The 60,710-nt window shown below is 41.4% G+C and overlaps 4 protein-coding genes across 7 annotated transcripts; 3 read left to right on the top strand and 1 right to left on the bottom strand.

The window, feature by feature from the left end:
- The first annotated feature begins 641 nt into the window (after nucleotides 1–641).
- pars2 (prolyl-tRNA synthetase 2, mitochondrial) lies at nucleotides 642–4,920 on the top strand. Its single transcript, XM_078408383.1, has 3 exons — nucleotides 642–709; nucleotides 1,589–1,763; nucleotides 3,172–4,920. Exon 3 carries the CDS (start codon nucleotides 3,192–3,194, stop codon nucleotides 4,602–4,604), a length of 1,413 nt encoding a protein of 470 aa, XP_078264509.1. The 5' UTR covers nucleotides 642–709; nucleotides 1,589–1,763; nucleotides 3,172–3,191; the 3' UTR covers nucleotides 4,605–4,920.
- Nucleotides 4,921–8,488: 3,568 nt separating this feature from the next.
- ttc4 (tetratricopeptide repeat domain 4) lies at nucleotides 8,489–30,333 on the top strand. The gene is made up of 10 exons (XM_078408378.1): nucleotides 8,489–8,689; nucleotides 18,924–19,041; nucleotides 19,313–19,474; nucleotides 20,365–20,442; nucleotides 21,579–21,703; nucleotides 22,490–22,576; nucleotides 22,958–23,187; nucleotides 25,958–26,042; nucleotides 27,258–27,340; nucleotides 28,332–30,333. The coding sequence occupies exons 1-10, from the start codon at nucleotides 8,579–8,581 to the stop codon at nucleotides 28,429–28,431; spliced, it is 1,179 nt and encodes a 392-aa protein (XP_078264504.1). The 5' UTR covers nucleotides 8,489–8,578; the 3' UTR covers nucleotides 28,432–30,333.
- Nucleotides 30,203–38,011, bottom strand: LOC144598338 (transmembrane protein 205). Of its 4 annotated transcripts, none has more exons than XM_078408380.1 (4): nucleotides 37,924–38,011; nucleotides 33,960–34,103; nucleotides 31,520–31,683; nucleotides 30,203–30,683 (listed from the first exon to the last, which is right to left on the bottom strand). In XM_078408380.1, exons 2-4 carry the CDS (start codon nucleotides 34,078–34,080, stop codon nucleotides 30,381–30,383), a joined length of 588 nt encoding a protein of 195 aa, XP_078264506.1. In that variant the 5' UTR covers nucleotides 34,081–34,103; nucleotides 37,924–38,011; the 3' UTR covers nucleotides 30,203–30,380. The 4 variants fall into 4 exon arrangements, with proteins under 4 accessions (XP_078264506.1, XP_078264505.1, XP_078264508.1 ...); XM_078408379.1 differs by lacking the exon at nucleotides 37,924–38,011 and adding an exon at nucleotides 36,798–37,350; XM_078408382.1 differs by lacking the exon at nucleotides 37,924–38,011 and adding an exon at nucleotides 36,719–37,347.
- Nucleotides 38,012–39,875: 1,864 nt separating this feature from the next.
- LOC144598334 (GPI alpha-1,2-mannosyltransferase 3-like) lies at nucleotides 39,876–60,134 on the top strand. Its single transcript, XM_078408376.1, is given in 13 exon segments — nucleotides 39,876–40,063; nucleotides 40,065–40,197; nucleotides 43,955–44,090; nucleotides 44,566–44,683; nucleotides 47,270–47,374; nucleotides 49,729–49,859; nucleotides 50,169–50,309; nucleotides 55,825–55,876; nucleotides 56,532–56,743; nucleotides 57,646–57,710; nucleotides 58,091–58,307; nucleotides 58,756–58,936; nucleotides 59,970–60,134. Coding segments are annotated over 13 exon segments (1,719 nt in total). The 5' UTR covers nucleotides 39,876–39,958; the 3' UTR covers nucleotides 60,093–60,134.
- The last annotated feature ends 576 nt before the right edge of the window (nucleotides 60,135–60,710 follow it).

Genomic DNA, 60,710 nt, shown 5'->3' with positions numbered 1-60,710 from the left:
GGTTTCCTCCCACACTCCAAAGACGTGCAGGGTTATAGATTCACAGGCTTCTGTAAATTGTCCCTGGTGTGTAGGATAGTGCTAGTGTACTGGTTGGCGTGGACTTGGTGAGCCAGAGGGTCTGTTTCCGTGCTGTATCTTTAAACTAAACTCAACATCCCCTGAACGTCTGAGCTCCAACCTTCCCAGGTGTTCGTCGCTTACCCTAAACCACACTGCACCTCATTCCCCCTTCCATCTCCCACCTACCTCCCCCCTCTGTCTCCACCTTCCCACCTCAATTTTTTCCCCTGTCCATTTTCCAACATAATAAATAATGATATTGAAAAACAGAGATGTGATGTAGACATTTGATTGCTGCAATTGTTCCACAGTATTGGCCAAATCATCTGTGGAAGAAAACATGCTTGCTGTGCCCTGCAGATCAATCCACAGATCATTGAACCAGCACCTTAAATTAATTTGAGATCATAGTTAGTGTGCCTGGAAAGAATGCAAGCTTTGCAGAAGTTCAACAGTTCCTGGGTGATGGCTGAGAATTAATTATCCTCATTGTTTCTCAGCGTGTTGCATCATTGTATAGAGCCTGCAAAGAGCAACACTCTCTGGTGTGCACTCTTTCACTTTCCTGGCCACGATTGTCTGCATCTGAACACATCTGAATTGTTTTGTCACCAATGTCAAGGCTTCAAGGTTTCAAGGATTCAAGGTCAGTTTATTGTCACGTGTACCGATTTGGGTACAGTGAAATTCGAATTCGCCAGGGAATGTAAAAATAAGGAATTAAAGAATTCCACATTTCAATGCACATGTCGATAATGCTTATTGCAAAATAATCAAATTATTATCAAAGTATAAGTGGTTTACATATCACCTTCCAGGAAGCATATCTGCCATCATTACCCTATCGGACCTAAATGTGACACCAGACTCATAATGTAGTTGGGCCTTAACTGGCTCCTCTGGACTAGTAAATATGAACAATAAATGGTACATTTGCCTGCATTGCCTACATTTCATGAATTGGTAAAAAAATAATCTGTGAGTAGCGTGATTCTCCATCTTATGTAGGAAGAAACTGCAGATGCTGGTTTACAATAGAGCTTTATTGTCATTCGGTACCGAGATACCGAACGAAATTACATTTCCAGCAGTCACAGAACACAACAAAAAAGAAAAGAACACAAGACACACGACCCCAACACAAACATCCATCACAAACATCTATCTTCCCTTCATCTTGACAGTGTCATTTTAGTGTCATTTCACTGGAGAAGTGTTTAGCAGGTCCTTCCGCTGCTGGCCGTTGGGGGATTCACTCTGGTGGGGATACCCCTCAAATGAGGGCAGGGATTTCACACCGAGGCCACATGAGTGGCAAGGGGATTGTTGTTTAAAGGAATGTGCAAATACTACAGAGTATGACACTATTGAAAGTATAGAAAATGCATGAAGTGATTTTTGCACAATATTTGATTTATATACACATTTTTTTCTGAATAAAGATTATTTTTAAATTTAAAAAAAGGCATCTGCTTGCATAAACTGAAAGTCATCTCTTTACCGTTGCTTGCAATATCGTATTCAGAACTGCCACCCGTGAAGTTAATTGCAAATGGAAAAACTGCGGAGAGCTTCGCAGGGGTTGGCTCGGGCGCGGGCTGGGAGACGGTGTCGAGATCCGCGATCTGGTGCTTTCTGATCCGAGTGCCGACCCGTGGCAGGAGCTGAGCATGCGCGGGACAGCGAAGGCGGTGAGAGAGGTGAGCCTGTGTCTGGTCATACATGTAGGAGCGTAAAGATCATATATGTGGGGGTGTAAAGATCATACATGTGGGAGCTTAAGGATCATATATGTGGGAGCGTAAAGTCGAGTCAATTTTATTTGTACAGCACATTTAAAAACAACCCACGTTGACCAAAGTGCTGTACATCTGATTAGGTACTAAGGAAAAAATGAAACATACAGTAGCACACAAACATAACAGCACATACAAAACACTTCACAGCGCCTCCTCAATGGGCCTCAAACGCTAGGGAGTAGAAATAGGTTTTGAGCTTGGACTTAAAGGAGTCGATGGAGGGGGCAGTTCTGATGGGGAGAGGGATGCTGTTCCAAAGATCATACATGTGGGCGTAATCATGTATGTGGGAGCATAATCATATTATGTGGGAGCGTAAAATCGTATGTGGGAGTGTAAAGATATATATGTGGGAACGTAAAGATCATACATGTGGGAGCGTAAAGATCACACACGTGGGAGCGTAAAGATCACATGTGGGAGCGTAAAGATCATACATGTGGGAGCGTAAAGATCACATATGTGATCATGTATATTATGATCATTTTTATGGGGTCATAAAGATCATACGCGTGGTCATATGTTATGGTCATATATGTGGGGTTGTTACGGTCATATGTGTGTTCACGTATATTATGGTCATATATGTGGGATTGTAAAGTTCGTATATGTGGTCATATATGTGGGATCGTAAAGATCATATACGTGGTCACATATATTAGTCATATACGTGGGATCGTAAAGGTCGTATATGTGGTCATATATGTAATGGTCATTTATGTGGGATCGTAAAGTGCGGGTGCACCCAGGCCACATTGTGTTATGCTCTGGGGCACACAGGAACTGGACTCAAACGCACGACTCACACACAAGAGTCAATTTGGAGAAAATAAAGGCGTTCTTTAATTTTCACATTAAAGAACACTGCGATTCGAACCAAAAACTCTAAACTTACTCAGCTACAAAAACATTAGTTACAAAAATTACTTACTAGCTATACTACGACCGAGAGCACATGAATCACAATACGAACTGGCACAGGACAAAGGGAGGCGTGGACTATATATACATGAGGTAAGGGCACACAGGTGGAAACAATCAAGGCAGGGCTGACAATTACAATGGCAGGAAGTCAAGGGACCTGAAATGAGAATCTAAACACAGAACATGACACAAGACTAACAGATATGACGGGACGTTACACATTGACATTAAGACGAAACCTGAATATCAGCTGCCGGCAGAAGTTGGTAAGGGTCATCTTATAATGTGCTCAGGACACAAACCTTCCTTCCTTGGCAACCATTGTACAGATTTTGAAAGCATGTCGAATTTACACGGCTGCCATTAATTTTGCTTTTCTTTCTAGAATTATCCGTCATATTTCTAATGGAATTGGCAATCCATTCTTATTCAGGAGGATTATTCAAGAACCTCGCCTGTGGTTTCTTGTATTTGCACAGCAGCCATTTTCATCATGGACGGTCAAAACCCCTATTGCTATCTCGCCTCTTTCAGCCCTCGAACCTCCAGGAGGACAGAATGGTTGGAGCTGGTCGGTCAAGTGAGCTCACTTGCAAGAGCCAGAGGCTGATGCTTCAGGCAGGCCTCATTCAGCCGGCCCACACAGGCTGTTTTCACCATCTGCCATTTACAGTCCGTGCCATGGAGAAACTTATCCGCCTTATTGATAAGGAAATGCAATCCATTGGGGGCCAGAAGGTGAATATGCCCAGCCTCACCTCTGCGAACTTGTGGAAGGCCAGTGAACGATGGGACCTCCTGGGGAAGGAGCTATTCAGACTAAAGGACAGACACAGCATAGACTACTGTTTAAGTCCGACACATGAGGAAGCTGTGACTGAGCTTGTGGCCATGCAGGGAAATCTGTCATACAAACAGCTACCACTGATGCTATACCAAGTGACAAGGAAGTTCAGAGATGAGCCTAAGCCGCGCTACGGTTTGCTCCGTGGACGGGAGTTCTACATGAAAGACATGTACACCTTTGATGTCTCAGAAGAAGCTGCCAAGGTGACCTACAAACTTGTTTCTGATGCTTACACTTGTATATTTGACCAGTTGGGATTGCAGTTTGTAAAGGTGCAAGCCGACCCAGGCAGTATTGGTGGTAAGCTGTCGCACGAGTTTCAGCTGCCAGCAGAGATTGGGGAGGATCGTCTTTTAATGTGTTCAGACTGTCATTTTGCGGCCAATGTGGAAACGATGAATGCAGTTGAAACAAACTGTCCACAGTGTGATGGAAAACTGAGAGAAAGCAGAGGCATTGAGGTGGGACACACCTTTTACCTTGGGACCAAGTATTCACAGATTTTTGGTGCCTCGTATTCCAACACCGAGAACAAGCCCATCCTGTCGGAGATGGGTTGCTTTGGTCTTGGGGTCACACGCATACTGGCTGCAGCAATAGAGGTTTTGTCGACTGAAAATGACATTCGGTGGCCAAGTCTCCTGGCCCCTTATCAGGTGTGTGTCATTTCACCTAAGAAAGGTAGTAAAGAAGAACTGAATGTTAACCTGCTAGAGTCGCTCCATGACACTTTAATGGACACTGTCCCCCAACTTCATGGAGAGGTGCTGTTTGATGACCGCAGTCATCTGACCATTGGCAGAAGACTGAAAGATGCCAGCTGTCTGGGTTATCCATACGTCATCATTGCAGGGAAGAGGATTTTGGAAGATCCAGCTATTTTTGAAATTAAATGCCAAAATAATGGAAGGACAATGTTTCTCACTCAAGAAGGTATCTTAGATTTTCTGAAAAATATTCAGGTGGCTTAATGTATGAAATTTCCCTGAAGTCAAATATCCAGATGAAAGTGTCCTGATTTTCTACAACAAATCCTTGCAACCAGGTATTTTTTAATTATGCAGGAAATAAATCATGCAGACAATATACCAGGCAGAATTAGATTTAGATTGGCATGATGTGGTGAAAAGTGTAAAATCAAAGTGTTTGATTTGATTCCATTCCTTCTCACTGAGAATTAATGTATTGTGTTGGGCATTCCAGTATGCCTGTTGAAACTTGATACTGTAGAACTTTGGACAATGCACTGATAAAAATCAACCAAAACCTTGTATTTGTCAACACAATAAAACACACTCACACATTGTGTTGCGTACACTTCATATGACTCCACTAGCAAGGAAGGAAGTACAAATTCCACAATCCCCATCCAGTCAGACAACACATGGCTAATGCATCTGCTTTCTCAATGATGCTACTTTACAAAATGACACCAAATGTTGGAGTAACTCAGCGGGTCAGGCAACATCTCTGGAGAAAAGGAATAGGTGACGTTTCAGGTTGAGACCCTTCTTCAGACTCCTCTGGAGAGAAGGAATAATCTTCATTCCTTTTCTCCGGAGATGCTGCCTGACCCGCTGAGTTACTCCAGCATTTTGTGTCCATCTTTGGTGTAAACCAGTATCTTCAGTTCTTTCATACACCACTTTACAGACCGGAGTTTTCAACAACCAGTAGGTCTGCTCCAATTTTGGATGGGAATGTACGATGAAAGATTCTGGGGCATTACTTGCCCAAGTGTTTGTCTGTTATCTTGTCGCTCACTTGTCAATACAAATGTTTGATCCATTGCAGTGGCTGTGAGATCAACCACAATCCTGCATACATGATAAATGACCAGGGAGCAAATCCAGGGAGCTTGCAGGAATAGTTTGGTGATGGGAATTTGAGGTGTTGTCTTTCACAAATGAGGGGTGACCTTATTCAAACATATAACGTCCAAATAGGTCTTGACACAGTAGATCTTGAAATGTTTCCACTGGAGGAAGAGTGACAAACAAGAGGACAGAGCTGCTAAATATGGGGCATTGAAAACATAGATGCATTGAAATTTCTTCTCTCTAGATAGAGACGACCTCTAGTATTCTCTGTCACTGAGGGTGGTGGAGTTCAAATCATGAAATATATTTAAGATGTAGATATTTAAAGTGAGGTGGAAAAAAAATTTGGTGATTTATATTGTATGGTCACCTCATACTCTATATATGACCTGTGCAGTTTTATTAGATGCTGCTGGGTACCGTGGCATGCTGAAGGCTGTCTGCAATCTTTTTGAGGTGAGAAAAAGCTTTCAGATTTTTGTTCAAATTGTGGAGTAGAAACATAGAAAATAGGTGCAGGTGCAGAATAACTCATGGTTTGGGAAGTGCGACCTATTCCCGCTTGAGAAGCAGCTCCGGTACAAGTTACAATGCAAAAGAAAATCTTCACGATCTCGCTCACTCACCGAAGCATAAAGCAATAAAACCTACAAAATCATTGTATTTTTTTTACAAATGAACCATAAATACACCTAATTAATAGTTTTGAAAGCAGTATTTTCTTACCTCAAAGAAGCAAAACTGGAAAATATGGATGAAACGCAGTTCTGCATACACGCAGCAGCTCAGCCGGCGAGAATGTTTAGCACAGGTGACCTGTGACCTGTGCATGCGCGGTCGAGATACCAAACTCACGTATTGCTGCACCACTGTTTTGTCCTCCAGCAAAAGAAGGCCGTGTTTTCTTTGTGGTGAGTTGAGTGAATGAAAAAAAGTAAAAGACTAACTAAAAACTAAATGCTGGACCATTTTCCCATTGATTGTTCATTTCACGTCCATCTCGTATTCCATGTACTTTATCACAAGGGCAACTTCAAAAGTTCTCATTTTTGGTGACAGTTTGACACGGTTGACCTCCCCTGCAAGTTTGAGTTAATAAGCCATTTTGACAACTTTATTGAACAGAAGCCACGCCTCATTCCAAAGTCCATTCATATTCAGCTGACTTGACCTGTGCCCAGGATGCCACAATGTGCTTGATGACCTCATCGATATTGCACTCCCATCGTCTGAACAGCTTGATCAAACCTCTGCTGCAGTGTGCCTTGAAGGTTGCAATAATGTCTCAATTTATTGATGCAGCACCTTAATCTCTGGGTGATGCAGGGTGCCCTGTGATATTGGCGGAAATCAGCAGGATATATACACATCTTTCTCACACTCTCTCACTCACACTCATCTGCTTGACCAAAAGCCAACTGGCAGAAGGAGCAGGCTCAAGAATTTGATCTATCCTGACCTCCCAACTGACTTGCACAAAGCCAATGGGACAACTTGAAACTACAGTCCTTACTGCTCTCATGCCTGCAGGTTATCAATCAACCACTTGTACATTCATATTCTTGGAAGATGTCCAAATACTTTAATCTGCAATCAAGCCTATTTCAGAAATAACGATGCAATTGTCTTGTCACAGATTATCATTTGTGGAGTCATATCCTCTCAACAAGTAAACAAGCCAAGCCATTTAGATTCTTTCACAAGCAGAAAGCTATTTTCTAATCTTGTATTATATTATTTCAAGTTGTTAAGTGCTGCAAATAGTTTTAGATGGAATTAAAATTGTTCAGAAACCAACAGTAAAAACAAAACACCTTTGAGGAAAAGGCACTCATCCATGTCTCCACTTTGGATCTAATGCTAACTCTGAATTATTTTGTTAGCCCTGCCTGGATAAATAGCTTTTCCTTTGTCAACGTTCTTGGACTTGTCCTTTAAATATTCAACATTGCCCAACCACAGTCAAACTAAGATTAAGTTCCCCAATCTATCATATTCAACCTGTTCCTTAAACATCATACTTTCCTTCGTTTAGATGACAGGCGAGTTGTCAACTGAAAATATCATTTACCAGTCATGTCTCCAACTATGTGAGCAGGTGTGTATCATCTTATCAAATAAAAGGAGTGAGGAGATAACCCAGAGGTCACATCATCCAAAGGGCTGTCAGGAAAATTATCGCAGGGTGTTAAGGGGCACAACGAAGGAGATTGCAAGGGTTTTTACAAAGGTTTTTGCATCACCTTAGCCACAGGTGAGATACTGGAAGACCAGAGGGTAGCTAAGTAGTGTTACCATACTCAAAAAGGACTGTTGAGATAAGCTAGGAAACTGCAGGGCTGTGAGCCTCATGTCAGCAGTAAGAAATTATTGGAAAACATTCTAAGGGTTTTTTTTTCATTTAAGGTATGTTAGCTTTGCAGACTGGGGAGCACTCAGTTCCCCATTCCTAAATGCCCTGCCTTCTTGAACTGCATTTCTGGAGATATCTCAAAACTGTTGCAGTAGCACCCTCTAATGCATCAATGTGATATTTCACATGCTTGTGCGAAATGGAATTATCACACTGATGCATTAGAGGGTGCTACTGTATCAGTTTTGAGACATCTCCAGGATTGCAGTGGTTCAAGGAGGCATGGTGATACAAGAATTACATATAATTTATCCACACACACATACAATCATGTATACATATATATGTGTGTATATGTATTTGTGTGTATATATATACACATGCAGGTACATGATGTTAATATATTGAAAATATATACACACAATGTATATGTATTATAAATATATATTTACACACACATGTATACAAAATGTAAATGTTATATATATATAAATTCCTGTTTTAACATGCACACCTCTAAATTTAATGTTAACATTTTACTCATGTTCTTTGTGGGGCTACGTTGGAGTTTGTAATGCTACTGTACTTTGCATACTACATTACATAAAGCCACACTCCTCGGACCACAGTGTACTTGCCCAGCGTGTAGCTTGTGTGTGGAGTCGGGGCGGCGGCGCAGGCGGAAGCACGTGTTCCGGAGTGTAGCGAGTCGCCGAGTGTATCACTTTGGAGGTTGTGCAGGCCAGCGGCGAGCTCTGACCAGTGGATACCAATGGCTTCCATGCCTGGCCCCGAGGAGGAGGAGGACGGCATGGACGAGTTCCTCGAACAATTCAAGGGGAAGAAGTACAAAGATGGCTTCACCGAGGACAACTGGGAGAAGGTGGGATTGTGGAGGTGAACAGAAATTAGTGACGAAAAGCGTTTTGCATCTCCAACTTCAAGTAACCAGTACTCTCTCCGACTCCGTCCCTCCCCAGCCCTTGTTCCCCGACTAGTTTCACTGTCCTGATTAATTTTACTGATTGTTAGCTATGGGGAAGGTGACGAGGAAGCATACAATGAACTACATTTCCTTATCTGCTTTGATCTCGTTTCCTTCGCTCCAGTGACGCTGCCTGTCTCGCTGAGTTACTCCAGCACTTTGTGTCCACTGAATGGTTCTCTGGGTTCGCGGGGCCGAATGGATGGATCCTGCTCATATTGTCAACATTTCAGACGAGGGAGAATTTAATATATTTAGAAATACTGGTACAAAAGGCTTTGAAGTATAACTGTGATGGTTTGTAATTTTGTTAGAATTTTAGTAGATGGCCCAACTAAAACTAGGTACCTCAGAGTCATGAGCAGAACTCCCCTCTTAACAGTTTACTACTGCATGATTCGCAAATACAGGCAGCCTGTGACTTTTCAATTGTCAGATATGTTGTATCTGGCAGAATATTGCGCCGGAATGTTGCCGAAGTCTGGGCCTTCCTGACAAGTTGAGACGTAAAAATACCTGGACGCCTATGATAGCAGACAGCCTGGCCCGCTGAGTTACTCCAGCACTTTGTGTCTATCTTTGGTATAAACCAGCATCTGCAGTCCCTTTCTGCACCTATGACATCAGGCCAGATGGGACTCCATACGACTCGTATCCAGAACAAGGGGTCACAGTTTAAGGATAAGGGGGAAGTCTTTTAGGACCGAGATGAGAAAGTTTTTTTTCACACAGAGAGTGGTGAATCTGTGGAATTCTCTGCCACAGAAAGTAGTTGAGGTCAGTTCATTGGCTATATTTAAGAGGGAGTTAGATGTGGCCCTTGTGGCTAAAGGGATCAGGGGGTATGGAGAGAAGGCAGGTACGGGATACTGAGTTGGATGATCAGCCATGATCATATTGAATGGCGGTGCAGGCTCGAAGGGCCGAATGGCATACTCCTGCACCTATTTTCTATGTTTCTATTGTGCAGTCGGACCTCCGAGAAGCAACCGGATCTCAGGAGGCAGAGCATGAGACCCAGCACTGCACTGACAGCTTCAGTTTTAAATGTCACTGATATTCGTAGAGGTGGGGTGGTTGGTGAACTACAGATGGACACTTGACAGTTCGATTCTTTCAAGAGTCTTTTATAAATGTATTTTGATAACATAGTTGAGATTGTATTAAAAATAATAATGGAAAAAATAAAAATATTTAACACCACATTTAGCTAGTACAACATTATTAAATAATGTGAATTTAGAAATAAAACAGCCACTTACCTTTTAATATCCAGATTAGCGACCCCATTCATGTGAATGCCAGGAGCTGATAGTTGAGAAATCAGATACAAGGTACAGTGGTGAAGTGGAAGATCTGTCCACCGAGAAACAGATACAGAGTCCAGTGTTGGCACAGTGAAACAGCTGGCATAGCTGCTGCCTCACAGCGCCAGAGACCCGGGTTCGATCCTGACCTTGAGAGTAGTCTGTATGAAATTTGTACATTCTCTCTGTGGCTACGTATATATTTTTTCTGGGAGCCCAGGTTTCCTCCCACATCCCAAAGATGTGCGGGTTTATAGGTTAGTTGGCCTCTATAAATTGCCATTAATGTGTAGGGAGTGGATGCGAAAGTGGCAGAGCATTGATTGGTGATTGATTGCAGGCATGTCTCAGTGGACCGAGGGGGTGCGTTTCCATTCCTTATCTTTCAATCGATCAAAGACGTTTAATCTAGAGTGTGTCCACTTATACATTGTAATGTCCAAGTGTAGAAATCAGAAATACCCTCACTCATCAAGAAACAGCTGCCAGCAGCAACTCTGTACAATCCAAGCCAGTATTTTTAAAATGAATCCCACATCCTTGTTTGAGCCATAACTTTGTTTGTCTTGCAATATATTATGTGGCACAGCTGGAGAAACCACTGTGCCAGAGAACCGGGTTCAGTGCCAGAGAACCAGGTTCAACCCTGAACTCAGGTCCTCACCATATGGAGTTTGCATGTTCTCCCTGTGATCATGTGGGTTTCCCCTGGGTGCTCTGATTTCCTTCCGCATTTCAAAGGTGTGCGGGTTGGTAGGGAAATTGGCCTTAGTATGTCTGGCAGAAGTTGATGAGAATATGAGAGAATTTTAAAATGTAGAATAATGTGGGATTTGTATAACGGGTACAGATTTGGTGAATTTAAGAATATAATTTCCATGCTGCATGTCTCCATGACATTCTTCGTGCATCCAGATAAAACAGTTTTTATTTTTAATCTTTTATTTTTCCTTGATTCAGCTGATGATTTATTATTACAACATTGTTACCTCTAAGCTCGCTATATTTTTCACTCTCGGTCTGAAGAAGGGTCTCGACCCGAAACGTCACCCATTCCTGTTCACCAGAGATGCTGCCTGACCCGCTTAGTTACTCCAGCTTTTTGTGTCTATCTTCCATCCAAGTCATGTTTTGCTCTATTTAAGCTTCTGATTTTACCCTCGCCTGATTTCTCTGTTCCTTTTCTTCCTCCGTCATCTTTGTAATTCTTGCAAATGAATGCTCCATCTCTTCCCTATTTAGTCTTTGAACATATTATTGATTTAAAAATCCTTGGCTACTGTCCACCTTTCCCAACAATCCCAGGATCCAAACTTTTCCAACAACATTTCTAACACTAGCAACACAGAAACAACCTTTAATCAGAATTGCAAATTAGATCATCTGTAGCTTTCATCATTTGTAGTTTAACTAAGAAGTATTTTCACTTTTCTATGACCTTTAAGTTCACAAGTGATAGGAGCAGAATTAGGCCATTCTGCCCATCAAGTCTACTCCGCCATTCAATCATGGCTGATCTATCTCTCCCTCCTAACCCCATCTTCCTGCCTTCTCCCCATAACCCCTTAACGGTGCTGGGACCGCAACTATTTACAATATACATTAATGACTTGGATGAAAGGATTAAAAGTACCATTAGCAAATTTGCGGATGATACATAGCTGGGCGGTAGTGTGAACTATGAGGAAGACGCTATGAGGTTGCAGGGTGACTTGGACAGGTTGAGTGAGTGGGCGGATGCATGGCAGATGCAGTTTAATGTGGGACAAGTGTGAGGTTATCCACTTTGGTGGTAAGAATAGGAAGGCAGGACTTCCGGTGGCGCTATGGAGGGCTAGAGGGTAACGCCAGCCAGCTCCTCGTAAAAAACGGAGAAAAACCGGGGATAAATCGACCTACCTGCTGCCTGCTGGCCCTGCACCGATTGCTGTGAGTGACGTTATCAAGCGTGCGGCTTATAATGTATCCACAACACAGCCCACCCACGGATAGAACGAAAAGTCGGGCTACCAGGCAGAATCCGCGGGAAGGCCTGACTGAAGCCTCGGCCTCAGGTAGGACGTTATCCCAAGAAGATGTGACGAAAAAATTGACCAAAAAAGCGGAAGGTGAGGAACTCAAAAATTTTATTGCAAGTGAAATTTCTGGTTTGAGGGAAGAAATAAAGCAGATGAATGTTGCTGGAGAAATAAAAAAAATTAAGGAGGAAATGAATGACTTAAAGCTTGAGACTAAGAATATAGCAGATGATTTGAAGAATGATTTGAAGAAAGAAATCTCTGAAATATTATTTGGACTATCAAAGGAGATGAATGAGAAAATTAAAAATGGGAAAGTTGAATTTGATGAAAGGCTGAATCCTGTGGAAAAGGCATTGAATCAGCAGACGGGTGTTATAAAAGACCTTGAAGACCTAGCCGAAACAAGCGCTCACACTACAGCAAAGCTCGTTACAGAAAATCAACGTCTAACTGATATGCTGGTCAAAATAAACGAGAAATGTACTGAACTGGAAGGTCGCCAGAGAAGACAGAACTTAAGAATTGCAGGTATTCCAGAAGGGGAAGAGAAAGATCAAGATATCCGAGAATTCACTGCAAATTTACTGCAAAAAGTTTTATCTCTGGACCAAAAGCCTCAACTAGCCCGAGCACATAGAGTGATGAGACGCCAGACAAGAGTAGGCGCACCCCCAAGACAAATGATAATAAAAGTACAAAACGACTATGTTGTGGAGGAGATAATGCAAAAAGCATCAAGAAACAGAAAGCTTGATTTTAAGGGTCACAGGATCAGCATTTACCGAGATTATCCAGCAGAGGTTGCAAGGAAACGAAAAGCATTCAACGAGACCAAAAGTATTCTGAGGGAAGTGGAGGATTTGAAATATGGTGTGAGTTATCCAGCTACCCTAAGAGTTACTTATGACAAGAAGGAACACTTTTTCACCGACCCTGTGAAAGCACTGGACTTTGCCAAGAAGATTATGCCATGAGAAGACCCCTGATGCCTCATCATGAATAAATGACTTTGCAGGACTGCATGGAATTGAATTGATGACTAAAGAAGCTGAGAAAGAAGTGGATCGGAAACTCTGCCATGGATACTAATAACTGCGCTACTAATATAATTAACTAATGAATACTAAAATTATACCGCGGTATTTTTAATAATTAGAATCAATAATTATTACTAATGACTAATACTTACTTATAAAGTTACTTATAATGGAATGATCAGAGTTAAATACAGAGCTTGATCTTATTTGTTATGTTTGGAAATCTGCTCTCTTTTTTCTTTTTTATTTCCTGCTAGTAATTTTCATAGTTATTTTTACTTTTATTTTTCCTCTTACTCTGGGTTTTATTATTTGTATCTTAACACTTCCGACTATTGGAACTTGATATACCCCCGGTAAAATATTGCTATGGAATAAAAATTCCAAGAAATATAGGGGCTGGATAAGTTCGAAACATCAACTACGGAAGTCGGTAGATGGGTAGCCATGCTAGTATGGCTAGCACTAACTGCACTAACATTAGATGTAGTTTTTTCTTTCTTTGTGCACAATACTAATTTTTTAACCTATCCTCTTTTTTTTTCTATTACAAATTATCATTATTATTTTCAGTTTGAACGGAGTTACAAATTGGAGCAAAGGAGATATATAGGTGAGAGGCATTTAAGAGTCTTAAAACTCATCTATTCAGAGTTCGGGTGCGGGGTCGGGTCTGTCGAGCTGAACCATTGGCTCTATTATAGACCCCCAAAGACAAAAAAATGCAAGATTTATAAATGAATACGGGGAATGAAGGAATAACGTTTTGCAGTTGGAACGTTAAAGGTATTAATGAACCAATTAAGAGAGGTAAAGTATTAGCACATTTAAAAGCAATTAAAGCTGACGTGATTTTCATCCAAGAAACACATTTAAAAAAAGATGCCGAGCATAGGCTGAAAGCTAAATGGATAGATAAAACATATCATTCTTCTTTTACACATAAATCAAGAGGCGTAGCAATATTATTTCGGAAAGGTACTTTATTCAAACATACATCAACTATAACCGATAAGGATGGCAGATACATTATTGTAATAGGAGAATTAAATGCACAAAGAATGATTTTTGTCAATGTATATGGACCAAACTTTGATAGTCCACTGTTCTTTAAGAAAATATTTAACTGCATTCCGGAAATAGCACAACATAACTTAGTAATTGGAGGAGATTTAAATTGTACTTTAGATTCCTATTTAGACAGATCAACAAGACAAAGGAAAACCAAATCACATTCCAGTGACTTATTAAATGCATATATGGATACTAGTAATATTAAAGATGTTTGGAGAGTGGAAAACCCAACTGGACGAGAATACTCATTTTATTCACCTGTACATAAAACCTATTCAAGAATAGATTATTTTTTGGTCGACGCTAAACTTATCTCACTCACTTATAATTCAAAATACCATAATATTACAATCTCAGATCATGCACCTTTAACATTTATGATTAAAATAAATGGTAAAATGGAAAAACGGGGACAATGGAGATTTAACCCACAAATATTAAAAAATAAAACAACTCAGGAATATATTATAGAACAGATTAAGATTTTTTTCGAAATAAATGATAAACCGGAAATATCTTCTGCCCTACTATGGGAAACTTTTAAAGCATATGTCCGTGGAATTATGATATCTTCTCAAGCATTCTATAATAAAAAGAATCGGAGGGAACAACAGGAATTAGAAAAGGAGATTAAACAATTAGATACAGAGAACGCTGCTAATCCATCTATAATAATACATAATAAAATCGCTGCACTGAAATATAAATTAAATTAAATATACTCAGATCAAGTCGTAAAACACTACCAATACACCAAACAATCACAATTTGAATTTGGAGATAAACCTCATAAATTATTGGCTCGTCAACTTAGAAAGATGGAAGGAGAAAAAATAATCCATAGGATTAAATCACATACTGGCGAACCTTTAGTACAACCTAAAGATATTAATGAGAGATTTCTGCAATATTATAAAAATCTATATTCAGCTAAAACGACAGAAAATAGGATAGGAATAGAAGCATTTAAAAAAAAATGTAATCTGAAGGGGTTGGATTTACAAAATAGAGAATCACTAAATGCGGAAATTTCAGTAAAAGAAGTTGAAGAATCTATCAGATCATTAAAAAATGGTAAAACACCGGGACCAGATGGTATCGGTTCGGAATTTTATAAAACATTTTATGATCTGATCACACCACGTCTGAAGATACTTTATGAAAATATCTATATTTATCAGAAACTACCAGAAACGTTAAATGAATCTATTATAACACTTATACCTAAAATAGACAAAGATCTGGAGGACCCAGGATCATATAGAGCTATAGCTCTTTTAAATACTGATCAAAAGATACTAACGAAAATATTAGCACAAAGATTAAGCATAGTTATTAATAAACTAATTCACCCCGATCAAACAGGATTTATACCAAAACGATATTCCTCATATAACCTCAGACGATTATATAATATTATATATTCGAAAAGAGGTATTAATAAAGACTTAGTAATTATTTCGTTAGATGCGGAGAAAGCCTTTGACCAAGTGGAATGGTCTTATTTGTTTTCGGTTATGGAATTTTTTAATTTGGGAGAGAAGTTTATCACTTGGGTTAAATTATTATATACCAATCCAACAGCTAGAATAATAACAAATCAAATACTATCAAATAAATTTAATCTATTTCGAGGCTGCAGACAGGGTTGTCCTTTATCCCCACTATTGTTTGCACTTGCATTAGAACCTTTAGCTCAACGGGTGAGAATACATCCTGAAATATATGGATATGACACAACGAATACTGAAAATAAAATTTCTTTATATGCGGATGATGTATTACTTTATATCACAAACCCGGAAATTAGTATTCCAAATTTACTAAAATTAATAACTGAATTTGGATCATATTCAGGATATAGTATTAATTGGAATAAAAGTGAACTTATGCCGATAAGGGTAAATAATCTACATATATTACAACAATTTCCTTTTAAGATAGCAAACGAAAAAATAAAATATCTTGGAATTTATGTAACAAAAAGATTTGATTCTTTATTTAAATCTAATTTTCCGCTCTTATTGAATAAATTAAATAAAAATATTTTATATTGGAAAACATTACCAATCTCAATGATAGGTAGAATTAATGCAATAAAAATGATTTTTCTTCCACAATTATTATATCTTTTCCAAATGATTCCGATATATCTTCCTAAAATTTTTTTTAAAAAGATTGATTCCATAGTCACTAACTTTATCTGGGATTATAAGAGCCATAGAATAAAAAAAGAACACTTATGTAAACCAAAAATAAATGGAGGTCTAGCTCTACCAAACTTTACGTTTTATTATTGGGCAGTCAATATTAAAAATATTAACTTTTGGTTAGTAGAGACAGATAAACAACCAACCTGGTTAAAAATGGAAAAAGAAGATTGTTTGCCCTTTGAAATTAGTTCGATTTTATTCGCCAATAATAAAATAAGTAAGAAAACCTATAGTGAAAACCTTATAATAGATAGTGGAATACGTATTTGGAAACAAATAAAGAAAACATTAAAATTGGAATGTATACCACTAGCTCTTACTATTGTAAATAACATCACATTTAAACCTTCAATGATAGATAAAGGTTTTTTACAATGGAAAAACTGTGGAATTAATAAGATGGGAGATCTCTATAGGGAAAAATTTTTCCTTTCATTTCAAGAATTACAACAAATTTATGGATTACATTCAAAAGATTACTTTAGATATTTACAAATTAGAGATTATGTAAAAGCAAATACACATGAAATTAGAAATAGAAAGACAGAGATTTTAGATGAATGTCTGAATAAACACCCAAATACAGAAAAATTGATATCATATATTTATAATATTTTACTGGAAAACGACGCTCCAAGGACAGAAATATATAGACAATCATGGGAAAATGAATTAGGTCAAATTATTAGACCTGATATATGGGATGAAAGTTTACAACACATACATCACTGTTCGCTAAATGCTAGACACTCTCTTATACAATTTAAAATATTACATAGACTACATTATTCAAAAGCTAAATTACATAGTATTTTTCCAAATATATCTGCCATTTGTGACAAATGTCAGCAATTGGAAGCTAACTTAACGCACATATTCACAAACTGTGAAAAAATCACTAAATTCTGGACAGAAATATTTAAAATAATTTCGAATGTTGTTAATATGAAGCTGATCCCTGACTCAAACTTAATAATACTGGGAATATTAGAAACAGATCAATTAATAACAATGAATCAAAGAATTTTTATTGATTATAGTTTAATAATTGGGAAAAAATTAATATTGAAATTCTGGAAAGGTCCTACATCCCCCACAATTAAAATGTGGATTACAGGAATGTCGGAGACACTTCATCTGGAAAGATTGAGACTTGTACTAATGGACAGGTTGAATCTTTTCAGAGGAATATGGTCTCCATTTATTGCATATTTAAAGGGTCAAAATGGCTTGGTGCGAGGACCTGACCGTGGCCTGAACAATGGAATGGAGGAAGAATTATGTATAATAAATCATGGATATATCTCCAATGATAGATAACTTTTTTAATACTCCATTCATTTCTCCAATTTGGATCTCTTATTTTTATTTTATTTTTCTTTATCTTTCCCTCTCTGGAAAAAAAGAAAAAAAGTATAGAAATATGTAAGACATAATTGTTAATATTAATAATATTACGAATGTATGTGATAAGTATATTTTATTAATATGTACTTATGTTTAATAAAAATATTTATCAAAAAGAATAGGAAGGCAGATTATTATCTGAATGGTGTCAAGTTAGGAAAAGGGGATGTACAACGAGATCTGGGTGTCCTAGTGCATCAGTCACTGAAAGGAAGCATTACTTGACATCCACAAATTGATGAGAGGCAAACATTGGAATATTGAGCAAACCAAACACCCCACTTTCTGCCAGAGAATGTTAAATACAGTATCCTTTAACAAAAAATAAGGCAGTTTCCTTCATGTTTGTTAAAGTACCCACCATTATGTCAATTCCGATAAAATATGGAACTTTTAGTTTAAAAAGGTTTTCCTCTTGGCTTGTGAATAGAAGTAAATTTGTAGATTATTTGCAAATTGTGATCAATTACAGAGAGCTATTTACCCCTTTCATCTCAACATGTTGAGTGTCACCCCACAGAGCCCAGTCCCTCCATGCACCAGAGTCTCCCAACCCCACAGCAACGGATTAAGTGGCCCCCAGCCAGCAACCAGAATGAATGGCTGCAGTTTGACAAAGACGTGACCAACATCATTCAAGCCACAGCCAAAGGAGAGCCCACAGAGGTGGGCTGTAGAGGCTTTGCAGGGCGCTCACTCTGCGAAGTCCTCAACCAATTGGGCATTACGGGGCTGGCAAAGAAGAGGGCCATTCAATCCTCAAGCGAAGCCGCAGAGAAAGCCACTAGGTGGCTTTGGATTAAGAGGGCTAATCCGTGGGCGGTTGCTGCTGGGATGCAAGTCGGGGCCTGATCAACCCCGGCTGGGTCGCCTGGGCGAGGGTGTCTGATGTTGTGAGACCCGAAACACCCGATGACCCCAGGTCACATCACTGAGGATGCGTCCCAGCGCATCCAGAAGATGTATCTTTCACACAGTAGCGACCAGGAGCTAGAGAGATCAGAAGGGTGAAACTAAAGGCAGAAAGGGGTTGTTTAAAGTTAACAATGTGCCTATTTGTTTTTCCTGTCAAGGAGTTTGACAAAATTCCAATCTTCATGAAAAAGGCACCAGAAGACCTTGATCCAGTGGAGCACCCAGAACTGGCCTGCATCCAGTCCATGTTGTACGATGAGGATCTACCTCCAGAAGGTACAAGCAAAATAATTAAAGCAATACTTACTCTAAATTTCAAACTTCAGCATTGTAGATTCCTTCCTCAGAGAAAATGTTATGTTGCAAAAAAGTTATCTATCAATGGCGGGTTGTTTTGTGTTATATACAAAGCTGGTAAAATGATTTAAACTGCACTCTTTCATCTGGTGTAGGTGAAAAAATAAACCTAAACCTTCACTTAATTAGCCTGATTGCGAGTTTTTATATCTTTACAGATTGTAATGTGTTTCTAACTTACATTTTACAGAGCTTGCAAAAACATACAAGAATGAAGGAAACCAATATTTTAAGGAAAAGAATTATAAAATGGCAGTCGTCTCTTACACAGAGGGTCTGAAGAGGAAATGCACCGACACAGAGCTGACCGTCATACTGTATACAAACAGAGCTGCGGCACAATTTTACTTAGGTATAACTTTCTGCTATTTAACAAGTCGGTGGATGGGGTGGGACTGGAGTTTATGATTTGTTCAGAAAATCAGGAGTAAGATTTAGAACTGAATTTGGATCAGAGTAAGAGCTGAATTGTATTCCTTTGTCAACAGGAGTTTGCAATTTAAAATTAATTACTGTTTTTCAGCTTTCATTATTAAAGCAATGGAAATCAGAAAATAATTGCAACACAACCAGCCCATACAGACTATGTCTGTTCCCCCATCCTTTCATAAAGCCAATCTTACTTGGAAAATAACAAATATATATTGTGTTTAGTGGAATTGGTTCTGCAAAGCAGTTGATTGTATGCTGAGGTGAGGCAGTATATTTAAGTGCTACCATACCAAAAGCTCTCAAAACTGTAATGGGTCATAAATTAGCAGGCACAGCTGAGGGGGAAAAAAAGATAGCCATTATGTAATGTTTTCTTCCATAAGGCATTTTTAGTTTAGTTTAGAGATACAACGTGGAAACAGGCCCTTCGGCCCACTGAGTCCGCACCGAGCAGCGATCCGACCAGCGATAACACTATCTACACACTGTAGGGACATTTTTTGTAGCCAATTAACCTACAAACCTGTACGTCTTTGGAGTGTGGGAGGAAACCGAAGATCTCGGAGAAAACACACGCGATCACGGGGAGAACGTACAAACTCTGTACAGACAGTACCCGTGGTTGGGATCGAATTCGAGTCGCTGGCGCAGCAAGCGCTGTAAGGCAGCAACTCTACCGCTGCACCACCATGCCGCTCTGGCGTGTGATATTGCACCAAGGTAATGGCAGGTAATTGTTAAGGATAGAAAATGTGAAGAATACAAAAGTAAAATTAGTGTGCTAACTATTGGATTTGATATTCTGTCTAGGTAATAATCGATCAGCATTAAATGATGTGATTGCAGCTCGAAAATTGAAACCAAATCATCTGAAAGCAATAATCAGAGGTAGGAGCTGCAAAAGCACTGTCTCCTCAAAAACAGCTTTTGTGTTCTTTTCCTTCCTTCCCTTTAGTCTTTATGAATTCTATAAGGAGTAATTGGGAGCATATTCCCAGGGTTTTTTTATTCCAGAGAAACAGAAAAGGCATTGGGAACTCCATAAGCGGAGATCCAGAAGAAGGAACACAAATTCCACAACAGCACAATATAACTCGTGATTGGTATTGTCCTTAAATACTCATTAGTAATTACTTGTGTTGTTTTGTTCCACAGTTTGATTTTGATTCATAAGTTCATTGAGTTATACAGCATAGAAACATGTCCTTCGGCCTAACTTATCTAACCTAACCAAGATGCTGATCTAAGCTAATTTTATTTGCCGATGTTTGGGCCGCATCCTGCCAAATCTTTCCTATTCGTGTGTCTGTCCAAATGAAATTTAAACATTGCAAGTGTATCTGTCTTTGCTACCAGCTCTGTCAATGTATTCCATAGACCCACCACCCTCTGTGGAAGAATTTGTCTCTGAGATTCCCTTTAAATCTTTCCCCTCTCTTAAATCTAAGCCCTCTGGTTTTGGAATTCCCTACTCTGTGACTATCCAGCCTATCTCTGCCCTTCATCATTCTATAAACCTCTTGAAACGTCATCACCCAGCTGGCTTCACTCCAGGAGAAACAAACCCAGCCTATCCAATCTCTCCCTGTAACTCAAACCCTCCAAACCAGGCAACAATCTTTCCTGCTCCCTCTCTAGTCTAATCACACCCTTTCTATTTGTTTCTGCAGAAAGTTATAGCCAAAAAGTGTGTTGAGGCTTTAGTCATTAATATTTAGATAAACCAGTGCGACACAAAATCAATCAGAGCTGTGCTTGCTGATTCAGTTCCACCCATTCCCAATCATTTTGTTGTTCATTGTTTCAATAGAACAATTCTAAGAATCACTACTAGTTCCAGACCCATTTATTCTGGTCAATTGCTGATGGTTGCACATTGATAATTACAAAAGGAACAATAATTCAGGAACTTGCTTTGATTTCTAAATGTTTCACTGATTTCTTAACTGACGATTTTTTTTGCATAATGGTTTCTTCATTGGTATTTGCTCTGGCATCTTAAATTTTGCTTGTAATGTTGACAGGTGTCCTGTGCCACATTGAACTGAAGGATTACAGCAGTGCAATGTCATGGTGTGATGAGGGCCTCCAGATTGAACCAAAAGAAAAACAACTCCTTGAACTGAGAGCCAAAGCTCATAAGCAGAAGGTATGATTCTTTGTAGGAAAGAACTGCAGATGCTGGTTTAAATCGAAGGTAGACACAAAATGCTGGAGTAACTCAGCGGAACAGGCAGCATCTCTGGAGAGAAGGAATGGGTGACGTTTCGGGTCGAAACCCTCTTGAGACTGATGTCAGCGGAGTGGAACAGAGATAGAATGTAGTCGGAGACAGTAAGGCTGGTTGGAGAACTGGGAAGGGGGAGGGGATGGAGAGGGAGGGAAAGCAAGGGCGATTTGAAGTTAGAGAAGTCAATTTTCATACTACTGGGGTGTAAGTTACCCAAACAAAATATGAGGTGCTGTTCCTCCAATTTTCGCTGGGCTTCACTCTGACAATGGAGGAGGCCCAGAACAGAAAGGTCCAATACTCCAGCATTTTGTCTCTACGTATGGTTATTGTGTGTTATAAAATGATTGTAAGAGAGACTGTTATTGAGTGGCTCTGAATGCAGGAGATGTAGACACTGTATCATACGCCACTCCATGGTTACCAGAGACGGTCAGTGTGGTTCTCCAGGGCAGCAAAGAGCTTGCCGATATGGAGTGTTTGCTGATGAAACTGGTAACGTTCTGACATATCTTTATAATGTAAGAATGCCTGTGGAAATGTACGCAGACTCTCAAACACTCAATATTCAAAAATCTCCACAGCAGGGCCGAGACCAGATGACTTTAAGCCGCTATTTTGAATTGACGGTAAACCCAGTGGACAGATGATTTTCTGACTGTTTATGGCTTCTGGTGTTGATTTACTCTATATTCCTTTTGATAGAGGGTTGAAGAGCGTAACTTAAGGAAGGCAAAGTTGAGTGATAAGAAGGAATGGATGCAAGCAGAGGCATTACTGAAAGCCATCCAGGTAGGGAACGTGGGAAGAGATGGGAGAGGGTGGTGGGCGGAGGGGTAGGAAGAAAGGCATGTTTGAAATTAAATGCAAGTTTCACACAATTCAGATTTCCGATCTTTTGAATTGGCAATGGTGTGTGGTGACTGATTAAAGAAAGAACTTACTCTTAATTTTAAAAAAAATCTGGAGTTGGATATTGTGGAATCATCTATCCCACAATTAAAAGAATACTCTGCCTCTTCAAAGGGGATTGTCGAGTGCTTCCCAGTCCCAAGTTCTTGGTATAGTCTAGTTAATACCTTGGCCTCTTTAATGTTTATACGTGGAGATAGTGACATGATCATGCATTTTCTTTTTTTTTTGTGCTTTAGTTGCCTTCTTTATGTCCTATAGGAAAGAAAGATCAAATTATTTGAGCCTCCAGAGCTGCACAGTCAAACCTCCGATGATGAAAATGATGGAAAGGACAACAGCATCGTTAGGACACTGTTTAATGGAGTCAATGCTGAGAATAGTCATGTAGTACACCTGGATGAAAATGGCAGCTTGCATTGGCCTGTATTGTTCCTATATCCTGAGTATGAACAAATGGACTTCATCTCAGCCTTTCACGAAGATACCCAGTAAGTATTAAGCATAAGATTAATTTTTATTTTTTAATAAAATTATGCCATTGTCTTTTTGATGATAGGACATCACAAAATTATCTCTTGTCTAAGTACGATTGAGAGGGAAAAAATGATTCAGTAGAGTCAAATATTCCTGTTGGCTTATACTTTATTGCTGTTGATTTAAAAAAAAATGCTCCCTGACAAATGAGCAACAACTTGAAATTCACTTTTCTCCTTATTGAGAGCGTTAGTCCTTGTGGTATAGAGATTCTGCTGTTCTTGAGCTTACACCCATCAACCACCTGTATGTTTGCTGAGGCTCCGTAGGTCCCAGTTAAATAGCATCTCCAGAATTTAAAAAATCACTTTCAGATGCTCCTGTAGCTAACTACTCCCCGTTGTCAGAATTTCTCCAGACCACTAATGCTGTAAGATCATTGGCATTTTGATAAATTTTGTCTCCTGCTGAAATCTGGTTTTATTTGCTCCAACAGTAATGTCCCTTCATCTGGCATGTCTTTAAGCTCAAGAATGTTTTTCCAAAAGCATCTGCTTCACCACCCACCTTTTTGTAAGATTCTACTTAAAATCTACCATTGTTCAAACCTTTAGATATCTGCCCTAATATTCCTTGCATTATTTATTTTAAAAAATCTTTACTAACATCTGTATTACACAAATTAGGGTGTTTTGCTTCATTGGAGGTAGTATATCCTCGGATGTTATTGATAACCTACAACTACTGGTATCTTGCTATCTTTATTCGTATTTTATGCTGTGAATTAATATGAGACTGCTTTGCAACAAATGTATTTGAAACAATGGGAACTGACTGTTAATGAAGATGTCTTGAAGACAGTCTGTGTTACGGTCAAGGAATTACTGGGTGTTGTAGTGAATACGAGTGGTTACATTTTGGGAAGTCAAACCAGAGCAGGACTTTCACCGTGAATGGTAGGGCCCTGGGGAGTGCCGTAGAACAGAGGGATCTAGGACTGCAGGTACATAGTTCCTTGAAAGTAGCGTCACAGGTAGATAGGGTGGTAAAGGTGGCTTTTGATACATTGGCATTCAACAGTCAGGGTACTAAGTATAGAAGTCAGGACATTATGTTATAGTTGTACGAGATGTTCGTGAGGCTACATTTGGAGTACTGTATTCAGTTTTGGTCACCCTGCTATAGGAAGGATATTATTAAGCTAAAGAAGCAGAGACGATTTACAAGGATGTTGCCAGGACTTGAGAGCCTGAGTTGGGAGAAGTTGGGGAGACTCGGACTTTATTCCTTAAAGTGCAGAAGGCTGAGGGCGATCTTACAGAGGTGTATAAAATCATGAGGTGAATAGATAGGGTGAATGCACAGTCTTTTACTCCGAGTAGTGGGATTAAGAATCAGAGGACAGGTTTAAGGTGAGAGCAGCAAGATTTAATACGTACCTCAGAGCAACCTTTTCACTCAGAGAGTGGTGGGTACGTGGAATGAGCTGCCAGAGTAAGTAGTTGAGGCAGGTACTGTAAAAGTACTTTAAAGACACGTACATGGATAGGAAAGATTTAAAGGGATATGGGCCAAATGCGAGCAAATGGGATTATTTTATGTGGGCATCATGGTCGGCATGGATGGATTGGGCCGAAGAGTCTGTTTCCATACCGTATGAACCTGAGAATGCTGGAAATGCATTTACACTATGCCCAATGCTTATTTGAGGAGCAGTATCTGTTCTTCCATCTGGGTATATTCTTGCTATGTGGAATTAATTTCAAATTCTATAACTTTAGGCAAAGTGTTCCGTCTGTACCAGAACAGACCACTCCTGCTGCAAGTCATGCATCTGTGACATGGCTCTGTTTTTTTGCTCCCATTAACACAGGATATGGGCATGACTCCCAGGCCTGCATTTTAGATTTTTAAACAAATTTCCTTGTATTCTCACTCTCTGTCCTTGAACCAGGCAATCTCTGTTATTCATCATCATATCTCCTGTGGCCTCAGCCGATGAGAGAGATTTATTTTGTCTACCATCCCCTCCCCCTTCTCTTCCCTTGGAGTGGCGAAAAAACACTCACTGGCCTCTTTGGGATGGGGGTGGGGAAGAGAAATACATTTCTTCTTCTTCCATCGCACTGCCAAGGGGAATTAAATCTTTGTATTTTTTCTGCTGACCTAGAATAAATAGAAAATTACCATTATTTTATTACAAAAGTAACAAACTGCAGATGCTGGAATTACAGAAAATGATGAAAAACCCCCATGGGATACAGAAAACAATAGCGAGAGAGGAAAGCACCATGTCAACAATTCAGAAGAAGGGTTCCGACCCAAAACGTCACCTATTCCTTTCTCCAGAGACCCGCTGTTACTCTCACATTTTGTGTCTATCTTCGGTATAACCCAACATCTGCAGTTGCTTCCTACACAGGCGGCACGATGGCGCAGTGCCAGAGATCTGGTTTTGATCCTGACTACAGGTGCTTCTGTATCGAGTTTGTACATTCTCCCAGTGACCTGTGTGGCTTTACTCCAGGTGCTCTGGTTTCCTCCCACACTCCAAAGACGTACAGATTTGTAGGCTAATTGGCTTGGTAAAATTGCAAATTGTCCCTAGTGTGCACAGGATAGTGCTAGTGTGCAGGGATCGCTGATCAGCACGGACTTGGTGTGCACTGACTGATCGTGCCATTGAGCGCCTTCTATGTGGACTTCTAAATGTATTTTTATGAAATGTTGGAGGGTGAATTTTTATGTTTTATGCAAAACTAACATTGGTTGTTTCCATTTCAGGTTTATTGATCATTTATCAGTAATGTTTGGTGAGCAATTACCCCCATGGGATACAGAAAAAAAATATAAGCCAGACAATTTGAAGGTATGATTTAAATTATGTTGTCCAGATAAGAGAGTAAAAAACGATCTAAGTAGAATGTGACCATATAAAAAAAGCTAATTTGGACTTTTAATTTTCTTGTTTGGATAGCTTTTAATCTATATATCTTTAAATATAATTGCTGAATTTAGGAAGGAGACCCTTTTATTTTAGTTGAACTGCAATCCACTTCATAAACAACTTTAAGTACATTCTGGTCCCCTACAGAGTTCCCAGTACAGGACTCCCACCGCCTTTCTGCCATCTTTGGTACCAGAGCTTTTCTAGATGATCTGTTTTGCCGGATAGCAGAGGTCACGGCCTCCGAGAGGAGACTAACGGTACCGGAACGGTCTGCTAGGCAGCTGAGGTATTGGCTCGCAAAGTTAGCCTCGGCTATGGGAATGGATCTGCCAGCATCAGCTGGGCTGGAATTCCAGACACCCGGCTGCACGGGGGCAATTTTGATCCGCCGATCAGACGGAATTCCCGATGAGGTCGAGATTAGCCGTCTCATTTTGTCTAGGTGCCACATTTTTGGGGGACCTGAAAATTCAGGGGGAAGTATGCTCTCGCAATTTTGACCGGATTAAAGGAGATGCTGGACAACCAGTTGCTGGAAAATCAGTTCCAGACCTGTATTGTCATAATATCTGTTTGAAATCAATGAGTGCTTAAAAAAGGCAGTCTAGAATAGGAAATATAAATGATAGAGGTTGAAGAGGTAAAATTCATTCATTCATATATCTGTGAATACAGCCTCATAACATGCATTTGTAACCTTTCCTTTTAGTTTTTATTCTTGTGTGGTTTTAATTTACTGTTGGTTTTACTACAGGAGTAAGTTTGATGGAGAATAAGAACAAAACCTGTTGTACATGTTTATTTGCATAGCTAACTACATGCTGAATATTTTCACACACAATAGTCTTTGTATATCAGAATCCAATAGTAATGATCCTTTTACACAGAAATCAGTTTAACAAGTGCCATAAGTTATTGAACAGCAAGACAATTGGGTATACAAGTGCTTGTTGGTAGCCTTGTTAACCATCGTAAGATGCAGGAAGGAATGCTTTATCTGTTGCAACATCTGTAAACTAATTCACTGTTGTAATAACCAAGGAATGGGCAAATTATCTTAAATGTCTTTGGTAATATTAAAATATAACTGAAGCTACTTGATTAATGTGGTACTTGGAATATTTGTGGCCACAGCTGTACTTTGAAGATGAGCAGATGGGGGATCTTTTCCTGGTGGACCCAGTGTGTTCCCTGCGGCAGGTGCTGAGTCACCCCAGGTGAGTGGAATGTACCTTCTAGCCACGTACCTGCCTTCAATTCATGCTGCATCTTTTGCTGTTAATATTTTGTGGAGGCAGTGGAGGCCAGTTCGTTGGATGCTTTCAAGAGAGAGCTGGATAGAGCTCTTAAGGATAGCGGAGTGAGGGGGTATGGGGTATGGGGTATGGGGAGAAGGCAGGAACGGGGTACTGATTGAGAGTGATCAGCCATGATCGCATTGAATGGCGGTGCTGGCTCGAAGGGCTGAATGGCCTACTCCTGCACCTATTGTCTATTGTCTATTGTCTATTGTTCCACCTTTAAAGCAATATAGGAATATAGGAACTCCCCAATTTGCGTAATAAGCAATTTATGTTAACTCACATTTGCATAAGCAATTCTTTATTTCCAAGTTGCTCGTGCCGGTAGTCTCAGTCGCAGTGCACTACTGCCCTCGCATGCGGCCGTTTCCGCAAGCCAGTCAGCTGTTTTTGTGGATGCACCCACATGGTCTCTGTGTCGAATCGTAAAATGAACCCGTGCACAGTAGCCTTTCTGTCTCCGACTTGCGTAACATCCGACTTAAGCACGGGTCCACGGGACGTAACGCTTGCGCAAGTCAGGGAGCGACTATTCTATAAAAATTAGCGTCACAAATTTAGGAAAGAGCTAGGCAGTGGTGTGGCCTATCAGACTTGTCGTTTTAATCTATTAGGCATTAGTTATTAAAAGCAGTCTTTAGGCATTGGACTTTGGGCTGCTTTGAATTTTGGTCTAAAATTTCATGAACACCATTCTGAACTGTAGGGATTATTCAAGCTAAAGAGTTGGTAGCACACAAAATGTCTGAGTCGGGCATACCTTGCAGTCAAACCTGAGCTGGATTGTACTATATTTACCAATGCCATCCTTAGCCCTCAAAATACAACAGGTGCAAATATCTGCTACGACTTTGTGCTTTAAATGTTGATTCTTCTGTTCCAAACTTCTCTGAATCATTGTCTCTAGATACGTTGTGAAGGCTGGCAATCCAAGAATCATAATTCTGGTCAGAGGTTCATCGTTCTGTGAAGAATTCCTATCAGGCAAAAATCTTCAAGAAAATTAAAACGTCTATATTTGTATTTGAATCCAATCTATACCAGTAACTGACTTCTGGAAACTGAACAAAAATAAGGACTTTTTTTTGTTGTGGGTGAGAGGGCAGGAGAGTGTGTTGGGGAAAGGATCTGACTGCAACTCCAATGCCATCTTTTGTCATTCTTAAAATGCAGCAAATGCTGGTTTCATCATTTTAGTTAGTGGTTTTGAGCCTTTTAATATCCAGTTGAATCTCTATGATGAGCAACAGGGACATTTCTCTCAACAATCACCTGAAAATCAAAGTTGTGCAGATGCTGGAAATTTGAAGTAAGAGTGCTGGAGCTACTGAGGCCGGCCAGCATTTGAGGCGAGAGAGAATTCCTCTTTGAAATCACAACAGCAAAAGTGAGAAACCAACTTAGTTTTAAGTTAGAGGATGGAGAGGGACAAACAGAACAAAGGGGATTTCTGAGTGAAGTTACCAAAGCAATTCTGATGTATGCACAGTTGTTGAGAAATTAAATGGTTCAGTTGCAGAGAAAGAAAATGGGCATTAAATCTGCAAGCTACTGGCTGTAGCTGAAACATGAACCCAAAAGGGTAAAAGAAACTTGGGCAGGTACATGTATAGGAGGGATATGTGCCAAATGCAGGCATATAGGACTAGCTTAGATGAGGCATCTTAATCAGCAAGGATGGATTGGGACGAAGGGCCTGTTTCCGTACCGTATGACTGAGAAAGTTGGAAATGTATTGACACAATGCCTAATACATATTTGAGGAGCAGTACCTCTTCCATCTGGGTATAATCATGCGAAATGGAATGAATTTCAAATTCTATGACTTTAGGCAATGTGTCCTGTCTGTACCAGAAGAGACCACTCCTGCTGCAGGTCATCCATCTATGACATGGCTCCGTTTTTTTGTTGCATTAACACAGGACGTGGGTGTGACGCCCAGCCCTGCATTTTAGATTTTTACTAATTTGTTTGTATTTTCACTCGCTGTCCCTGAACCAGGCAATCTCTACCGTTCATCATCGTATCTACTGTGGCCTCAGCCTATGAGAGATATTTATTTTGTCTACCATCCCCTCTCCCTTCTCTTCCCATGGTGTGGGAAAACACACATACTGCCTTCTTTTTGGATTGGGAGTGGGGAAGAGAAATACATTTCTTCTTCTCCAGTGCTGCCAAGGGGCATGAATTGTATTTTTTCCAATTGATCTTGAAAATTACCATTATTCTATTACAAAAGTAACATACTGCAGATGCTGGAAATCGGCATGAGGTCAAACATTAGCTAGAGAGAAAATCACCATGTTAACCAATCAGGAGAAGGATACTGATGATACTGATTCTTTTCTCCAGAGACCCACTGAGTTACTCCAGAGTTTTGTATCTATCTTCGGTATAAACCAGCATCTGCAGTTGCTTCCTACACATGTTAACAATTCAGGTTGATACTGTACTTCACATTAAAACAGTTCAGAAGTTGTAGATCTCAGTCATCAGCATACACTGAAAGATTACAATACTTTATTGTAATGGTGCAGTGATGGGATTTTCAAGGCAACTGTGCATATGACAAACTTGTCCACACTGCCGTAGCCCAGATGGATTTATCACTGTTTGCTTACCGCCATTAAATTGTGAGGAAGGGAATGAAAGACCACATGCACACCCACCATTACACATTACCCAGGCAAGGACCAAAGACTGAGCTGGCCAGAAGAACCATCTCAATGATCCCAGCTGGCCTGATGCAATAAAATATTCTGAGTTCAAAGATTTTTGGATTTACTTATTTATTTACATACTGCAGTTGTTACTTAAAACAGTAATGGTGGAGAGATCCGTTTGGTTTGCTGCCCACCAGTCACCAAGACAGTGATTTACATTTCAAGTTCTGGATTAAAAATAAAACTTCTCCATATGTGACACCATTCCTTTGGGTATTTTATTCTAACCATCTTTATAATCTGGATAAATTGGCTGCCATGTAGTACAAACTTATCCCATTACAAATAAGACAACAGAGATTACATGAAGAGGAGGCATTGTGATAGAGTGCAAGTTGTTTAGAAAACGCCTTGTATTTGGGGTTGCTCTCTTTCAGCTGGTTGTAGGCCGCTCTGTTGGTTGACATTCCGATATCCTGACCAAGCCCACAACTCTTTTCAATCAGATGCATGTCAGCCATGATTTCAGAGGTTATCTTCCCAAACCATCGAGCGTTGAGCGCAGCAAAAGTCACACAGATGAACAAAATTACAATCTGTAAGAAATTGGTATAAATAGTATGAATTAGTACCTCTGACTAAAGTCGATTCCTACATTGCTGTCAATTTAATGAAGGGTAATATCTACTGTGGGTTACAAAGAGCACAGACATATCACAGATGGATAATATTGCATATTTGACAAACCATGCCCCCTAACAACTACTACTTAGGATATTAAATCCTCTTCAAAATAGACCAAGAATATAACGCATATCTGCATAGCTCGTTATGCATAGATAAAGATGCTATAACAAGCATCTGTGCAAGTGAGCAGACATAACTTAACAATTTACATTCTTCAAGATGATTACTGCAGTCTACACAATAACAAAGCCCTCCACTATATTTTTTTAAGGACAGTGTTAAATATGCTTTGGATAGAATGACAGACTTGCATACCCTTCCCTCGCCCTCTCAAATAACGGGCAGAAGAGGGCATTCCAGAAATTGCCAGTAAATAAAAGTGCTGGTGTCCAGTCAAGAAATATAATAGAATGTGAACTTGAACTTCCCAGCTCAATGTCTTTGAAATAAAATCAGATACCAGAGTGCATTTCAACCACAATAATGGAGATCATCTCAGGACTCTCCACAAAGGCAAAAAATAAAAGAGCTGCACCCCCCCACATTTGGTTCAAAGTTGCAGAACATGAAGTTACATACAGACCTTATGCATGATTCAAACTCACATTGGAAAAAAATGGAATGAGCAAGCCCCATCTCCACAATTGAAAAGATGCTTTCTATGGGCATCATTTCCAATGCTACCCATCTTTGCACCTGTTCATTCCAAATCACTTCTGCAGTTGATTAGTTCTGTGCATGGTACCTGAAATGTTTCCTCTTCGTTTAACTGCTCACTGGGATGATGAATCGCAAAGATGATTAAATTAAAGAACGCGCAGGCACACCCAAGGTGAAGGTAGGATGGAAAGAGTTTGCTCTGGATGAAGCCAAACGTGTGTCTGGTGAGATTGTTGCCCATGATAAAACCTGCAAAAAGGAACAATGATATTGACCCTGAGGAGAATATTACAAAATGGACAGTAGCTTCTCATAGCAAGGGGAGACCCTACACCCCCCCCCCCCCCCCCCCACTATCACCACACCTCCCCACCCCACCATCACCAACTAGTCAGAAAAATGAACAAAAGACATCAGTCTTATGCTATTCTAATTGTAAGTGCGATAGTGAAAAAGATAAATGCAATCTACCCATGAATAACCTTCCAATGCTTATATTAAAAACATCATGTACCAGGCAGCATAAGTTTATGTGATAGGAGCAGAATTAGCCCATTCGGCCCATCAAATCTACACCGCCATTCAATCACAGTTGATCTATCTTTCCCCTCAACCCCATTCTCCTGCTTTCTCCCCATACCTCTGACACCAATAATAATCAAGAAGCATCTCTGGAGAACATGGATAGGTGGTGTTTCGTGACGGGACCCTTCAGACTGATGTAGTGGGGGAGAGGAAAGCTGGAAGAGAAGGGCGCGGGACAAAGCCTGGCAAGTGATAGGTATTGCAAGGGGAGTGGGTGATGTTTTATAGGCAGATGGTTAGACAAATGCCAGAGATGAAAAGAAAAAAAAGGTGTAGGAACAGGATTGAAGAGGTGGTGCAAATTATGAAGAAAGAGGTAGAAATAGTGGTTGAGGGGGGAGATGGTGGGAGGAGAGGAGAAATGGATGCAAATCAGGAGGGGCACGGGACAGGGGTGGTGAGCTGGAGAATTTAATGTTCATACCATTGGGTTGTAGGTTACCAAAGTGGAATGTGAGGTGTCGCCTCTCCAGGCTGTGTGGCTTCACTCTAGCAATGGAGGAGGCCCAGGACAGAAAGGTCAGTATGGGGATTGCAGGGATAAATACCTGAAGAGGGGGTGGTTCGGGTGGAAATGAATGAGTGAACCAAGGGGTTGTGGAGGGAGTGGTCTGTGTGGAAGGTGGAAAGGGGTGTGGATGGGAAGATGTGACGTGGTGGGATCATGTTGGAGATGGTAGGTAATGATGTGATGGATGCAGAAGCTGGTGCGGTGAAAGGTGAAGACCAGGTGAACTTATCCTTGATGCATTTGTGGGGGAGGAGGAGTGAGGGCAGAACTACAGAACACTGAGGTGACGTGGGTGAGGGACACGCCTCACCCACGTGACAGCAGGAGGGGGAGGGGGGGGATGGACTATGACTAAAAAAAAGGACACCTGACATGTACTAGAGTGGAAAATCTTGGGAGCAGACGTGGTGGAGATAAAGAAATTGAGGGTAGTGGATAGCGTCTTTGCAAGAGGCAAGGTGGGAGGAGGTGTGGTCTACATAACTAGCTCTTAGGGCTAGCTCTTAGGGCTAGCAGAGTCAAGGGGTACTGATTTTGAATGATCAGCCATAATCGTATTGAATGGCGGTGCTATCTTGAGGGGCTGAATGGCCTACTCCTGCACCTATTTTCTAGGTTTCTATGTTAACTGTGGATGTCGGTGGATTTGTAGTAGATGCTCATCGATAATTTGTTCCCTGTGATGGAAATAGAGAGATCAAGAAAGGCTGCAGATGTGTCAGAGAGAGTACAAGGGAATTTGAGAGCAGGGTAGAAGTTAGTAGTAAAGTTAATGAAATCAACCAGGAACCAGCACTTAGTGTAGCACTTCATAACCTCAGAACCATCCAAAACAAAGCAATACCCTAATACCACCCTATTATTGTCACCCTATTAACCCTAAACATTGATTGGAATACAGTGGTTGCAATCTACTGGCGACAAAATATATTGCAATTATTAACTTTGGCAATTTTGACAGCACTCTCCACCAAGCAGGATAAGGCAGCCAACGAGCGAGAACACCAACATCCTCACACAGTCCCTCTAGTTACTCACAATGTTCACTTATGTAGCCGTTCTTTTGTCATTGGTCTAAATCCTGGAAATCCTTACCCAAAAGCACCGTGGAAATACCTTCAGCAGAATGATTGCAGTATTTTTTTTTTAAAGCAACTAATCGAAGGATCATCATGGATAGTTTGCCATGGGCAATAAATTGTGGTCTGGTCAGTAAAGCCCTGATTCTGAAATGAATTTTTAAAACGTCCTTGAGAAGGACAAGCTGCTTTCTTAAACTACTGGAGTCCCTCTTGTGAATGTCTTCCACAGTACTATTGGCTACATGTCCACCAAATTCCACCAAAACTTTGTCCATTGCTGGGGGTCTGCCTGAAACGAGTCACAATTCTTGAAAGGAATCAGTGCAGCAAAGAGGAAAAACACCTACCGGATATAAATGTCACCCATATCTGCATCCCCCAGAATGTGGACAGGAAAATCAGGTGTAGAAGTTTTGCAAGTGTTGTGGGCTCTCCCTCAGCAGCCATGGCAATTGGCACAGATGACATCAGTAGGCAAGGTAGGATAAAACCTACATCAAGTTAAAAAAAACCCAGAAAGACCATGGAGAAAGAAAATTAAATTGCATGCAAGATGACTATCTCCAACAATCTATGGTGAGCAGAATACAAAATATGATGTGGTAGCTGTGCCACTTAGGTTATTGGTAGCATCTCACCTGAATTAAGAAATGGATTTGAGCTGGATTCCCAGATAGGTTGGAGACAGGTTTTCTGTCTCACAAGGTAATATAGGCAGTATCACAAAATGCTGGAGTAACTCAGCGGGTCAGGCAGCATCGCAGGAGAGAAAGAATGGGTGACATTTCGGGTCGAGACCCTTCTTCAGACTGATGTCAGGGGAGGGGGCGGGACAAAGATAGGATGTAGTTGGAGGCAGGAAGACAGTGGGAGAATTGGAAAGGGGGAGGGGAAAGAGAGGGACACAGGAACTATCTGGTTAGAGAAATCAATGTTCATACCACTGGGGTGTAAGCTGCCCAAGCGAAATAAGAGATGCTGTTCACTATGGCACAGGGGGAGGCCCAGGAAAGGTCAGACTGGGAGTGGGAGGGGGAGTTGAAATGCTGAGCCACCGTTAGTTTTCTCTAACTTCAGACCTTAACCAACCTGATCGCCCGGTGGCTCAGCACGTCAGCACCCACTCCCAGTCTGACCTTCCTGTCATGGGTTTCCTCCATTGTCATAGTGAGGCCCACTGCAATTTGGAGGAACAGCATCTCACATTTCGCTTGGGCAGCTTAAACCCCAGTGGTATGAACATTGATTTCTAACTTCAGATAGTTCCTCTGTCCCTCTCTTCCCCCTCCCCCTTTCCCAGTTCTCCCACTGTCTTCCTGTCTCCAACTACATCCTATCTTTGTCCCGCCACCTCCCCAGATATCAGTCTGAAGAAGGGTCTCGACCCGAAACATCACCCATTCCTTCTATCCTGAGATGTTGCCTGACCCGCTGAGTTACTCCAGCATTTTGCGATACCTTCAATTTGCACCAGCATCTGCAGTTATTTTCCTAGGTAAGATAGGCATATTCATATCCCACCCACATCATCCATTCACCCTAACCCAAATGCATCCCAGCTTCTAAGTCCAAGACAGTTCATGACCAGTGTTCTTTTTCACCCTGAACTAAGCTACAACCCGAACACTCTATCCCCATCTTGACTGCCCATGTTCACCTCCACATGGCACTAACCATCCCCATACCTTGGTCCTCACTTCAGTTCCATGATTCATGGAATTTCCATTCACACTTCCTGTGCTCCAAAGACAACAATCCTGTCCAAAGATCCCTACCACAAATTCCAAGAATCACATTCCACTGATAAAGAATTCCAATGGAAAGTCGGATCTGATGCTCTTCTCTTTCCAGACAATGTCTTATATAATGCTGTGCAAAGATCCCTACCACAAAAAGGGAGGGTGAAAAAGAACAATATTGCCAGTGCTTTCTGGTTTTAACTTTAATTTCATTAAGTTTCTTTGCAAGAATATTAAACATTTTTCCTTTATGCTTTTTTCCCCCATTTCTGTTATCCTAATTTTTTTTACAGTCCAATTAACTAATCTTTCTGTTATGAAACAGGAGCATTTATATGCAAACACATAACCCATTTTAGTATTTTTAGATTATGTTAAACCTGCAAAGGCACAAAAAGTTTTTTTTAAACTTCCATTTAATAGAAGCTCTTGTATTTCAAAATGGTTACATGGCACTCAGCACATTTACGTGGACAAATCACAATAGATCGCATTTTAACAAAAGCATTTGCTTACATTCAGTCAACAAAGTAGCAAATGCCAGGCTGAATTTATGCCATTGCTGTTATCGTACTTTCAGTGTATCGAATAGCACCCTCCCAGCTTCTGAGAGATGAACACAGCAGAAAGGATACCAACTAGGATTTTTGGAAGGGATTATTAACTAGTTGCTGATTGGTTGTTGCTACATTTATTTCAGTTATTAATGATTTCTGTGATTACACAACAGTTTGGTGCTTTGCATCATTGCAAATGTCAATAGGAGAGTAGTGTTTGCAACATTTTGTTTGCTGTTCTCTTGCGAAAGGGAAGACAGGATTCACAGAAACTACATTTCATTCACTGTTACTGGAGTTCAGTTGGCAGAGGGGGCTCATGATTTTGCCAGAATTGCTGGTTTTGCTGTGGAGAACATCTCTAATTACAGATGCAGCATTGTGGGCACGGTACACCATTTATGTGGTGGCACTCAAAAGAAACACTCCTGAACATGTAGTGTGTGGAGCTTGAGAGGTTGGCATTCTTCTAACAAGCATGATACCCTCTTTCCGTAGTAGTCCACTGCACAAGCTACATCTGAGCATTATAGGATTTCAAAGGGTAAGCCAATAGCCAGCATGGGATACTTACCAATAACACGATGATAACTCTGGCATACAATCCATACACAGTTGACAATCACATTAACATACAAAATATAAAAGAGCAAACCACTGGCATGCTGAATTACTTCCCTGTATTGGTTCAATATACTTGTATTGTACCAAAGTATTCAGTGGAGTGCATGACCAGATTTAAGGTAGACGACTACACAATAATAATAATTATTATTATTATTACAACTAGAGGACAGACACAGAACTTACCAGCAACTGCACAGTAAGCAGCAAAGGAGACGGAAATCTAGAGAAGTTTTCTCTCACTTGGCAGTCCACAAGTACTCACCCAAGTGTGGCATTAGTAACAGCTATCGCAATTCCCCATTCGCCAACATCCCATATCTGACATACTCCGAGTGTGGTGCAGACTGGATGATGTGACCGTCGTGCTTGACTGGATGGCAGTATGAGCTTCCAGCGGAAGTGGGTATGAAGTTTGTATCAGTGCAAAGATGTGGCGGAGTACATATATTATTATATAAAGTCCTGACTGAGGGATGGTAGGTAAACCATTTTTTCTCCATTCACATAACCCTGTGAACATCTGGTTAAAGTTGTGTATTCATTCTGTGGACTTCAGAGCTTCGGGCGAAGTCAAGTGAACAATTGCAGTTACAATAATTTGTTTTGAGAACCATCGTCACAATTACAACTAGGACTATGATCGTCTAAGGAGTGCTTGCAACTTTTAGTTTAAGGTAGACCATATTTCTTAGGGATTGAATTCCGGAACGTCCATGGCCAGGTTTTGTCACAAATTTTGCTTTATACATCAACAATTAATTAAGTGTTGTGGCATTGGTTAATGGGCTAGACTGGTGACATCGTGTGTTCTGGTGCCATTATGGGAAGCGACCCAACAGTACGAATACAACATTCTCGAATTTCTTTATGTTCGTTCTGACGTGATGTCTATTGACCAAGTCCAGACAAAGTGCTTAGCTAGACTTTGGACAAGCAACTCGAAATTATGGAAAGCTGAGTTTTAAGTATGATCTTGGTGAAGTTGATGGGTACAGGAGAGGAAATGTCTGAAACGTATGCTGGGGACGATCGATGTTTCGCGGCGACTGTTTAAGTACAACGTTAGATCTGAGACTCATGTAAACAAACAATACAAACTTTAACAAAACTAGTAAGTTTGCATTCACGGACTTTCTCCAAAACAAGGACATTTCCAAAGCCCCCTAAACAGATACGACATTCAAAGACTAAGGTTTTCAGATATAGCTTTTTGTCTCCAGTTAACATTTAGATTTTTAAGATAAAATATTTATGGATGAATCACTTGCATTTAGGGGGGGGGGGTAGATTTTGTAATTTCTAACACCCGGTCAAGGAATATGTTCTTGAAGTTGCATTTGGCACGTAAACAAGCATTTTGCCAAGCTTTTGAAGGAGTGAGAACTTACCTATTGACTTCTCCTGTCCTCCGATCCCCACTACACACCATCGCTCTCAGCCCATTCTCATCCCAGCCCAACGCCACTCTGATTGGTTCATAGGCTCAATGACGTTCCCAAGGCGTAGCCAATCAGTTCAGGCCAGTGACGCTCTTTTTGACATCTGAGCATGCGCGGTGAGAAGCAGCATCATGGGATTTGTAGTCTTTCGTAAGATCATGAAGTCATGAGTGATGGGTATCACAAATTGCTGGAGTAACTCAGCAGGTCAGGCAGCATCTCAGGAGAGAAGGAATGGGTGACGTTTCGGGTCGAGACCCTTCTTCAGACTGATGTCAGGGGGGCGGGACAAAGAAAGGATATAGGTGGAGGCAGGAAGACAGTGGGAGAACTGGGATGGGAAGAGAGGGACAGAGGAACTATTTAAAGTTGGAGAAGTCAATGTTCATACTACTGGGCTGCAAGCTGCCCAAGCAAAATATAAGGTGCTGTTCCTCAAATTTCCGGTGGGCCGCACTATGGCACTGGAGGAGGCCCATGACAGAAAGGTCAGAGTGGGAGGGGGAGTTGAAGTGCTCAGCCACCGGGAGATCAGGTTGGTTAAGGCGGACCAAGTGAAGGTGTTGAGTTAATCGATCGCCGAGCCTGCGTTTGGTCTCACCGATGTGGAGAAGTTGACATCTAGAGCAGCGGATCACAGCGGATGAGTGATAGTAGAATTAGGCCATTTGGATCATCAAGTCTACTCCGCCATTCAATCATGGCTGATCCATCTCTCCCTCCCAACCCTATTCTCCTGCTTTCTCCTCATAACCATCATTTTGTGCCAAGAAATTGCGCCAACAGTTTTATAAAGTTATAAAGAAGGGACCTAAAATGTGTCCCATTCCTTTTCTCCAGAGATGCAGCCTGCCCTGCTGAGTTACTGCAGCATTCTGTGCCTATCTTTGGCATAAACCAGCACCTGCAGTTCCTTCCTACACTTTATAAGTTATAGGAGCAGAATTAGGCCATTCCATTCAGCTTGGTTTATTGTCACATGTACGGTGAAAAGCCATTTGGCCCATTAGGTCTACTCGGCCCAGCAGCAGCAGCAGGAGGAGATGGCGCCTCCCCCGGCCCAGCAGCAGCAGGAGGAGATGGCGCCTCCCCCGGCCCAGCAGCAGCAGGAGATGGCGCATCCCCGGCCCAGCAGAAGGAGATGGCGCATCCCCGGCCCAGCAGAAGGAGATGGCGCATCCCCGGCCCAGCAGGAGGAGATGGCGCCTCCCCCGGCCCAGCAGCAGCAGCAGGAGGAGATGGCGCATCCCCGGCCCAGCAGCAGGAGGAGGAGATGGCGCATCCCCGGCCCAGCAGAAGGAGATGGCGCCTCTCCCGGCCCAGCAGGAGGAGATGGCGCCTCCCCCGGCCCAGCAGCAGCAGCAGGAGGAGATGGCGCCTCCCCGGCCCAGCAGGAAGAGATGGCGCCTCCCCCGGCCCAGCAGCAGGAGGAGGAGATGGCGCCTCCCCGGCCCAGCAGGAAGAGATGGCGCCTCCCCCGGCCCAGCAGCAGGAGGAGGAGATGGCGCCTCCCCGGCCCAGCAGGAAGAGATGGCGCCTCCCCGCCCCAGCAGCAGGAGGAGATGGCGCCTCCCCCGGCCCAGCAGCAGGAGGAGGAGATGACGCCTCCCCCGGCCCAGCAGCAGGAGGAGATGACGCCTCCCCCGGCCCAGCAGCAGCAGGAGGAGATGGCGCCTCCCCCGGCCCAATAGCAGGAGGAGGAGATGGCGCCTCCCCCGGCCCAATAGCAGGAGGAGGAGATGACGCCTCCCCCGGCCCAGCAGCAGGAGGAGATGACGCCTCCCCCGGCCCAGCAGCAGGAGGAGATGACGCCTCCCCCGGCCCAGCAGCAGCAGGAGGAGATGGCGCCCCCCCCCCCGGCCCAATAGCAGGAGGAGGAGATGGCGCCTCCCCCGGCCCAATAGCAGGAGGAGGAGATGGCGCCTCCCCCGGCCCAGCAGGAGGAGGTGGAGCTCCCCTTCCGACAGCGGAGGAGGGGGTGGAGATGGCGCCTCCCCCGGGCCTAGCACCTGCGCGCTGGGGAGGACGGCGGCCGGGCCCGGAAGCCGCGGGAAGAGGAGCTGAATGGAGAACTGAAAGGGGGAGCGGAGGGAGACGGCATGGAGAAGCTCAGGAACAGTTTCTTTCGGGCCCGACGGTCCGCCGCTTCGGAGCCTGTCAGGCTGAGAAAAAGAAAGTCGACGCTGTATGCTGCAGAATGCTCCAACTCTGAGCAGGGACGAGGTACAGGTTGTGCAGATAGCTCGGTGTATTATCCTGTGTTCACCTCCCTGCAGCTCTCTGCAAATATAACCACTATTCCCACATATTGCATATATGTGGTCCACTTCCAACGTTTGCTGTTTTTATTTTATTTATTTTAATTCTATTTATTTTTTTGTTCACAACCAAAAGGGGAATGTGTTCTTACTGATCGAAATAGACCATCACTTCCAGGCTGACCACTGGGCATCTTGCAGTGTTAATTGCATCCCTTTAGTACTTGGCTGCTTGCCTACTGTACCTAGGCGAAGTAATTGCTTACCTAAGCACTTCTTAAATGCAGTCAGCGACCCTGCTACCACCACAACTGTAGTGCATTCAAGGTATTTGCCACTCTGGGTTTTTAAAAAAAAAAGTCGCCTTCAGATCCCCCCCCCTAAATCTCTTGCCCCACACTCTAACTCAGACTTTAGTTTTGCCTGCCTCAGATATGGATATATATATATATATATATATATCTATATACACACACACACACAATTATGAGGGGGTAGTTTAGGTAAACTGCAGAAACGCAGATCCATATCTGAGGCAGGCAAAACTAAAGTCTGAGTTAGAGTGTGGGGCAAAGGATTTAGGGGGGGGGGGGATCTGAAGGCGACTTTTTTTTATATATATATATATATATATATCATTCATGTCTCTTAAAGTGCTCCACTCCCCAAAAAAACAAAGGTATTCTGTCTAGAATGTCCTTGCAATTGAAATGCTGCATCCCAGGTAGAATTATGCAGGGTTTCCTCTGGTGCTCTCTCCAGCACTATTACATATTACCTGAGTCAATATGTACCTGAGTCACTATTACACTATTACATATCCAGCTGAGATCTGAGCAGTATTTTATAAAGTTGGAACAAAACCTGTTTATGTATTAAGTACCGTGATTAATGAAAGCCACTAACCTTTATACCTTATTCAAATTACATGTACATCCAACCGTAAGGATTGTTGTACATGCACACTAAGGTGTCTCTGTTCCTCAGTACTCCTTAGGGCCCTACAATTTGTGATGTATGTCCTAATCTCATTAGTGCTTCTAAAATCTTGTATTTGTCCAGATTAAACTTCTGTCTGCCATTTTTCAGCCCATTTCACTGATGCATTGTTAGCATCCTGTAACCTTCCTTACTATTGACAGCTCCACCAATTTTTGTCATCTCTGAACTTACTGATTACACCACCTACATCATGTGTGCTCAATATCAGCCAATTAGTCACAATGACGTTTTTCCAGTGAATAAGCGAGTTTGGTATCTCGATAAACGCAAGGAATCGTGGGATTTGTCAAAGGTCATTTGGGATTTAAAAAAAGCGAACGCAGCGCTGTATAAACTGTGAGTACATTTATGGTCTGAGTTTTCCTCTTCTTTGAATCTTATATTGGTTATGGCTGACCCAAATTACGATGATATGACACTGGATGATTTTCTGCGATGGACAGTCGTTTAAATGTTTTTGGTACTTTAGTACTGACGACTTTTTTCTTCCCTTCCCAATATCGCATTTTCATTGCTTTATGCTTCACATACTCGCATAGGTTGGTTAAGTCTTCCTTCGAAGAAAGCCCTCTCAATCTTCTCGCATTTTTGTCAGTCTTGATATTGCTACAAAAACGCTTTTTAGATGCAGCATTCTTCAGTTTTAGTTTCAATTCTTCTACCATGCCTGTTTGTTTATGTCCTTCTGTTTTTGGATGCATCCCATGCAATTACAGTTCTCTTGACAGGTGCGTTATAACACATAAACATGATCATCAGCAAAAGCTCGTAAACGCTTGTCTGGTCCATCGTCACACATGTTGGTCAACATTGGTTTGCGTTGCTGTCAGCTGCTTTCTCCTTTTATTTGAAGGCTTTCCACCTCTGTGAGGGAGTGCACGTGGGGACCTTGGGGAGTTCAATACGGATTCAGGACCGGGTCTGGATTGAGCGTTCAGTTTAGTTTAGAGATACAGCGCGGAAACATGCCCCTTCGGGCCACCGGGTCCGTGCCAACCAGCGATCCCCGCAAATTAACACTATCCGATACCCACTAGTGACATTTTTTACATTTACCAAGCCAATTAACCTACAAACCTGCATGTCTTTGGAGTGTGGGAGGAAACTGAAGATCTCAGAGAAAACCCATGCAGGTCACGGGGGGAACATACAAACTCTGTAAAGACAGCACCCGTAGTCAGGATCAAACCCAGGTCTCAGTTGCTGCATTCACTGTAAGGCGAGCGTTGTTGGCTCACCGTACACAAAGTGCTTAGAGCACATGCAGCTGTTGCCTTTGGGGTCAGGCTGCCAATTCTTGCTTTTCTAGTCATTTTGGTTGATCAGTTTGGTCCAACGCAGCCGGGCTGCTCCATCCCTCTTCTCTGTCGGAAATGGGTAGAGTTTGAAGGGAAGACCCACTGGAGTAACTCAGTGGGTCAGGCAGCATTTCGGGAGAGAAGGAATGGTTGACATTTCGGTTCGAGACCCTTCTTCAGGAGTCTGAAGAAGGGTCTTGACCCGAAACGTCACCCATTCCTTCTCTCCCGAGATGATGCCTGACCCGCTGAGTTACTCCAGCATTTATCTACTTTCGATTTAAACCAGCATCTGCAGTTTTTTTTCCTAGAGTTTGAAGGGGGGTGGGCAGAAACAGTTTCCCGTTGCAAATTTACAGTTGTGGCCGTTAAACACATTCTGCATCCACCTATTCAGGTGATGCGTGCTGTTCCCACAGCCGAAAATTGGACAAATGCTCATGGCCTTGCCCAGTAACATATAAAACAATATAAATAACAAAGTCAATTATACATTAATTTAAATAGGGTTGTAAGCATGTCCATTACATACAAGTACAATGCAAAAGAACATGGTGCAAGTATATTGAACTAATTTATACAATCACAAGATTATAACAGAAAATTAGAATGTTAAATACCAATTAAAATTATCGAATGTAATGGGAATCAGAAGAGACATGATTAGTCAGGAGACTCGTGACTAAGTTTTGTACTACACAACTTTACTTACACATGTACATGCAGAACTCATTCAGAAGTCAGCAAACGTGCATACAGCCCGTGGCCATGGACTCGTATAACAAGAGGTGAAAACCCCACAAATACTTTTCATATTATCTATTGATAGTTATAGAAATCATACATTTCATGTCATTCTCCTCACCAAAACAAAAATAATAAAAAATGGTTGTTATTTATCGTCACGATCTTGTTCACTCACCGAAGCATAAAGCAATAAAACCACCAAAATCATGGTAGTTTTGTACAAATGAACCATAAATACACCTAGTTCATACTTTTGAAAGCAGTATTTTCTTACCTCGAAGAAGGAAAACTGGAAAATATGTCTGAAACGCAGGTCTGTATACACACAGTAGCTTAGCTGGCGAGAATGTTTATCCCGGATGACCCGTGACCTGGGCATGCACAGTTGTAATACCAAACTCGCTTATGGTAACATTGCCAGAAGGCAGCTGAGGAAAGAGTAAGTTCCCTCCCAAACCAAAAGAGCAATTTACACGTGGAGTGTGTGATTATGAGCATTGTCCTAAGTGAATACTTGTAATCGGATATTCACTCTTTAAATAATTCAAGGTATGGAGTGATTGGAATAGTTCTGTCTCCGTTGGGAAAACACATCTGGACTTGGATTGACTTAATTATTTTGCTGCTTTATATGACATTTTGTAATTGTAATTTTCTGTCTTTTTTTAAACACAGGATTATTTGGTCCAAACACCTATTTAATTATGTTCTCAGTAGCTTTAAGGTCTATGAACTGCCTTCTGGTCCAGACTAGCTTTGTTCCAGATGAGTACTGGCAGTCACTCGAAGTTGCTCATAACATGGTCTTCAAATATCCTTTGGATTTACTAACTAATTGCATAACGTAAAAAAAAAACTTTTGGTTCTTCATCGCAAATACGCCAATCGTTTAGACGTGAGGGATTTGACACATATTTTTCATCTTGTCAAGGTGCATTACGTATATATGATCGTTACGTGAGATTAAAAACTGAACCGTACACCAAATTCCTCAGTGCTTTGATGGAAGCACATTTTCTGTAGATTGAAACATACAAATCAGGAGCAGGGCCCCTCATGCATGCCTGGCCATTTAAAAAGACGAAGGCTGATATTAAACTAACCTTGCTCCACGTTTCCATCGAACTATGATAATCTTTCACCTTGCTTATCAAATGTCAATCTACTGCTGCCTTAAAACCTAAAGGGCCAAGTGCCCTCATTTTCCTGCTCTTAATTCATGTTTTTTCGTGCTCATGTTTTGATGATCAATATCATTATTGTTATAATATTCTTAACTTTCTCAAGTATGGTTATTTAACCTGGGAATGGAAAGAGAAGCTCCGAGGCTACACCTACCCATTGATTTTTGCAAGCTTCTATAAATTGTTGCAAATATTCAAGAAGGACACAGTACAACTGCTGGTAAGAATAAAACAGTTGCTTTTGACTAATCAGCCACATCTTAAATGAGATTTGTATTATCGAAATACAGGGAAGCTTATTGGCAAAACTATCATTCAATTTGGAGACCTATCAGTATTACTGCTGATTGGATCCATGTAATGACAAATGTGGGTCCCTTGAAGACAGAAACAGGTGAATTTATTATGGGGAACAAGGAAATTGCAGACGAGTTGAACAGGTACTTTGCTTCTGTCTTCACTGAGGAAGACACAATCTCCCAGATGTACTAGGGGACAGAGGGTGACAGAGGAACTGAAAGAAATTCACATTAGTCAGGAAATGGCGTTGGGTAGACTGATGGGACTGAAGGCTGATAAATCCCCAGGGCCTGATGGTCTGCATCCCAGGGTACTCAAGAAGGTGGCTCTAGAAATCGTGCACGCATTGGTGATCATTTTCCAATGTTTTATAGATACTGGATCAGTTCCTTTGGATTGGAAGGTAGCTAATGTTATCCCCCTTTTTAAGAAAGGAGGAAAAAGCAGTGAATTATAGACAAGTTAGCCTGACATCGGTAGTGGGGAAGATGCTGGAATCAATTATTAAAGATGTAATAGCGGTGCATTTGGATAGCAGTAACAGGATTGGTTTAGGTCAGCATGGATTTACGAAGGGGAAATCTTGCTTGACTAATCTTCTGGAATTTTTTGAGGATGTAACAAGTAAAATGGATAAGGGAGAGCCAGTGGGTGTAGTGCATCTGGACTTTCACAAAGCTTTTGATAAGGTCCCACATCGGAGATTAGTGGACAAAATTAGAGCACATGATATTGAGGGTAGGGTATTGACATGGATAGAAAATTGGTTGGCAGACAGGAAACAAAGAGTAGGAATTAACGGGTCCCATTCCGAATGGCAGGCAGTGACCAGTGGGGTGCTGCAAGGCTCGGTGCTGGGACTGCAGCTATTTACAATATATATAAATTGATTTAGATGAAGGAATTAAAAGTAACATTAGCAAATTTGCAGATGACACAATGTTGGGTGGCAACGTGAACCATGAAGAGGTGCTATGAGGATGCAGGGTGTCTTGGATAGGTTGTGTGAGTGGGCGGATGCATGGCAGATAGTTTAATGGGGATAAATGTGAGGTTATCCACTTTGGTGGCAAGAACGGGAAGGCAGATTATTGTCTGAATGGTGTCAGATTAGGACAAGGGGAAGTGGAATGAGACCCGGGTGTTCTTGTACATTAGTCACTGAAAGTAAGCATGCAGGTACAACAGGCAGTGAAGAAAGCTAATGGCATGTTGGCCTTCATAACGAGTGGATTTGAGTATAGGAGCAAAGAGGTCCTTCTGCAGTTGTACAGGGCCCTGGTGAGACCACACTTGGAGTATTGTGTGCAGTTTTGGTCTCCTAATTTGAGGAAGGACATTCTTGCTATTGAGGGAATGCAGCATAGGTTCACAAGGTTAATTCCCGGGATGGCGGGACTGTCGTCTGATGAAAGAATAGAACAACTGGGCTTGTATTCACTGGAATTTAGAAGGATGAGAGGGGATCTTATAGAAACATAAAATTATTAAGGGATTGGACATGCTAAATGCAGGAAACATGTTCCTATGGTTAGGGGAGTCCATAACCAGGGGCCACAGTTTAAGAATAAGGGGTAGTCCATTTAGAACTGAGATGAGGAAAACCTTTTTCACCCAGTGAGTTGTGAATTTGTGGAATTCTCTGCCTCAAAGGCAGTGGAGGCCGATTCACTGGATGCATTCAGAAGAGAGTTCGATAGAGCTCTTAGGGCTAGCGGAATCAAGGGATATGGGGAGAAGGCAGGAACGGGGTACTGATTGTTGATGATCAGCCATGATCACATTGAATGGTGGTGCTGGATTGAAGGGCCGAATGGCCTACTCCTGCACTTATTTTCTATGTATCAATGACAGCATTAGCTGAAATCTGTAAAGCACAAATTGGACCATGCTCTGCAAGATAAATTAATTCAAATTATATGCAGAAGACTCCATTTGAACCTGGTATTAATTTGCCAGCAGTGCAATTTTCACATCCTTCTATGTAGTTATTTGCACTAATGGTGTGAAAGAGCAGAAATAAGACCAGGGTAGGGTGACATTCATTAAGTATCTCCTTCCCCTCAGCTAATTATGATCCATTCTTCATCTTCCTTGAGCTTCGTCCCTTTTGATTTCTTGTTTTCACACCTTGCTCTTCCATGTCTCTGGTCTTGCTTTCACCTGACTCAAAGTGTGAAGAAGGGTCTCAAACAGAAAACAGAAATGTCACTCATTCCTTCTCTCCAGAGATGCTGCCTGTCCCGCTGAGTTTTGTGTCTATCTTCGGCGTAAACCAGCATCTGCAGCTCCTTCTTACTCATTAAGATTCATGTATCTGTACACTGTGGATGGCTCAATTGTAATCATGTATTGTCTTTCCGCTGACTGGTTAGCATACAACAAAAGCTTTTCGCTTTACCTCGGTACATGCGACAATAAACTAAACTCAAACTCAAGTTACAATTTGCATCAGAAATGTGCCCTCTGGTATAAACTGTCAGTGAATTTGTATTGTGTTTTGCAGATCTGGGTTCCTCGACTGGTCCAGTCTTTTCTGGCAGCACTGGCAGATGTAACATTATACTCCATGGTGAAGAAACAGGCAAATGAAGAGGTTGCAAAGTGGGTGGTAAGCTGTTTTGCATCTTTTTATTTTCTTATTATTGATGTAGAAAAAATCCTGATGAATCCAGCTTGAGTGTGAGAATCAAAAATGCTCAATTTCTCATAGAGGAATTTCTATGGAAAAAACATTTGATGACTCAGTATTTCCTTATGACATAGAAAGTGACATTTGGCCCATCAGGTCCATGCAGGCTCTGGGAGTAATTTCATTTATTTCTCTGTTGACCTTCCACCCACACTGCCGATTCTGCAATCACCAACCAACACAAGAAGTAATTTACAATAAGCAATCAATCTAGGGCACCTGATGCAAACCAAAGCTGCTAAAGGAAGAATATGCATACTTTGCAGAGACAACAATGGAGGTCAGATTAACAGTGCTGGAGTAACAGGCAGGCAGCATCCCTGGGGAACATGGATAGGCCATGGTTCAAGGCTCCTCCATTGCCAATGTGAGGCCACGTGCAAACTGGAGGCACAGCATCTCATATTCTGCTTGGGTAGCTTACAACCCTTTATCACATGTACCGAGGTGCAATGAAATTCTCCTTATGCATACAGTTCAGTAAATTATCACTGAAGCACAATCCTAGATCAAGTACAAAGTGTATAGAAATAGCCCATGAGACCGTATACAAGAGACGGTAGGTTTTGGGCACCATTTTCAAAGACCAGGCTGCAGAGAGCTATAAAGGCCTGTTGTCCTGGTTGCAGGGCCTCCGGCCATTGCCTCAATATTGATCGGCCAGCAAACTGTTGTCCCTCTCCTCGCCCGGCCACCCTCAGCCTTTGTGCTCCAGGGGCGCCTCCTGCAGCTGACCTTGAGGGCGCAGAAAGTAAGACCCTGGCCCCACTTACTGGCCCTTTGTTATCTCCAACATCGCCACTCCCTGCACTCTCCGGTTGACGAGGACGAGCAGGGGCCAGGATCGGCTTTCGGGTTCTGCGGCGGGTGAGCCAGGCCTGCAGCTAGGGGATGGCCACAGCCTGACGATCATCCTGTCATGCAGCCTGATGAACCTTGAATTCTCTAACAATGTGCCCCCCTCTCTTTTCCTCCCTTGCCCCTCCCCTGTGCCCCACCTGGGCTCGCAACCTATTTCTTCCCTCCCCTTTCAACACCATGCATTCTCCAACTTCACAATTCGCATCTCTTCAATCCTTTTGTCTCGCACCTTTCTACATCTCTGGGCTTTGTCCAACCATCTGTCTATCAAAACCTTCCCTCGCCTTTGTTCATCTATTACCTGCCACACTTTGTTCTGCCCCTCCTCTCTTCTACCTTTCTTCCCCACCGCCTGCTCGCTCGCCCCCAGAATCAGTCTGAAGAATCCCGACCCGAAACGTCATCTGTCCGTGTTCTCCAGAGATACTGCCTGACCCGCTGAGTTACTCCTTTGTGTCTTTTTTTAATAAACCGGCATCTGCACTTCCTTGTTTCTACAATGGAGGTCAGGATGCAACCAAATGGCTGAAGCTATGATATACCACCACCATCTGCTCCGCTTCCCTGATGTAGATTGTGTCTATTGTGTATCTAGAGTTCTTGGCATACCAACCAATTTATAATGGGAGGTCACTTATTCTTTGGACAAACTGACAAACTTTTGGAACCATGTATTAGAAAAATAAAATGAATTCTAACTGTTTGTGTGCTATGAACGCTAACAAAACTATTACCAAACCAAAAGTGAGATAGAAATGGGTATAAATTTGTAATCCATTGCAATCTCAATGAATCATTTAAGTGGAACATACTGTTTAGGAGCACTCACTAGTGCTGTTTCATTTACCCCTTTCTGGACTGTCTGAAAATCTGATCTTCAAGTAATCTTCAGGTCTGTTTCTCCACCTTATCTATTAATCTCTAAATAAGAACAACATTTGGATTTCAGAGATAATGACAGAGCCATGGAGTTATACAGCATCAAAATGGGCCATGCCAGCCAAGATGCCCTATCTACAGTCCCATCTGTCCCATATCCCTCTAAACCTTTCTTATCCATCTTTTCTTAAAAGTTAGTTGAAGTGTAGATATAATGGAAAGCTCTCTTTAACAGGATTATTACGAATACAAGTCACCATTATTGCAATGCGCTCTGAAATCAAAGGGGATGGATGACTATGATATTAAAATGTCTGGTTTCAGCTTTCATTGAGTAGTCTGTTTTTCTTGAGTTACTTATATGCACCAGTTGAATGGATGGCAACTTGTAATATTTGCAGTCTTAAGTTTAAAACTTGCCATAGGTGTCTTGCCAATTTCAAGAAAAAGCAAAATATTTGGGTGTGTATGTAGAAAGTGACCTTGTGTGAATTTGATGAATATTTTAAAAAAAATTGTTTTATTTCTTCTAGTACTTCTCTCAACTGTGTTCCTGGTTCACGTGGTATTGCAGTACACGAACTATTACAAATAGCATGGAAGCTGTTCTAACTAGTTTTATATTTTATTACTACCCTCTTCAGGGTACAAAGACTGGAAGCAGGTGAAGAAAATGTTTGATTATTCTAATTTTGCTTTAAATGCCAGAGGTGCTGCCTGACCCACTGAGTTACTCCAGCACTTTGTGTCCATCTTCGGTATATACCAGCATCTGCAGTTCCTTCCTACACAGCTTAATCGTTGTGCTACCCCACCTGTAAATTATGATTGAACAGTGGAGTTCACCAAGCAAGATGGGACCTAAATAAATTTGAATAGGGAAGCAATATCTGATGCCGAAATATTGTGCAAGAATTTAGGGGTTGCTTTGGGTAGATCTCCTGCATCTGATTTTCTATTTTTCTATTCACAGTTCGAAATATCTCGCTTTGACTGCGTTTGCATTTGTTGTGCGTCCCACTGCAGTCATCCTTTGGCTGCCACTGTTGTTTTCTCATTTCTGGCAGGAAGTGAAGAAACTGGATCTGCTCTTGTACAAATGTCTACCAGCTGGGTATGTAAAGAGGAGGGAGGAGTTCACTTCATATCGTTCGGACACCTACGATTTGAGACACATTATAAGACACATTATACACAAGAGCCCATTCTGTCATTTTTGTTGTTGAATACTGTAACATAAAACAAAATGATTTCACTGCTAAAACATTAAAGGTGCATTCATGATAAGATCGGTGCTTATTCTGGAAATGAAAAGGATAAAAATTACAACTGTCTTGGTGGCAAAATGATCAATGGTAAAATCTCATGATGGGGGAAGCTTGGTTCGAATTTAAGGATTAACTGGATAGAGTGACATGGTCTCACTGATTCCCAATTAACCTGAGACACACTAATTGTTTCCCGACTTCATTTCCTCACTATCCAATGTTCATGGCTCTGAATTGTTTCCGGTACAGCTGAAATTAATTGAATGTAGCCCAGATATACAAAGTGATATTTCAGTGAAGATCTTTTTTCTAATCTATTTATGTAGGTGTCACTGGCAGGGTTATACATTTATTGCCTCATCCTAATTATCCTGGAGAAGGTGGAGCCCTGTGCTGTTAGATAGAAGTATCTGTGACAATGGAGGAGCAAGGAAGGATCTGGAACAAGAGCAGCCCAGGCAACTCTTTACTATTTCAAACCATGTCTTTGGGACACTCCGATGTAGGAACTTTACCCTCTGTTTGAATATCCAGGAACTTGACTCCATGTAATCATGACCTATGAAGTTCTACCAGCTGCATAGTGGCTCAATAGGTAGAGCCAGGTGCTCACATTGCCTGAAACCCAGGTTCAATCCTGACCTTGGTGCTAACTGTGTGGAGTTTGCATGTTCTCCCTGTGACCGTGTCGGTTTCCTCCCACACCGCAGGGATGTGCTGGTTTGTTGGTTAATTGGTCTCTGTAAATAGCAGCACAAGAAACTCGTTACTATTTCAGTGTAGGGAGTGGATGAGAAAGTGAGATAACATAGAACTAGTGTGAACGGGTGATCGATGGTCAGTGTGGACTTGGTGGTCCGAAGGACTTGTTTCCATGCTGTATCTCTAAACTAAATTTGATTTTTGACTTAAGACAGACACGCTAGAGTAACGCAGCGGGTCAGGCAGCATCTCTAGAGAAAAAGGAATAGGTGACGTTTTGGGTCCGAACCCTTCTTCAGAGCGAAAGATAGAGGTGGAGGTTGAGGGGTGGGGTGCGAAACTGGAGGTGAGAAAAGGACAACAAATTGGGGCTGGCAACAGATGACCTCAGGATGGTTGGAGTTCATAAAGGTCCATTGTTGGCTGGGGAAGATGTGCTAACGAGAGAGATACAGGGATGCGAACAGTGGAACTGTAGGACAACTGGGGTAGAGTGAGGGCGCAGATCCGCTGAATTACTCCAGCATTTTGTGTCTATCTTCAGAATAAACCAGCATCTGCAGTTCCTTCCTACATAAAGGGAGTTTGTAGAGTGTCTCCGAGATGGACTCTTAGAGCAGCTTGTACTGGAGCTTATCAGAGAGAAGGCAATTCTGTATTTAGTGTTGTCCAATGAACAAGATTTAATAAGGGAACTCGAGGTAAAGGAACCGCTTGGAGGTAGTGACTATATTATGATTAGTTTTAATCTGCAATTTGAGAGGGAGAAGGTTAAATCAGATGTGTCAGTGTTGCAGTTGAACAAAGGGGACTATGAAGGCATGAGAGAGGAGCTGGCCAAGGTCGAGCTAGCAGGATTGACGGTGGAACAGCAATGGCAGGAATTTCTGAGCATAATCCAGAAGATGCAGGATCATTTCATTCCAAAGAGAAAGAAAGATTCTAAGGGGAGTAAGAGGCAAACGTGGCTGACAAGCGAAGTTAGAGATGGAATAAAACTAAAAGAAAAGATGTATAACATTTCAAAGAGTAGCAGGAAGCCAGAGGATTGGGAAACTTTCAAATGACAACAGATGGTAACAAAATGGGCAATAGACAATAGGTGCAGGAGGAGGCCATTCGGCCCTTCGTGCCAGCACCGCCATTCAATGTGATCATGGCTGATCATTCTCAATCAGTACCCCGTTCCTGCCTTCTCCCCATACCCCCTGACTCCGCTATCCTTAAGAGCTCTATCCAGCTCTCTCTTGAATGCATTCAGAGAATTGGCCTCCACTGCCTTCTGAGGCAGAGAATTCCACAGATTCACAACTCTCTGACTGAAAAAGTTTTTCCTCATCTCAGTTCTAAATGGCCTATCCCTTATTCTTAACCTGTGGCCCCTTGTTCTGGACTCTTGTTCTGGACTCTGGAGCAAAGAGGTCCTTCTACAGTTGAGACCGCCCTGGTGAGACTGCACCTGGAGTACTGTGTGCAGTTTTGGTCTCCAAATTTGAGGAAGGATATTCTTGCTATGGAGGGCGTGCAGCGTAGGTTCACTAGGTTAATTCCCAGAATGGCGGGACTGTTGTATGTTGAAAGGCTGGAGCGATTGGGCTTGTATACACTGGAATTTAGAAGGATGAGGGGGGATCTTATTGAAACATATAAGATAATTAGGGGATTGGACACATTAGAGGCAGGAAACATGTTCCCAATGTTGGGGGAGTCCAGAACAAGGGGCCACAGTTTAAGAATAAGGGGTAGGCCATTTAGAATGGAGATGAGGAAGAACTTTTTCAGTCAGAGAGTGGTGAAGGTGTGGAATTCTCTGCCTCAGAAGGCAGTGGAGGCCAGTTCGTTGGATGCTTTCAAGAGAGAGCTGGATAGAGCTCTTAAGGATAGCGGAGTGAGGGGGTATGGGGAGAAGGCAGGAACGGGGTACTGATTGAGAGTGATCAGCCATGATCGCATTGAATGGCAGTGCTGGCTCGAAGGGCTGAATGGCCTACTCCTGCACCTATTGTCTATTGTCCCCCAACATGTTTCCTGCCTTTAACGTGTCCAACCCCTTAATAATCTTATACGTTTCGATAAGATCTCCTCTCATCCTTCTAATAAGGAACTCCACCCTTCCTGAGGTCATCCTGCAATAAGGGCAGAAAAGATGAAGTACGAGGGGAAGCTGGCCAAGAATGTAAAGAAGGGCAGTAAAAGCTTCTTTAGGTATTTTAAGAGAAAAAGATTAGTAAAGACAAATGTGGGTCCCTTGAAGGCAGAAACAGGTGAAATTATTATGGGTAACAAGGAAATGGCAGAAGAGCTGAACAGGTACTTCGCATCTGTCTTTACAAAGGAAGACACAAACAATCTCCCAGATGTACTAGAGCACAGGATCTGGGGAGACAGAGGAACTGAAAGAAATTTGCAATAGGCGAGAAATAGTATTGGGTAGACTGATGGCTGATAAATCCCCAGGGCCTGATGGTCTGCATCCCAGGGTACTCAAGAAGGTGGCTCTAGAAATCGTGGACGCATTGGTGATCATTTTCCAATGTTCAATAGATTCAGGATCAATTCCTGTGATTGGAGGGTAGCTAATATTATCCCACTTTTCAAGAAAGGAGTGAAAGAGAAAAAGGGAATTATAGACCAGTTAGCCTGACACCGGTGGTGGGGAAGATGCTGGAGTCAATTATTAAAGAGGTAATAACGGCGCATTTGGATAGTGGTAAAAGGATTGGTCCAAGTCAGTATGGATTTATGAAGGGGAAATCTTGCTTGACTAATCTTCTGGAATTTTTTGAGGATCTGACAAGTAAAATGGACGAAGGAGAGCCAGTGGATGTAGTGTATCTAGACTTTCAGAAAGCCTTTGATAAGGTCCAACACGGGAGATTGGTGAGCAAAATTAAATACATGGTATTGGGGGTCGGGTATTGACATGGATAGATAATTGGTTGGCAGGCAGGAAGCAAAGCGTAGGAATAAACGGGTCCTTTTCAGAATGGCAGGCAGTGGCGAGTGGAGTGCCACAAGGTTCGGTGCTGGGCCCGCAATTATTTACAATATATATTAATGATTTGGATGATGGAATTAGAGGTAACACTAGCAAGTTTGCAGATGACACAAAGCTGGGTGGCAGTGTGAACTGTGAAGAGGATGTTAGGAGATTTGAGGGTGACTTGGACAGGTTGAGTGAGTGGGCAAATGCATGGCCAATGTAGTATAATGTAGATAAATGTGAGGTTATCCACTTTGGTGTCAAAAACAAGGAGGCAGATTATTATCTCAATGGTGTCAGATTAGGTAAAGGGGAAGTGCAACGAGACCTTGGTGTCCTTGTACACCAGTCACTGAAAGTAGGCGTGTAAGTACATCAGGCAGTGAAGAAAGCTAATGGCATGTTGGCCTTCATAACGAGAGGATTTGAGTATAGGAGTAAAGTGGTTCTTCTGCAGTTGTATAGGGCCCTGGTGAGACCACATCTGGAGTACAGGGTGCAGTTTTGGTCACCTAATTTGAGGAAGGACATCCTTGCTATTGAGGCAGTGCAGCGTAGGTTCACGAGGTTAATCCCTGGGATGGCGGGACTGTCATATGAGGAAAGATTGGAAAGACTGGGCTTGTATTCACTGGAGTTTAGAAGGATGAGAGGGGATCTTATAGAGACATATAACGTTATAAAAGGACTGAACAAGCTGGATGCAGGTAAAATGTTCCCAATGTTGGGGGAGTCCAGAACCAGGGGCCACTGTCAAAGAATAAAGGGGAGGCCATTTAAAACCGAGGTGAGAAGAAACTTTTTCACCCAGGGAGTTGTGAATTTGTGGAATTCTCTGCCACAGAAGGCAGTGGAGGCCAATTCACTGGATGAATTTAAAAGAGAGTTAGATAGAGCTCTGGGGGCTAGTGGAATCAAGGGATATGGGGAGAAGGCAGGCACAGGTTACAGATTGTGGATGATCACAATGAATCACGGTGCTGGCACAAAGGGCCGAATGGCGTCCTCCTGCACCTATGTTTCTATATAGATTTTTAATTTGATGGAAATGATTCACTCTGCAGCCGTACTTAGGATTCCGGCTCCCACACTTATATGGTGTACTCTTTGAGAGAATATTGACCAGCTATGAATTAGACTCATCCTAAGAGGTAGCCTCTGAAATCATTAGTTACAGAGCTAAACCTGTCTGGATTTTTACACACAAAATCAAATTCCTCAATGGAGGTCCAAGTCTTTTATCCTCCTGCAAATGTCCAGAAGGCTGGTTACCTGGGACAGGTAATTATTTCCTCACTGCTGGTAGCAGAAATGTTAAGAAATAGGAAGAGTACTTCTGATTCTCTTGTGGAATATTTACACTTTTAAACATCTTGTGAAGGGAACTGTTCCCATTGCACAGTGTGTATGTTTTGTTGGCGATTGCCTGTCACCAATCTTCCAGAAATACTATTATTTTGCACAATGCTCAGCAGCTGGTTACCATGATTTATAGGACACATAAATCCCTGGTGTTGCACCCTAGGTTATGATTTTGTAAGGTGATGTACAAAGATTGTACGCCCTGCCTCTCCAGGACTTCAAGTCAAAATGGCCATTAGTTTTAAGATTGGTCTAATAAATGTATTTTCCCTAAAAAGTTGTTTTTTTCCATTGTTACTATGTTCATTTTGCAGATGCCTGTCACTGGGGTTTTCACTGATCGTTGACCGAATATTTTATGGTGAGGTGGGCATTTTTCATGCTTTTGGAAAAAATAGATTTGTGTTGGAATTTGAGGTGTTGCTGAGTAGCTAATCAGTCTTGCATTTACTGACCTGCACCTCCTTTGTAAAAAAATTGTAATGCATTGCAATGTATTGTTTTAATAAACTTGTATTTAAAAGAAAATTCCAGCTAAATAAATTATTCTTGGTTTTTTTTTTAAAGTGAAATGTCTTTTGGTGTTAAATGGTAAGATTTAACGCAGCTTTAGGAATAGGTGTTCTTTTATCTGGCTGTGAATAAACTGGGTAAATAGAGTAAGGATTATAGTCTATTGTGTCATTAATTTATGAATTCTAACTATATTCATTTGCATCTGTAAAAATAGAACTATGCACCCCTGTTTAAGTTAGATATGCCTTAAAGGGATGAATGAAACTCCTTGTAATCAGAGATACAAAGGACAAGAAATTCAAACTGAGATGTTAACTTAACCATTTTTGAATAGAAAGTATACTGGGGTGGTGTGATCTTGGATATTTGAGTTCAATCCTCCTTGTTAGCATATATTTCGTATTATTCTGTAAGCATTATATGTAATATGCTAATACTAACAATAAATTCCTGTAAATCATTGATTTTCCTCTCTTTCCCCCCCCCATTCCCTCACACATTTCAGTGGGTTGTCGTTCAGTGGAATTTCCTCAGGTTCAATGTGATTCAGAACTTGGGATCATTCTATGGCTCTCATTCTTGGCACTGGTACTTCACTCAAGGATTTCCTGTTATCATGGGAACACATCTGCCATTCTTCATTCATGGATGTCTTTTGGTGCCCAAGAAGAACAGAATTTTATTAATTGCAGTTCTTTGGACCATTATTGTATATAGGTGCGTATCTCTATGTGTAAAGAACAGCGACTAAGTGACAACTAAAATCAGAACCATTATAGAAACATAAAAAGGAGTAGGCCATTCGGCTCTTCGAGCCAGCATCGCCATTCAATATGATCATGGCTGATCATCCTTAATCAGTACCCTGCTTTCTCTCCATAGCCCTTGATTCCGTTAGCCCTAAGAGCTATATCCAACTCTCTCTTGAAAACATCCAGTGAATTGGCCTCCACTGCCTTCTGTGGTAGAGAATTCCACAGATCCTAATCATAGTTATACAAACCATTTATCTCTCACCGTCCACTTCAGATTTTTACTGGAGCAATCCACTACTAATTTTGCTAATTGTGCTCCGTGTTCCCATTACTCTTGTATCGTCCGTTGGATATTTACCTACTTTTTTTTCTTGGAATAGATGGTTTCCATTATGTAGAATAATTGTTGCTTTGCACGTCAGTACAGAAATTTAGAGTGAGGAGAAATTGAAGTCTTGCAACATAATGGTTATGGTTATGTGATAGCTTCACAAGAAACATTACCATGTTTGAGCTTTTATCGATATCTTTTTTGCTTTACAGAAGGAAAATGAAGGATTTAAAAAAAAAAGTATTTCATGACCAAACAGGCTTTGGTACCAATTTAAAAAAAAGTTTGGTACCAAATATGCAGGTTGAGAATACAGTCACTGTTTTAATGGAGAAAATATGGTCTTGAAATACCACCAACAGTAGTGAACAGCCCGAATTTATCTAGGATATTTGAGGGATTAATAGGAGCTGATATACCAGGAGATGTACTGTTGATGCACTGTTATAAAGCCTTATTGAGTTAATTCACATGTTATTTTATTTCTTGCCATTCAGAATACCTATCAGTTACAAAACTCTTCTTTATTACAGCTTCATAGGCCACAAAGAATTCAGATTTATTTATCCGGCAATGCCCATTTGCATGGTGTTTTGTGGTATGTATTCTGTTGATAATTTTACCTTGAGAAAATAATCCACTTGTGTAACTACTTTTAGTTTATAAAAACAATTAAGTTTAAATGTTTGCCACATAAACAATGTGGTTTTTAAAAGTATAGAATGGATGAACAATTTAAATAAATAATGGCCCTGATAATGTGATCAATTACGCATGCTTGGCCTTGATTGTTGACTTTAAAAAGCTGTCCATAAAGATCTCTGCTGTGTGGATGTTTGGTGGGCCTTTATCTACTCCTGTTTTGTGTACAGAAAATGTAATTTAAAAAAATTCTAAATAACCATTAACTCCCAGTCATGTATTAAATGTTTTCTTTTCCCTTTTCTCCCCACATCCAACCCATCAATTTATGTACAGGCTATTCACTTGCTAATTTAAAATCATGGAAGAAACCAGCAATCAGTTTTCTGTTTGTTTCTAACGCGTGTCTAGTTCTATATACTGGATTAATTCATCAGCGTGGGACACTAGATGTAATGCAATATGTTCAAAACCTCTGCACGAGCACCCTGCTGGAGAAAGAAGAGCCCTCTTTGTTCTTTCTGATGCCTTGCCATTCAACACCATTCTACAGGTATGCTGAGAATGTAAATTCAAGTTCAGAATGGCGAGCGTTTGAGTACTGGAACAATGAAATTCTTACTTGCAGCTTTACGGGGACATGAATGCAACAACACAACAAATAAATATACAATAAATTACTGGTTGTACAAGTTAACCAAACCAGAGCAGTGCGAGCTGAAGTACCTGGTGCAACCTGACACAAAGTCCATTGTCGTTCAGTGTCGTGGCCAGGGTTATGCAGGGTAGTGATGGTTGATTGTATGAAGCTGTTCTTGAACCATTCTCGGGCTTCTGTACCTTCCCAATGGTAGCAGCAAGAATAGAGTGCGGCTGGGAATGGGTCTTCAAGTATTTTTCACACCTGGGAAAAGTCATTACATCACTAATCAGATAAAGCAGTAACACTCCTTCAAATTTGTGCACGGTGTTTAAATATTTGTTCTTTCTTGCTTCGCCAGTTACGTTCATTGCCCAATAAAAATGCACTTTCTGGAATGCCCTCCTGACCTGAGTGGAAACAATACCTACGTTGATGAAGCTGACTTATTTTTCAAGGAGCCCCTTGCGTGGCTGAACATAAGATTTTCCGCTCAAGCCTCCCTTCCCACTCATCTAGTCATTTTCAACGTCTTGGAACAGGTATGCATACACTTGTTTTTGTCCCCGTTTTGAATTGGCCAGTGTTATAGAAGATGTGGGTTGCCCTGTTTATCACTACATTTCTTGCTAATGAGCAGTATTTCCCAATAATAAAGATGAAGTGCTATAATATTCTAAATTGAATGATTGACATTGTAGAATCCTGCCAGATTATTCCAATTTGGAAAAATATTTGGTTTGGTGTTTCTTTGAGAGTATAGGAGTAGGGGAATGGGGATAAATAATATTTAAGATAAATGTTTTTCATGGGAAACCAAAGATTAATGGTTGGAACCTTCAGAATCTTTCAGAAGTTATTTTTTAATTTAAGAATTTCCCTTTTCCTCCCTCCTAATTTAAATTGAAGTCATGACTGGTATTAAATAAGGGCAAAGAATTCAATCAAATTTGTCATACAGGATCTGCCCATGTCAAAACCATGTCAAATGTGTTTGATTAGTCACTGTCTTTCCAAATGATCACAAATCCTCCGTCAAAATATTTCCCATACCTTCCCTACCACTGATGTTAGACTTGCAGGTCTCTTGTTGTCACGCTTTCTCCTGCTGACTTTCTTGAAAATGGGGACTACCTTTGCTGTCCTCCAGCCATCTGGTTGTCACCTTGATCGGAAAGGGCATCAAAGGTTATGAAGAGAAGGCAGGAGAATGGCATTGAGAGGGAATAACAGATCAGCCATGTTTGAATGGCGGAACAGACATGACTATTTGAATGGCTTAATTCTGCTCCTATGTGTTAATGGTCTTATGGTATCTAACTTGTGACTGTAATCTAAAAATCACAGCCAAAGTCCTGGCAATCTCTTTCCTTTGCCTCGTGTAGCAGTGTAGGATAAATCCCATCCAGTTCTGGGGATTAATCCACCTTTGCGACTACCAAGGCATTCAATAGCTCCTCTTTATTTATGAACACATTCCTGTTAACATCATTGTAAATTTGATTAAAAAAGTGTTGAGTCTGCTGTGTTTTTTGCATCCTCTAACCTCATTATTTTGCTTCTTTGTCTTCGAAGAACATTGCACCATTCCTAAGGACCAAAAGCTACGTAAAAGTAGCAACATTTTTTCACACTCATATGCCAGAGGACCGAACAGGAAGCCATATTTATGTATTTGAAAGAAAAAAGAATGGATAAAAGGTGATTCAAAACATTTAAATGTGTACATAGATGTATCTACTGTTGCAATTGTTTTATAAATCTGTTTCCTCTTCAAATCTGTTGTCTTTATTTCTGAACATTCCATGTTGAGGCTTAAAGGTATCTTTAATTATTCAATGACAGATAGTACTGAGGTGGGAGAGAGAAAGTCCAGTAAGTCCAAAATGCATAAAGTGTGTTATCAAAACTGGTTGGGATCAGTGGTTAACATGAATATTGCGAATTTTAACTTACTCAGCTCACAATAATATTTTTTGGAATAGAACATTCCTTTCATTGGTTGGCAGGCCAGGTGAAGTTGAGTTTATTGAGATATAGACACAGGTACGATGAAAATGTTTCTTGCAGCAACATAGGCACATTTAGGATGTGTGAGACAATCTTATAGATCTTTTTGACATTGCAAAGTTGTGATAATCTTTAGCCAATAATTTTTATTGTACCTTTTGTGTGCAAGTTGCATTCAGATCAACCTAAGATGTCAAAATAGTAAATTTACATGCATGGAATAGTCTATGAAAGTGATTGGACTGGTTATATGATGTTGAGGAATATGAGCATTAAGACAGCTGACTCAGCTAAAGTGTTTAATGT

Source organism: Rhinoraja longicauda, chromosome 11, assembly GCF_053455715.1.
Source record: "Rhinoraja longicauda isolate Sanriku21f chromosome 11, sRhiLon1.1, whole genome shotgun sequence".
Classification (NCBI taxonomy): Eukaryota; Metazoa; Chordata; class Chondrichthyes; order Rajiformes; family Arhynchobatidae; genus Rhinoraja; species Rhinoraja longicauda.
This window is presented reverse-complemented; position numbering and strand designations above follow the sequence as displayed.

Excerpts from the sequence above, each read along its gene's own strand:
- pars2 (XM_078408383.1), top strand. The coding sequence starts at position 3,192 with ATGGAATTGGCAATCCATTCTTATTCAGGAGGATTATTCAAGAACCTC.
- ttc4 (XM_078408378.1), top strand. The coding sequence starts at position 8,579 with ATGGCTTCCATGCCTGGCCCCGAGGAGGAGGAGGACGGCATGGACGAG. Across the intron at positions 20,443-21,578 it reads TCTGAAAGCAATAATCAGAG|GTGTCCTGTGCCACATTGAA; the intron begins GTAGGAGCTGCA and ends TAATGTTGACAG. Across the intron at positions 22,577-22,957 it reads CATTACTGAAAGCCATCCAG|GAAAGAAAGATCAAATTATT; the intron begins GTAGGGAACGTG and ends TATGTCCTATAG.
- LOC144598338 (XM_078408379.1), bottom strand. Across the intron at positions 31,684-33,959 it reads ATGGGTGACATTTATATCCG|GTTTTATCATGGGCAACAAT; the intron begins GTAGGTGTTTTT and ends TCCTTTTTGCAG. Across the intron at positions 30,684-31,519 it reads ACGAAGAGGAAACATTTCAG|ATTGTAATTTTGTTCATCTG; the intron begins GTACCATGCACA and ends AATTTCTTACAG.